General features: G+C 31.4%; 2 protein-coding genes across 9 annotated transcripts in view; one reads left to right on the top strand and one right to left on the bottom strand.

Moving 5' to 3' along the window:
* LOC103576609 (anaphase-promoting complex subunit 5) overlaps window positions 1-18,809 on the top strand; it is a 30,663-nt gene extending 11,854 nt beyond the window's left edge. The window contains exons 5-10 of the mRNA XM_008556914.3: window positions 8,463-8,644; window positions 8,719-8,832; window positions 15,393-15,522; window positions 15,604-15,906; window positions 17,643-18,032; window positions 18,374-18,809. Of these exons, the coding sequence (XP_008555136.1) occupies window positions 8,463-8,644; window positions 8,719-8,832; window positions 15,393-15,522; window positions 15,604-15,906; window positions 17,643-18,032; window positions 18,374-18,742 (1,488 nt within the window). The 3' untranslated portion in view covers window positions 18,743-18,809. The remainder of the gene's footprint in view (window positions 1-8,462; window positions 8,645-8,718; window positions 8,833-15,392; window positions 15,523-15,603; window positions 15,907-17,642; window positions 18,033-18,373) is intronic.
* A 13,684-nt stretch (window positions 18,810-32,493) lies between these two features.
* On the bottom strand, window positions 32,494-61,815 carry LOC103576593 (protein zyg-11 homolog B). 8 transcript variants are annotated; one of them, XM_014440444.2, is made up of 12 exons: window positions 61,509-61,815; window positions 58,115-58,308; window positions 57,908-58,033; window positions 57,412-57,575; window positions 44,332-44,532; window positions 44,041-44,275; window positions 41,842-42,036; window positions 41,236-41,773; window positions 37,636-38,024; window positions 37,148-37,517; window positions 33,590-33,938; window positions 32,494-33,519 (listed from the first exon to the last, which is right to left on the bottom strand). In XM_014440444.2, the coding sequence occupies exons 5-12, from the start codon at window positions 44,465-44,467 to the stop codon at window positions 33,377-33,379; spliced, it is 2,355 nt and encodes a 784-aa protein (XP_014295930.1). In that variant the 5' UTR covers window positions 44,468-44,532; window positions 57,412-57,575; window positions 57,908-58,033; window positions 58,115-58,308; window positions 61,509-61,815; the 3' UTR covers window positions 32,494-33,376. The 8 variants fall into 8 exon arrangements, with proteins under 8 accessions (XP_014295930.1, XP_014295931.1, XP_014295935.1 ...); XM_014440445.2 differs by lacking the exons at window positions 57,908-58,033; window positions 58,115-58,308; window positions 61,509-61,815 and adding an exon at window positions 45,051-45,245 and having other exon boundaries at window positions 57,412-57,899; XM_014440449.2 differs by lacking the exons at window positions 57,908-58,033; window positions 58,115-58,308; window positions 61,509-61,815 and having other exon boundaries at window positions 37,636-37,735; window positions 37,871-38,024; window positions 57,412-57,899.
* Between the last annotated feature and the right edge of the window lie 10,274 nt (window positions 61,816-72,089).

Here is a 72,089-nt window from a genome sequence, read left to right as displayed (position 1 = left end):
TCAAGGGTGTGGTCGAAGCCTACCTTTGGGGCTCTCCGACTCACCACCACTCGCTCCAAGACTCCAAACTCGACTACGGGGTCTACTCATACGCCAGCGACTCCAAAATTCAACTCTCTTACACCGTGGTCTTCCCTCAATTGCTTTTCTCTCGTCTCCTACTCCATTCACTTCCACACTCTGCTACTTCCAGTGACTCTCACATTCTTGCTTCTCCATCCATTCTTCCCCCACCACATATAAGCCGTGGACTCCCGGGTCTTCCCGCAGTGTCACTCCCCGTGATATATCCGAAGTTAGCGAATTTTTTGCTTCCTCGAGCTTCGCAAACGAAGTCTGCCATCCCCAAATAAACGTAAACGTACCCCAGCTAACTCCGAGTATCAACACGAAGGGGCGGCGACATCTCAGTCGCTCCTCCATGATCACCACGTCAACCCTGAGGGCTAAGCCTAGGCCTAGTCGTCATCACTGGTCGGGAGGCACGTTATCTTGGCCACTATCCGCGACACAGTTAGACCTTCCTCGTTAAATCTACGCTCAACCACACAGACACTCCAAAATAGACAACATAACGTACACGTATTCGTACTCTCAACACACTTACTTCACCGCACACGTATACTCCATACTCTCTACTTATTATCCCCTACACTTAACTCGACACACGTACCGGCTCTATCTCTCTCTATCACACAGATTCACGCTCACTTCATCTTTAACTCTATCTCCTCGGCAATGTAACGTCACAAACTTGATATGACTATGTATAGAAATTTTAACTAAATTAAAAAAAAATGTTTTTTCTTTTAATTATTATGGCGACACAGAGATTATCAGATACGCGAATAATTGAATTCCTGATCGAATTAGAAATTTTTAATACAGAGATAAAACGCTAGACTTACTAATGACCGCACCCGCTTTAGTAGGATTCAAACCCGAGACCTTCCGTACGAGAGACCGATGCTTGGACAACTAGGCTATGCAACCCACAGTTACAACGAAGTTTAGTTGTGCTACGTAAGATTGAAAGAATATAATCAATTTCGAAAAAGCCAAATATAATCATCAATATGCTGTTAATGATATCAAAAAAAATTTCGATTTTTTTTACACTACATTATCCTATTTATAAGTAATTGTAATAGCTCAAATTTTTTTTTTTTTTCAAATCAAATTGATAGTTATATATATTGATTTATATAGAAATAAATTTATTTATAAGATAAATTTAAATTCGTAATAAAAAAAAAATAAATTAATATTATGAAATAAAAGGGAGAGTGGGGTCAATTGAACCAAAAATACTTTAGCTTTCTTTTTTTTGAATGAAAGCAAAATGATGACATTTTTTTTTAAGAAATCATTCTTAATTATGTAGAGTATCATTTCTCATAAGCACATAACTTAACAAATGATAAAAATTTTTAATAAATATGATACTGTACTGCATCAAAAGGTTCAATCGTCCATTTTGCGGAGGTAATTGAACCACTAAATCAGGGACGATGGAGCCAAGAGTATTAGGACCACAAATGAATGACTGATGAATAATATATTATTTATTACAGCTTAAAATTGAAATTACAACACTTCTAATGATATTGATTGTATTGTTCAACATTACGTGTTATAACAATCACTTTTATAATTAAAATAAATTTAATCCCTTGTGCTGATTCAAAAACAAGGTAACTGCTAAGTATGTGTTTAAAAATTATTACAAATACGTTTCTACGTAGCACAAAAGCCTAACAATCTTATATAGAGTGAGTAATTAATAGAATGAATGTTAAGGAACAAGTGGACCCACCTTAAGGGTATGGCGCTCGAGCAGAGTCGAGGGACAGATCAGGTAGACAAACTACTTAAGCTGCAATTACTGAAACTAGATAATATTTAAAGAAGTTTATACAGATATTTAAAACATACGGGCTACATCGTATATTTATTATTGTAATAATATAATAATACAATGGAAAAGAAAATTTTATTACTATAAGCGGATATAAGAAAAAGCCAGACACGTTAAGAGGATTATTTTTAATGTTCGGAAAATACAATACTTGAGACAAAATTTGATACTTCTTACTAGACAAATAAAGAAAATAATTTTTATTTGAAATTTGAATTACTTCGTTTTCTATAGGTACTGAATGTGAACAATGAACATTAAAAAAAAAAAAACCCCCGATATCTTGAGCAACTTTAGAACTTTCATCTAATGTTGTCATAACAAGTATCTTGTTAAGAATTACTGCAGATTATTTCTAAACATTTTATTAAGTCATATGATTACATAAAAATTTTTGGATCGTTGATTTGGTCGTTTGCCAACAAAAATATTTCTTTATCGGATGAATATTAATTTGAGACATTCTGAAAAAGAATATTTTTGAAGGCCAAGCCGGCCGTTGTCATTTAATTACTAACATGCAAAATATCAAATACCAATCTCCATGTATCGAATAAAATTCTAAAAGTAACATGCAAAAAAAATCTAATTAAATAAACTTAATTTTATAAAAAATCACCAGAACTCCATTGGCAGCTGTCCTTCGGGCTCCGGAAAACAGCCTTGCATATAAAAAAGGTCGATGATTAATCCTAGTCTACCAATTGGACCTGCACTTACGCCGTTCTTCTTCAGTTCTGGAAAATAATTTTCATTAATATTTTTAATTAAAATTTCTAGCTTGGAAGGATTGTCCTTAATCATCGACGAGCCACAAACTTGGAGAATGTCGTGAATCACCGTTGCTATGGCATCCACATGTTTTGGAACAAGCTTGAAATTCATCAAGACGTTTAACAAGTTCCAAGCATTTTCCAGACCATGTGGATGGCAGCGATTTTCGTTGCTCTTCAATCTCGCAACAATAATGGCAGCATATAACTTAATGATCCCCGACATTCTGTTGCGAAAAAAATCCTCCTTTTCAATGACTCCATCTACATATTTATATCCCAAAGATTTGTTGTAATCCTCAAGAGTTTGTCCTTCGAATCGGTGTAACAGAACTGGACATAGATAAGGGCAGCTGATCCTCAAGTGCGCCAAAAGAAGCTCATTTAAGTCTGGAAAATCGTTGCACAAAGCTACGGTAACTGCAGCCAAACCAAAAGCCATTTCAGCCTTAGTAGACACTAAGTTTTCTCCCTGCTGCAGCACAGCTTTGGCAAATAAATTCTTACAAAAGTGAATCCCTTCTGCATGATGGTCGATACCCATTGGAACTTGTCCTTCAAAAACGGATCTTAGCTTATTGTATGTCTCAGTCAATTCACTACCGCTACCTACTGTGAGCGAATTAATAGGTAGATTTATGGCTCGTTGAAAAAGAAAACGCAGCTTTTTACTCGTCGATGACTGAAGAAACTCCTCGAAATTTTCAGCGTAAGATACTAAAAATTTCTTCGAGTGGTTGAAAATTTCGATGGGCTCTGGATAATCATTGATCGTTTCACTGGTTGACATCTTCATCTTCTTGCACTCTTTGGTTTCGACATCAGATGTGGAGTATGTTGCATCTTGACTGGATCTGGTATTGGACAATTCTCTTCTATAACGATCAAAAATATTGTCTGAATATTGGCCGATTGTTTTTGCTAACACACGTGTAACACTGGTCACAATACCCTCATTCATCATTTCCTCAATAATTTCAAATTGCACACTAACATTTTTTAACTCGCTCACAAAATACTTTAACCTATCACTCATTCTATTTAAATCAGTACATTCGAAAATACGACAATTATTAAATTTAAGTTTAAACATAAAAATTAACATTCTGATCGTAGAAATTAAATTTAACTGTTCGAATAGTTCTATGTTTAAATCCAACACATCTTGATTTTCGAGAGCCTTTGATGAAATTTTATCGAATCCTTCCATTTTATAATTTAAAAAAAAACTTTTAAGTTGAAAAAATATAAACTGTGTTGAAATGGAACAAGTAATTTTAAATCACGAGATCGCGAATTAAAATAGCAAAATGCTGATGGTAAATGATGATTAAATTATTACAATGCGTGTTGCTCGGTAAACGATCGGCAAAGTAATGAAAGAATAGACGGGATTGGGCCTGTGTGCCGGTTCTAATATCTCCTCTCTCTCGAGTACAATTAATTGATGCGCTTGCGCACGTTTCGTCCGTTCAAAGTTGTATCCCCTCTCTATTTTTTCCGATTCACTCTTCGTATAATTCATGCAAATAAATAAATAATAAATAGTAATAAATGTAAATGGATCACGACAGTTTAAAAAATTAGTAAACGATTTTTAATGATGAAGCTCATAAATTTTATTTACAATTGATCTCAATGACAATAAAATATATAAGGGGCGTTCCACGCCAAATCGGACACCATTTAGCTTTTGCATCTCGGATTTTTTTGAAACTTTTTTATCTTTTAGTATAGGTTGAAAGATGCCTTCGTGGTTTTTTTCAAATTTTTTCCTCCAACCGTTTTTGAGATATCAAATTTTGAAAAATAAAATTTTAACATAAAAATTAAAAAATTTAAAAATACAATTTTATTTAAACCACTTTTTACGAAGTTGTAGGCATTTGAAAAAAAAATCTCTATATTTTTTGAAATTTGATATCTCAAAAACGGTTGGAGTAAAAAATTTGAAAAAAATCATGAGGGCCTCTTTCAACCTATACTAAAAGATAAAAAAGTTTCAAAAAAATCCGAAATGGAAAAGCTAAATGGTGTCTGATTTGGCGTGCAACGCCCCATATATATATATATCTAATTTATTTATCTATTTATTTATTATTATTAACGTCTTCGGCAATTTTACAATGTAATAAGAATTATAAGTGTAAAGTGTTATGCTAAACAAATAATCTTTATAAATATATATATTAGGGTGCTTCGTTTGAAACGATTATCAGGAGACACGGTAGTGTCTCGCGCCAAGTACACCTTCAATCACATGTATATGTGTGAAGTGTCATGGCGTGAGCCTACTGTGTATCTATACCGTAAACATAGTGGTTTTTAGCTCTCATTTTTAAAAACTTTTTTAAAATAATAAATTTTCAGAAAATTCCTTCTCTATTCGAAAGATAATTGATTGTTTATCTTAAAATTATAAAACTTTATTCATTTTAGTTATGAGAACTAATTTAAATAATGAAATTAGGCCAGCATATACTATAGCACCCCAAATTTAGACACTTTTATAAATTTTTTCATGCGTTAGGGGCACTGCCAGAGAATAAAAAGTTATAAGAAAAGCCATGATTGAGTAAAACATTGAAATTTTTTTATAGCAATGATTCATATTGTGCCACCAACGGTGCTTCGGTCTGTATTTTTTACTATAATTTCATATGCAAATTTTTTATGAGCATAAATAAATACATTTCATAATCATAAATAAATCCGTGTTGATATTTAAGATGAATTTCATTTATTTGACGTCAGTGTTCATTACTATAATTTCAATCAATTTTCCCCGATTTTGCCGAAATACTACAGAAAAAACTATACATCTTACTTTAGTTTTACTTGAAATTGTTGTGAGTTGCATGCGAATTGTCATAAGTAGAAGAAAAAACTTGACAACTATTTCAATCAAACTAATGTCAATTTTTTACCAATTAGCTTAAATATAATTAAATTGAAGAACTCCGAATAGCTACTTTAGATTAAAATTGACAGTAATTTGGCATTGAAATTACTGAAAATTTGCTGCACGAATTTACCGCCAATTTAACAGCAAAAATTAAAAAGAAAATTTTTCGATTAATTTTTGCTCAATTTCGAGGTAACACTTTTTGCTACACATAAAAGTCGGTAATGTTCATTCTTAGCATTTAAGAAGGTAATCAAATTTATAATTAAAAATGACTACAACTTGAATATAAAAAAATAGTTTACAATTTTTCAAGTGAAATTAACAATATATTGGAGTAAAAATTTACGTAGAAATTGACGAAAAATTTTTCTAGTAAGCTTTCGAAATTAATTTGCATTTTAGTTCGGGTAGTAAATTTACGTCAAATTGTATAGCAAGTTGTATATAAATTGTCCTCGAAAACAGAATTGTCCGAAGTTGACGGACATTTGATGAAATTTCCCAGGAAACTTTTGCTAAATAAACTGTGGTATTAGGGTGTCTATTTAAAATATTTAAACTTCTTAATATTTCAGTTATATTCGCTAGGACGTACCAAACTCAGCTCTACTTACTTAGCCGTACAATAATAATTATTCGTACAATAGTATTAATCGAGTAATATTATAAAAAGTCAATGCTAATTGTAAGGATATTCCCTAATTGTACAGTTTACTTAGCAAAATTTAAGTTGCGAAAGTTTCCTCGAAATTTTCGTCAAATGACCGTCAACTTCGGGTTTTTCCGTTATTGACGAGAATTTGCATAAAACTTGCGATACAATTTGACGTAAACTTACTACCCGAATTCGAATCCAAATTTATTTCAAAAGTCGTATACAAAATACCGTCAAAAACGGAAAAGCTCGAAGTTATCAGACATTTGACGAAAATTTCATGGGAACTTTTATTAGTGTTTTTTTCTAGAAATCAAAAGGTGACCTCTAAATTAAGGAAAAATCAACCGCTAATTTTTTTTTTTCAAGTTTTGCTATCAAATTGTCGGCCAATTCGGACAGCAAACTTCAATAATTTCAATTATCAAATTACTATCAATTTCAAGCTAAGGTGGCTTTTAGGGTTATTTCGTACATCTAACATTGTGGCGCTACCTGTCAATACCTTATTGGCAAAATTTGAAAATCGGGTTTTCAACGAATGGAAACATATAATTATTTTTAATCGGAAGATTTATTATCGTTATACAAAAAAAAAAATATTATTTTTATTGAAGACTACTAATGGCAAATCTAGTTTCTTAAGTACATTTTTATTATAAATAAATTACTGTTTTCTTTGTTTTAACCGGCAGTCATCGACAAACGATTTCCTAGTGATTTAAATGGAAAAATTAATAAAATATCGAAGTAGAGGGGTCAAATGGAAAAAATATACCGGGCCCAAATCGCGAGTGAACCAGTACTATTCTGACCTTGAAGTCAGCAGCGAGTACGGCGGTTCCCGGATGTAACGAAAGTACACAAAGCTTTTCAAAATGATTGAGCTTGTGACTAAACAAATTTTTTGAACTTGTCATTGTTGAAATAATTGAAGGTGCTAAACTAATAATAGTAGCTAAAATTAGAAATTCTTAATAGTGGTTACTATATTTATGTTGTGATGATAATTATATCGAATTAGGCCTGCTAACTATAGATGTATGAGTGTCATAACAATTTTCTTCTGGACGTGTTGAATAAGAAACTGTTGAATTTACTGCTAAATAGTCACCTCAACCATACTTTTCTGTAACTGATAACCAATATCATATCAGTTAACGAAACTACAGTTAATAGTGGAGGTCTCATGCAACTATGTTTTTTATAGTTCAGAAACCATTTTTTTCTCTTAGTGAATCAATTATTATTGCCTACTTTTGATTATTCTATGTTAAAAATGTGTAGGTTAAAATATTTTAAAAGAAATTTTTTGATTTAGATAAATTCAAAATACACTGGTTACAAAAATTAAGCGACATTAAAAAAAATTGCAAATTTTTTAGTAATTTTCAACAGGTTATAGCTCGAAGGAAAATTATCGTACGACAAAAACAAAAAAAAAGAAATTGTAGTTTCAAGTGTCTAGTTTTCTGATCTGGTCTTGAAATTTTTTTATTTTGCACGGTTCGGGAGCAATGCAAAATCAATCATATTGTTGAAAAAAATTATTGAAGCTCGAAAACCGTTTTTAAGATGAGCAAAAATTTGGTAAATTTCTTTTTGATAGTTTTCTTAGGATTACTCTGGAACCGCACATAATAAAAAATTTTCAAGATCAGGTCAGGAGACTAGACACTTAAAGCTACAATTTGCCTTTTTTGTTTTTGTCGTACGACCATTTTTCTTTGAGCTGCAACTTGTTGAAAATCACTCAAAAATTTGAAATTTTTTTAATAGTCCTCAATTTTTGTAACTAGTGTATTATTGAAAAATTTTTTAATTTCAAACTGTCATAATTTTATTCCCGGATACTTTTCCAAAATCTCTGACATTTCCATCGTATTTCCCGGTGTCATTAAATTCTCTGATAATTCCCGACATTTCCGATTTGTGGCCATTTTGAAGATTTTTCAAATGATTTCTCATTATTGATTAAGCAAAAAAATTTTTTGATTACAAAGTAAAAATTATAACTTTAATCTTGAGAATACTCTTTTATTACTATCCTACGACTTTTTTTTTACTGAATTCAGCTTATTACAGCCTACTGAAAGCGACTCTAAATTTGAAAGAAATTTTCGATCCGTTAATTTTTCTGAGTAGTGTACTTATGTAAGAAATTGATTGTGAAAGTAGTTTTTTAATTTGATACCAATGATTTTTTAGCATTACTTGAGTTATTTAAATTGCTTACGAGTAAATGAATATTGTGGAGCACTTGATAGTCTTTACCACTGTTTCGATAGATTGGCACCTCTTGACAATCGTACCGTATCTGAAGATAGATCTCGAATATTTCGTTATGCAGCATTAAACTTAGCTGCACTACACGCACAATTCGACCATAAGTATTACTAATTTGTAAATATTATTAATATTAATGTCTGTTATGAAGTAATTGTTTGAAAATATTTTTTAATAGAATAGTTGCTCAAACTGCTCTGAAAGAAGCTATTATAATGGCTCAAGAAGCTGGAGATAATGTATGTTTACAACTAGCCCATGCTTGGACGTACTATTTGCTGAGCAAAAATAAGTATGTATGATTAAAAAAGGATTTAAATATTTTTTACCGAAATAGTTTAGTCACACTCATATACAGTAGATGCGATTTTCTTCCGTTTGATCTTTTTTTATGTCATTTCTAACTTTAACTGCCTTACAGTTTTGCCCACAGAACCCTTTTCATACTGGTATACCCGGTTGGTATTACAAAAAGAAAATTTTAATGGAATCAAGAAATATTTTCTTGAGCCAAGAATTTCTGGCCTCACTTCCAATTAGGTCACCCCTCATAATCTCACGTAGATTTCACAGAACTTTTATTTTTGTGTATAAATAAGATGTTTAATAATGATTTTTACCAGAGAAGCCGTATAAACCGATATTTTTGATGTTATAGTATAAAACAGACTACACGTGTACATACTTAATTTATCAATAATTCATTCGTTAGTCAGCAACAGATAAACGCACGATTTTTAAGTGTAATAATATTTTTGATACATCAAATAACAATCTTTAATAAACTAAGTTCATTAGACCCCGAAACAATGAAAGGTTTCATCCCGGATGTGATGGTGGAATCGTCAGTGAGGCACCTTCATCACATCTTGCCTCATATCTAACACTGAAGAAGCCATAAAATTATAAATGGGTTAGACCTATGCACCATCGTCTTTCTTACGGTTTTTAATAAAATTAATTATTAGATAGATTTAATATTACTAAGTTATTGATATATGGTGAATTTTATGTATTGTCTTGAGTTTTATGAGTTCTGAGGCGAAACTTGTAGTTTTTATAGCCCAGTCGGTGGGGTGACCGAAACGGAAGTATAGCCAAATTTATTTCTGAAGAGAGCCAATTATCTTACTTGCACGTGAAAAAAATGGATTTTAAATCTAAGAAGTAAAAAAGAATAGACCTGTGTATTTTTTTCTCTTACCGTATGAGAAAATTAAATTAAGTTTAGCTGACAGCAAAAAAATGTAGCATCTCGAAAAATTTTTATTGAAAAGCTGGTGTATTGATATTTTGAGAAAATTACCCGTTCAAAATTTATTCATTTATAAATATATTGATTAAAATAATCATATCTAAATAAAAATTAAAAGGCAGATTTTTATTTTTATATGGTTATTTTAATTAAAAATGATGTTATTTATTTTTAAAATTCATTTATTTGCCGCGTTTTCTTTCTCTTTTTCACATACGTTTATGGCTATTTCTGTCTCTTTTCACAACATATATAGTACAAATGCCGATAATAAAATTATAAAATATGAAAAATACTTATATTTGGCACATGAGACGTTGCTATGGGGTATAATTTCTTAAGTACAGGATCAAATGATTCGATTCAAGTTGCAATCAAAAGCGAAACATTTATTTATATGATGTATCTAAGGTGATTTTAAGGTATTATAAGGTTAATGTGTCAATGACAATATTGTCGTTGACCGACACATGCGTAATGTCTGTCGTAAATTGACTGATGAAATCCAAATGTCGGAATTCTCATGGTGAAGCTCTCTCCGTACGCTGTTTAAATGCGTGTTTAAGCGGTTTATGATCTGTGTAGATCGTTTTGTGTTGACCTTCAAAAATATGCCTGAAACGTTTCACGGCTTCGTAGATCGCGTGAAATTCTCGAGCATAAGTCGACAATTTTCGGATCGACGGCTGTAATTTCCTGCTAAAGAAAGCCAGCAACTACTAGTCATTGTTTACACGTTGCTGGAGGACGGCACTGATCCCGATTTCTGATGCATCGGAAAAAACTGCCCAATCCACGTCGGTTTTTGAGTGCACGAGGAGTGTTGCATCAGCGAGAGATCGCTTAGCGGCATCAAAGATGTTTTGTAGATCACCTGTCTAGTTGACTGGATGCGATCCTTCGATTTTCGGTCCTTCCAGTACTTTATTTAATGACGCTAAAATTTCCGCAGCGTTTCTAATGAACTTTCTGTAGAAATTAATTGTGCCAAGAAATCCACGAAATGCCTTGACGGTGTTAGGAGGCTGGAGATTAACGATAGCCTCAACTTTCTCCGGTAATGATTTAATGCCGTGTTCATTGATTAAATAATCGAAGAATTTAATTTCGGTTTTGCTTAGCTGGCACTTCGGAACGTTTATTACTAGTCCGTAATCACAAAGACGTTGAAATAATATCTTGAGGTGTTTTAAATGCTCCTCTTCGTCTTTGGATGCGACTAAGATGTCGTCAATATATGGAAATACAAAATCCAGATCACGAGTAATTTCGTCGATGAACCTCTGAAACGTCTGTTCTGCATTTATGAGTCCAAAAGTCATGTATAAAAACTCAAATAAGCCAAACGGAGTGATAATAGCTATTTTCTCGACATCTTCTGGAGCTACTCGAAGTTGGAGGAAAGCTTTGGTAAAGTCGACGACAGAAAAAATTCGTTTCTCATGTAAATACACGGAAAAATCATCCATATATCGAAGCGCATGTTTATCAATAAGAGTACGGTCCTTTAATGGGCGATAATCGCCACATGGTCTCCATCGACTGTCCTTTTTCTGGACCATGTGTAATGGCGAAGACCAAGCACTCTGCGATAGCCAACAAATGCCTTGCTTAATCATCTTACGAAACTCCTCTTGACCAATTTTTAATTTGTCAGGCAATAAGCGACGGGCTTTGCTAGAAACAGTCGGACCAGGTATTGTACGAATGTGGTGTCCCGTTGAATGTTCCCTTTTTTTATTGACGGACAAATCAGGTCGTGTGATATCGGCAAACTCACGTAGCAATTTCATATAAATGGAATCACCATCCACAGCCTCGATTTTGTCCAATGCTGTTGTTCCGTGGAAATAACCGGATGATGTCAAACCTATAATGCCGTCGCGTAAGCATTTGCGTTTGAGGTCAATTAGCAAGTCAAAATGACTCAAAAAATCAGCCCCAAGTATCAGTTTAGTGACATCGTCAACGATAAAATTCCACGTGAAGTCTCGACGCTATCCGAGATTCAGCGTTTGTGGTTAAGGTAATATTAAATATAATAAATCAATTAAACCAACTAATTATATTAAATGATTATTTTATTTTACGAACGAATTTAACACAGTAAAAATTGAGAATATAATAGAAATGCTTAGATGCGTGTATGCAGTTCAGCGGTATAACTTATTATGTGTCTACGAATGAGTTAAAAGCGGAAAAAAGAAAAGTCGATGTTCGGCGTAGATCACTGAAATTAATCGATCGCTTATCATTGTAGCAACGCTACATATATATACATATAGAAATTTTTAAACAAGTATTTTTGAACCCTACTCAACCAATTATACTAGATTATGACAAAATTCATTGAAAAATCGATCATGAGGACAAATACAATAGTTAGATTTTAGAAAAATCTACCTAAAAATGAAGGGAAACAATTAAATAGGATTCGAGTTTTTTAATTTTTTTTTTTTCTAATCAGGACAAGTTGACACATACACTGACAGGCAACAGATTTCTACGAACAAATTTTTTTATTGGACTTTTTTTCTCAATAATCCGTAGTAAATAACTTCGTAAGATAACGAATTTCATTTGTAATGTATTTAATAATACTATAAAGCGCACTGGGGTTAGTATTGCTTGTACGCTGACACCCAAAGTCCATGGTAGCCGATTCCGACCCCGGGCCTGCCACGAGCAATATGTAATTAGGAATAACAATAAATAAAATTGTGTTATTAATTAAGTGTTGCTCTTAGATAAAGATACCTCATCTATATTATCAGATATTTCATTGGCGATGAGAATAAAACAAGTGTTATGTGTTTGAAATATTTTGTGGCGTGTTAGGAAAAAAAAAAAAAAAATAGGAAAATGTCGTTTGAGGAGCAAAAGAAACTTAAGCGCACGAGAAGTCGGTGTTAGAGAAAGAGCGCCAAACGTTATTGACGGAGCATTAGAAATTGGTAGAGTGGCAAAGTCGGCTTGAGAATGAAGAAATACTGATAAATCGTTACACAATGAAGGTGCAAGAGTTACAGAACAAGTTAAAGAAAGTACTGGCATCCGTAAAAAATAGCGGACAGGTTGAAATCGCAACTGGGAGCATTGACAGCATCAATGAGATCAAAAATGGAGAGGAGGATTGGAATGTGTGGATAGAAACATTCAGCCATTATATAACGGCAAATGGTAGTGTGGATGAGAGAAAGAAAGCAACGCTACTATCAATGGTTGGAACGAGTACCTGTGCATTGTTGAGAGACCTATGCAGCCCAAGAAAACCTGTTGATTTATCGTATGATGAACTATTGCAAGTGCTGAAGGAGCACTTCCAGCCGGAATGCAACGCAATCTCTGAACGGTACAAATTTAAGGAATGCAAGCAGACAGAAGTCGAGGATATTAGGCAGTTTGTGGCTAGGATAAAGAAAGCGTCGGCAAATTGAGGCTTCGGATTAATATTGGAAAATTTCTTGAGAGATTAATTTGTGTTTGGACTGGACAGCACAAATATTAGAAAGATGATACTGCTGGGAGCCAATTGTACGTTCGCAAAGGCCAAGGAAATTGCATTATCGTTAGAAGCATCGGCCAAGGACGTTCTACAAATGACAAACGGCGTGACTCAGAGTATTGAAAGTGTGAATTCAGTCAAGAATGTATACTAAAACAACGATAAGCCACAAGTTCTAGAAAATAATATCGGCAGCAGATGCTTCTGTTGTGGCAAACTTAATCACATCGCCAAAAACTATAGATTTAGAAATTACACATGTCATAAATGTAAGAGGCTTAGCCACTTAAGTGCTATGTGTAAAGTGAGAAGCCGCGGCAACAACAATGATAATTCGGTTAGCCCGGATAAGAATTGTAGAAGAGGCTCTCAGCCGACTAGACATAATTATGTCGATGGTTATGACGATGTGGCGCAAGCCACAAGCATAATAATGTTCGACGATGACCTTAAAGGTCTATTTTATTGTAAAAATGATCAGGATAACAACAGTAAACCGGCTGGTGGATAGACGAAGAAAAGTAGCGATGAGGATAATCAAGAAAGTTGCGCTGGACATACTGTCGGGTCATTGAGCCATTGACAATGATTTCGAAGGTCCAGAAAACAGACATACAATGTGAAATTTATACTGGAGCATCGATTTCAGTCATATCAAAGGAAAAGCTCGACCAAAGCGGTCAATTAAAGTATCTACTTTTGATAAAAACACCGAGGAAGTTTCAATCGTACCAAGGTAGTGTCATGACTCCATTAGGAGTCCTCAACGTAGATGTTGAACATGGACATCGTAGTGAAAGGCTGGGTTTATATGTTTTCGGTGGTCAAAACAAGCCAATCACTGGCAGAGATTGGATCAAAACATTCGACTTGATCGCTGTAAACACGAAGCCGAGAGAGAGCATCTATTTTATCAGCAGCAGAGAAGAATCCGTCAGGACTAAATTCTGACGATTCATACGGTGCGAGTCGAGGATTCATTACATATTATTTTTGCTACATTAACACAAAAAAAAAATATTCCATATTACAGACAACATTTAATTTGTGACGATACTAACACAAATATTGTGTTATTCAAATTCCATAACATTTGGAAAGTTTAAAACCAACACTAAATTTGTGTTGTTTGTCAAAGGACGCTCATTCTTTTCACACGCTTTATCTGGAAGTGTCATGATTTTAGTTTATAAGATATTATACATACTCTTTGTATGTATATACGTATATATTATGTAATTAGATTATTCTATGTAATGTTATAATTTTTCCTTCTGTTTTTGAATCAATGAATACTTCATTTTCTCAGAATGCTGTTTATTATTATTTTCATCATCATGACCACTATTATTATTATTATTTTAAGGAAGTACAATTTATAGAAATTCTATGATCGAATTTCAACGAATAATGTATGTTAGATCAATATTTTAAATATGTATATCAACTTTTCATTCTTCAACACTAATAAAATGTAACTTTAACATATTCATTAAGATAAATTTAATACCAGACGTGTGTTAAATAAGCATTTAATTTAAGTCAAAATAATTAATTAACTGTGTCGAATTTTTAACCAAATACTTATGTTATCATTTGACACGTCTAAGCTTGTTAAAACTACATCAAACAATGTAGATGTAACATAATTTTTGAATTAAATTTACAAGATTTTTATGTTAATCTATCCAACACTAAACCTGTGTTATTGTTTGACATGAGTATAATGTGTTGAATTAACATGAAAAATTACGTGGACCGTTTGGGACATGTGATTTGTGTTAAATTTAACATAAATTTTTCAACTGTATATTCTGTGATCTTAAGATAGTAAGAATAAATTACACCTGACGGTTTGCATTCGAAGAAGACAGTAGATGAAAGTCACTTTTGTAGTTATCAAAATTTTCAAAATTCTGAATGGCCTTTAAAAATTATTCGATTGAACACAAGTTTTAGATGATCCTTTATTTAGACAACAATTAACATTTTGATTTGTCAATTCTACAAATTTAAAAAATTAGGGTAATAATTATTATCTTAATAAATGCACTCAAATATCTATATGTATAATTTTTATTTTTATTTATAGAGTCCATTTAATTGAACGTTCGATAGGAAAATCCGGAATTTTTGGAATCACTCATACAATGAGTTTAGGACTGATTGCATCTGCACATCATGCAACTCTCGAAGCAAATAGTCCCATTTACGTTTTTGATGTAAGTAATCATTTTCAAATAACGAATATTTTTTTAAAATTAATATGATAGTAATTTATGATTAATCTATTATTTATACAGACTCTCATGAAATCTGATGTACTAAACTATCAACATTCCATGTCAGATTTAATGTCAATGACTTATGCCGAAAAATCAGCTCTGTGGGCTTATTATGGGAAAGCTAAACTTTCAACAATCTGTGCCCAATTATTGTTGCTCCATAATTCACAAAATTATGAAGAAAATTCATTTAATGGTGAGTCAACATGCCAAGAAGTCATTAGTGTTGCTAATGCTTTGGTTGAAGTTGGTCAGTACAAGCTTGCTGACGTAGTATTTAATCATGCCAAATATAGATTCAATAATTTGACAAGCAATAAGGTAAGTTTAAGTACTACATTCACTCAAACAAAATAGAAAACAAGAAATTTTCATAAAATTTCTTCCCAGTTGAAAATAACGATATCACAGTAAAACGTGATCGTACACTGAAAAAAAAAAAAACCTTTTTTCATGTATCTGTGTGTTTGTAGCCCCCGACTAAATATTTTTACTAAGATTAAATAAATAGTTTTCTTGGGGGGAAAATGCTTGAACAAATTATTTAACTTGACTAAAGAGAATAATTGCTTGGCATTATTTAAGTAACAAAAATACTCAAATTAGGCATTTCTTTTTAAAAATATACATTTTTTTTTTTCACAATATAGTATTTTTCAATAAGGTAAATGTCCCAATATCGGAACAAGACCCAATACCGGAACGATTTGATAATCATTATATTATATTTCAACTCGTACGCGATGAAACTAAATAAAACTTTCTTTATTTGAAACCTTAATCTTTCAGTTAAAAAATAAGATATAAAATAGATTTTTAAAAATATTTAAAATATGAAAAAAAAAAATGTTAATTAGAGCAATAGTCTCGGATTCATGACTTTTTCATGTCTCTTAATGGTTTTGCTAAGAAATCAGTCAATGGTCTTAAGCTTATAGAAAATGCATAGAATTACTTTTCAATAATTTTTTTTTTGTATATGCATCTTGAATGACATAAAATTCAAAAAAACATATTAAAAATATGAAAAAGATAGTATTATTGTATTAATTTTATTGTTCGTCTATTGGTACACCAAAATGAACCCGTGCCCAGTACCGGAACAGCCAAACATATTAATGTTATCGATAGACATTAACTGTGAGTTTTATTGACTAGTTAAATCAAGTACAATATTAATTTTTACTGGAGCCCTAATATTTAATGAAGTATGTATGATTGTTATAAAAAAAGGATTAAGTATATATAAACTCTAATTTAAATCATTAAAAATAAATTTTTGCTTTTAGCTTTTTTTTTAAATTATTTTTCTAGTATAACCTCAAATGATTTATTTTGTTTCTATTCTTTAGTTCAAAATATTTATTTCATTGAATATTCAATCATTTAAAAATTTTAAATACATTTTACATTATGGGTGTGATATAGCAGACATCAGAAAAATTTTAAATTATTAATAAATCGAGTAAATAATTAATAATATAAAATTAAAAAAAATGCAAATTCAAAAAATTTAAAAATTAATAGTGTTTTTGTAAATATTATTTTTTTAATTATTTATCTTATTTATTTATAATTTTAAAGTTCTCTGATGTTTGCTACATTCATACTCGTTTTACATTAATATTATTTAATAATCATTAATATTTTCACCGTGAATAAATGCAAAAAATAACTTATTTTATTTACTGTTCCGGTATTAGGACAACCGAATTCCCGTATTAGGACAAGGCTATTTCAGCGTTCGGTATTGGGTTTTTTGGGTGTCATAGAAAAAATTTTTTTTTTTATATTAAATTTTTAAAAAATGAACTAATTTGATTATTTTTGAATTGGTAAATGTCTATTCTATATGATGTAATAAATTATTTTGGTTTATAATTTATTTGAATATTTTTAAAAAGATAAAAATCAGTCATATACCCTTCGTCGTTCCGGTATTGGGACATTTACATTATCTAAAATTTTATGAAAATTCTTGATTTCTTTACTTTTGAAGAGTGGTATATTTACGGTAATTGAATTTTATAATACCATTATATTATTATTAATTGAAGACATGGATTTTGAGCGAACGACTTTTTGAATTTACAAGAATGATGAGGCATGAAAATTGGAGTGAAGCTGAAAGTATAGCAATCCAAATATCGAGTTTATGCCCGTTTGAAAGTAAATTGTGTTTAGCTGAAATCGCTCTAGCAGCCGGTGATTACTTGGTTGGATTACAATTTCTTTATAACGTTGAAAGAAATAAAAGTTTTACAGCCAGAAATCTCGTACAATCGATGAACATTTTAAGCAAAATAATAAATTTATCATCCACTCCTGAGCAAGGGTTTACTAGTATCAACAGCATTGTATTGTTGAATTCGGCTTTAGACATAGCTAAAACCAATCATTTATCTTATTATGAAGCTATAATTAAGATGAATCTCGCTACAGTTCAGGTAAGCTTTTGTTCTATTTGTCTTTCTTTTCCTGATTAAAAACTCCGATTGAATCTGATTGAAACTCAATCGAATTTCTATCAAATTCGATCGGAAATAACCATTCAATCAGAATTGCTTGAGAGTGTTTCAAGTATCCGATTGAATTTCAACCGGATTTAATCAAATATAAATAACTTTTTCAGATCAATTAAAATTGATTGGAAATCAATCAGAAATTTTCCGCTTAAATCTGATTACAATTTTCTAATCGGATTTAATCGGAGTTTTGAATCCGAGTTATTGATATCTATCTTTGTTTTCAAGTTAACTAAAGTATGAAATATTTTTTTTTTGCATAGCTCGTGAACGGAATGCCGTTTCAAGCATTAGCTTTGATTGATGAAGCCGTGGAACAAATATTAGCTCATGGAAGTTGGTATCATGGAGGGTGTGCATTTACATTGTATGCCCAGTGTTTAGTAGCGACAGCTCCATTTGCGCCAAAGAAACGTAAAATAATCTTACAAAATGCAATTCAATATCTTTTAAAAGCTGATTATTATTTTAGAAAAATTGAGGCTTTTGGTAAAATAAAAAAAACAATGTATTTTCTTATACTTCTATACAACGAATTAGATATGAAAATTGAAAGAAACCGATGCGCTTTTGAGTATCGTCAAAATAATGGTGAAGGTGTAATAAAATCGAGTGTCAATATATTATTTTAAGGAATGCCATCTTGTTATTTTTCTTTTTTGTTATAATAAACTTTTCATTTCCTTTTTATATAAACAATGACAATCTACATTGGTGTAATCACATTTTTATCTAGAATTTTTTTAAACTACTGTTTCAATTACTATTTATATAAGAGCCGTCACCCGCCGCTTCACCTTTGTAGAATATGTGATTTTTATATTGTTGTCAAAAAATTTCGACGAAACCGGACCGATCCTATGACATGGGCTCACGGCCTCGGTCTCTTGGCTCGCAGCAACCGCCATGGACGGACGTGATCTACTATTACTACTACTACTACTACCACGACCATCTTGGTTTTCTACTACAAGTACAACTACCATCTACTACTACTACACGTGCTGCTAGTTATATTTATAATGGGCCAACAGCATATAAGCTCACCTCAGGTGGAATATTATTTCTTAATTAACTTAATTAAGTTTATGTAAATTAATTTTATATTATATAATTATAATTGTGAATTGGACCTGGTGTACTTGGAAGGACTTGGAACGAACTCGTTAGAGGCTTTGGTCACGGAGGAAAAGTATCGGTCGAAAGAAAGACTGGTTATGGTTGGAGTGGTGACTATTTCATTTGTAAAGTAATATTTTATTATTTGAGGAGTCGTTTATTTAGTAAAGTTAGTCGAATCAATCGTTATAATGTTAGTCAAGGCAGTTTTGTTTAGTTAGTCGAGTCAGTTTCATCAACCATCTTGTATTTACTGTTAATCATTTCATTCATTCTTTTGTGCTAAGAATATCCGCTAAAGGATTTGTTACGTAACATAATTATTTTGTCGCAACAGAAATAGTTTTTGTATAATTTAAATTCAAATTTATTGCACAAAACGATTGCTATATTCATGCCTCAATCGAAATTTTAGTTTTCTTTTGATTCTATTAAGTTCTTATAATTATGTTTTCGATTCTTCAACATTCTCCTTTGATTTTTTTTGATACTCTGACATTCTCTTCACTTTTTTTTTTTTTTGCTTTTTTAGTTCTCTTTGAGCTGTTCTGAGTTCTCTATCCGAAGCTTTTAATTTTTGGGAACAAAAACCATGGACGATGACTCGTTTTTTATTGTCCATTGTTCTCTAAAAATTCACTTGAAAATTTTCATGAAAATGTAAAGTATGTAGTGCATGTAATGTAAAGTATGTTTAATTGGCTTCAATAGATCATCATTATATCAGTACCCTAGCGAATTCGTTTATACAGTGTTACGTTAGGGTTTACGTACAAACTATATTTGAGGTCTTTATATACAGCTTCTCAAGTGTCTGACCCTACTAGCTCAGATTGAGACTCGTCTTTATTAATTTTTACCCGAACCAGCCTTACAATATAAACTAATACTAGTACTTAGCCTAAATTGGTGAGATGTTCTTGGTGTCCTTGAACTGGCGTATATGGTGGTCCACCTGAAACACAGGTGAATTCACTCGAACACTGGTTTAATGTCAATAGAATAAACATTTATTTAACTAATGTTATTCTATTTGCCACAACATCCGCACACTGGTTGCAAATATCTGGTATTAATCGATTAAATGCATTCAATACCATAAAAATGTTACTGTAACTAGTTGTACAAAAGCTTTATCAATTTACTAAATAACAGCCTGATTTGATCCGATAATTGTGCAATACTAAATGATTGTTGTATTACTTAAATAAATGTAACTTTTTTTTTTTTTATTGGCTTCTAAATTTCCCTTACGGGTTACTGCCGGACTTTCCGTCCACAACTACATAAACATTACAAAAATTTAACAAACATATACATCCAAATTACATCAACAGAATTCCTTAAACCTATACCTTTATTCTACAATCACATTCCTTTACAATTTCCATCCTTCCATCCTTTACAATTTCCTTCTTTTATCCTTCACACTCACGGCAACAAGAGAAAAAGAACCTTCCAAAAAAAAACTTTTTTGCCTTTCCACTTCCTCACACACATCTTGTGACCTCCGTTTCCGTTGCTCTTTCTCTAACTATCCTCCCTTTCTCCCCTCAACCTTTCCAGTTCCTTAAACCACTTTTCTCTTTGTCCCTCCTCCCCTAACACTTCCTTCCTCATATCCTGTCACCCTCTCTCTACCCCGAATTCCGAACAAACATCCCACACGAGTTCCCATGTCTCTTCCTTGTACCCACATACCCTACATATCCTTTCTTCCTCTTTTCCCCAATACCTACCCCGATTCATTCCATCCCCTAATCTGAACCTCGCCACCCTTCTCCACCTCTCTTCCTTCCAACTCCTCTTCAAATACCCCGGTTAATTAAGTGTAATTGATACACTAAATTGTAGACTGAATTAACCAATTGTAATTCAATATAATTGTCTAGTTATTACTGACTTTATCTGCTACGAGACTAACTGTTCTCAAATGCAAGCTTCAAGTTACAAGACTAAGTACTTTTAAAGTAACTGATAGTAACTTCTGGTACTAGACTGAGCTGGCAAAGGCGATAAAAGTACGTATGCATGCCCTTTTATAGCCTTCGCACCAAACTTAGTCACATGACAGTTACCACCCAAATTATTCTAAAGGCGCACAATCCCACATCGTAACACTACCTCCCTTAACTTTAACCCAGGGTGCCTTCAATAACAATTGATAAAAGTCCAGTTGAAGTTGAATCACATGCAGCGCCGACAATAACATTTCATCTATTCATACAATACAATAGATTCTCAATCATACTGTGGCTCTGTCTGGTAATACAGGTGTACAATTATTAGCTAGTATTCCAGTTAAATACAAAAATATTATAAACTTTTCATGTAAGTTGTAGGTAAAGGATCCTGCGAGACATGTCTAGCCCCCTCCTGGCGGCCCTTGGTGTCGGGGTTTCCCTGTTCGGGGGGTGGGGGAGGAGGGATCCTGGGAATTCCCTAGTGCTGGAGATGTTACTAAAATAGGAATAATGAAAATGATCTAAAACAGTTCGATGCTGCAAAAATGCCGAAAGTATACTGTATAGTTACGGGTTTAATGCTGTTGAAATACCGTATTTCTTCTGTTTTATTACCGTAAATATTCTGAATTTATTTCGTAAATTTTTGGTAATAATTCGACAAAAAAAAACTGGCCAAAATCACCCAAGTAATATCGTATTTATGCAGTATTTATACCGTATAATTGTGGTATTGTTTCGGTAACTCCATAACCGCGAGGGTATTTTTGAGGTACGGTATAGTATCGATATCAATTGGTTGACAACATAGTAAAAATATAAAATATACAACTGCATCTATAAAATATCCTTATCACTATGAAACAGAGAAAAATAAAACATATACTGAAAATAAATGGAGCATGCCTGGTAATTTCTTTTGTAAGGAAAATCATTGATTAACAAAAATTATTTTTGCATAACTGATTTTATTTATTTATACAAAATAAATACATCCTTTTTTTTTATTTTACTCTTTTAAAATTTAACCGATGCTTTCCTCAAATGAATAGCTGGCTAAGAGATTACAAAATATTCCTTTTTACTTACTTCATGAAATTTATATTTTTGTTGTTTTTGGAATTTTTATAACATATTATGTATTATAAATAATAGAACTAATATATACTTATCAATTTCATGAATTGATAAATATAATCTCACAATTTAAAAAAAAAGTATTATCAATGATAATAAATTAATCAATTAAAGAAGCAATTATTTCCTTCTCTTCTGAAATTCATCAGTTCTACCATAAGATATTTTGTTATTAATGTAAAGAGCCTCCAAAAAATTGAATGCAATCAAAAATCCTTTGAAGATAGTTCAGAATTTTTTTTATAAATTTCGGAAATTATAAAAGTAGCCACCTTTCATTTTTATTTCATCTTTATTTTCATAATGAAATTTAGTTAAGTATCCATTAATAAACTTATCTGCCAAAAATGAAGTGGGAATTCTGATAGTCACTTTTTTTAGTGACCTTACAATTATTATACTGACTCATAAAAATGTATGTCATATCAGAGGAAACTCATGGTTAATTTTAGGAGGAAAGAGTTATTTTAGTAAAATTATTTGAATATTTCGGAAAAAACATCAGAAAAAAATAAAAATATTGTTGAGAAATATTTTAGACATATACACAATATTCACATTCACATTTAAGATACTTTTATTAAAAATCTGTCTATATTTCATTGAGAAAAGTATTAACTTTGAAAAAAAAAAAAAGTATATTTTCATATCACCTACATTTAAACTGCAAGTTTCGACACCTGTTTTGGCAGTCAAAGCAACACAACCAGACCAATGCAATCAAACTGGCAGAAACTGATTAGTTTCTTTTCTAGGGAAGCAACTCATGAGTTCCATCCCGTAATTTATTATTCTGACTTCATTTCATCGCTGTTGGAATCACATTTGTTTATTGTATAATTCTATAGTATATTACACATTAAGGAAAAGTAGGTCATTTCAACCCGCGTCTATGATTGCCTTACACACAGATTGGGACGTCCTACTCATGGTGGCAAACACACGGACTGGGATCCTACCTTTCTCTGTGGTGAGTATACAATTTTCCACCAGATCTGCACCTGAAAGTTCAAATTCCTACCCTGTTCAAAGGGAAGAAAAGTGTTCTTTTCTCAAACCCTTTCCTGGTTTGGAGTCTCGAGGAGTCTCGGTGTGAGCTGTGTCGGGATAAAACCAATCACAGTTCTTAGTAAAGCTGTGTGAGTATCGGTTCAATCGTATTAATGCATGCATGCTCCCCTTTCTACTATTTTCTCTGCCCCTTCTCTACTGAATAGGCTAGCGCTCTCTCACTTGAAAACGAAGACGTACAATCCGAATTAAGCGTAGGGACCCAAGGTTAACTGAGAAAAAGTAAATGATAAAACAAATCATAAGAATTAGCGCATGTGCCACACCGATAGCACGGCAAAAAAATAATGCTGTATTTCAAATATGCAAATTCGAGTGATTTAACAAAGAACCCAAGTTAAAATCTAAGGCATACTTTGAACCTAAATGAGCATTAATAACCAACATTAGACTTTTTAGGACATAATAATTGTAAAAAGTTGAAATGGATTTACTTCAATTTACAAAGGCTTGAATTAAACCTTCTTAGACTTATGGAGCCATGAATTAGACTTACATAGACGTAAATCATAAAACGAATGTAACTAGACTTAACAGAAGAGAGGGCTTGCAAGGAATACTACAAAGAGGTAAAATTGTTAAATTCGCGGACTACTGGAGCATTGATGCAAGTGATCCAGTCATTTCTCTAGTGGACTAGTGACACCCAAAGATGGATTGGGTTCCACATGCAGCTTGGGACTAACAGAGGGTCGATTTAAAAAATTCTGAGGCTAGTGAAAAGTTGCTGCAAGTGATCCAGCGATTTTATCAATAGATTAATGTCACCTAGGAGCGGAATAGGATCTAGAATAAGCCTGGGACTAACAGAGAGTCGATTCAAAAAATTCTGAACTCGTTCGTTTCATGATATATGTCTTTGTAGCTCTAATTCATGCCTTTATAAATCTGAGTAGCTCAATTCAAGCCTTTGTAAGTCTAAGTTGGTGCATTTTAAGCTTTAATGATAAGCATTTTAAGCTACAATGATTATGTTCTAAAAGTCTAATATAAATTTTCAATGCTCATTTAGGTTCAAAGTATTAGATTTCGACTCGGGAAAAGAATGGCTTTTACATTACGTTTTTTTATTTTACAAATGTAACTATGGGTTTCGTTAGTTGTTAGAATAATATAAATATTTAGAAACTTAGGCCGGTATGTATAGTCAGAACTTACAGCTTAAGATTATCTTCCCCATGCTAAATAACATGGGTAGGGTGATCTTAAACTGTAAGTCCTGACTATGAATACTGGCCTTACAATAAACAGATGCGATTCTGACAAGAATGAAATGAAGTTAGAAACTAATTTAATGGGTCAAAACTAATCAGTTTCGACTCACTGAATTGCATCGGTCTGGAATTAGCTTATTTCGACCGGCAAAACAGGGGTTGACCCTCGCCTGACCAATGATTGAGTTCGAGAGGATTAAGCCTTACGCCTGAGACCCCTTGGCTATGATCACCGGTGTGTTTTTTAATACTTTCTTGCATATAGAAGCGCCATCTATTGATTACTTTTTGAATAAACAAGTAGGTTGTGCATGTTTGGATTTTCCAACTTTATTTTTTTTCAAAGTCAACTTTTTTCTCTATGTAAGATAGACTGATTTGTTTTTCAATTATTTCATGATTTTCGAAATTGAAAAAATTTAATGCTACCTTTCAGAATTTTTAAGCGCATTCACATTTTTGGTAGCTTTCTATTGCGATAGTAATTGAAATAATTTTGTAGGAGAATAATGAACTTCAAAAATGAGGGGAATAATTGTTACTTTAATATATCTGGGAGTGGACAAAAAAAAACCGACCAATTTTTTTTTCTTAATTTCGTATGAAAATTTAACAACACATTTTCAAAGTCTTCCCAACAAATCAGCATGATTAAATAACTTTTAGAGAACATTAAATTATAGTATATTCCACACCTAAGGTGGAAAGTAGGACATTCCGACCCGTGTACAATTGCCTACTATAGCCGAAGACGAGGGTGGCAAACACGCAGATTGGGACGTCCTACCTTTCTTCGTGGTGCATACCCGATTTTTACCAGACCTACACCTCAAAATTTTTGCCTGTTTGTGGTAAGAATGGCATATGCGCATGTTTTTATTATTTGTGTTCTCATAAAAGAAAACAACACTTTTCTTCCCTCTAATTAGGGCAGGAACTTAAACTTTCAGGTGCAGGTCTAATGAGAAATTTCATTTTTATTTCTCTCAGATTGCACACGTCACACGCAAACGCGCTGTGAGCGCTTTATGATCGAAATTACTTTTTCGACTAATTCACTCTCGTTAAATCATCTCTAAAATTTTTTGATTACACTAAAATGGGTTAAATTGTATGTTAGTACAAAGATAATTTATTAAGAAATAATTTCGACTTCATTGAATTAAAATAAATAATGTTAATCCAGGAAACCAGTGTCGTGATATGTGCTGTATAAATCTTCGAAACTACGATAACTTTAAAAAAATATAATAAATTGGCCTAAATTTTTTTTAGTAGCTTATTATCTTTTGTTGCAAGAAACCTTTAAAAATCATTTTCTAAATCTTTTTTGTTTACTTGTAATTAATAAAAAACTTAAAATCGGTAAGTCACGAAAAATTTAGCTACCATTTTTTATTTTTATTATTATTAGTATTTTTTTTCCTCCACCAACTATTGGCAGCAGCACTAATCTAACAGTTAAATTGGAAAATAAAAAAGTGATATCTAAAAAAAAAAGGCGAAATATTTAAAAAAAGATTGCAATAACAAAAATTTAACTGAAAGAAGAAACTAAAGTAATGACTCTAAAATTGAAAAATAAAGTTAATGAGTTAAAAGTTAAATAATAATCAATAATGTAAAAAAATGGTTAAAATAATAAAAGAATAATAAAATCAAGGTAATAATAAAAATATTAATAATTATCATAAGCGATTGAGGTGTGCACTTTTGGATTTTCCAACATTTATTTTCTTTGTGACAATTGCTTTAATATAAAAAATAAGTAATCTTCCTGGCAATATTAGCTCGAAGTATTAGTTTTCAAAAGTTATTCAGGAATTTTTTAAATTTATTATGGCACTTTCGATGTCTTTGAGCGAACTTTAAGTAAGCATAGTAAGGCTTTTTTTACTATCAGTGTGTATGATTATGAATGAAAATAGAATACGAAGGTTAATAAAATGTTTTCTTTATTCTTACAGTTTATGCAATGCAATGCTTTACGGTACAATACCGTATTTTTGCTGTGAAATATCACCTTTTTACTGTAAAACGCCGTATTTTACCGCAACTTCTAAATAATGGAAATTACGGTAATTACCGTGATTCGGATCCGCCAGGGATGGAATGATCAGAAGCAAAAAAAAGTAAAGCAATCGATAGTCAATATTACTATCAGTAAGTTAAACCTCGTATCGTTACTGATTAAAAAAATTTCATTGATCAATCGTAGTAATATCGTTTTTAAAAAACAAATACTGTTCAACTTAATGATATTTTTTTAATACCGCAATTAAGAATTTATTTTCTCTTCGTACAATTTTATCTAACCGTTGTAGGTTCGTTTAAAAATATAAGTTCTTTAATAACTTATGACAATCATATTTTTTTTGATTAGAAAATTTCAGAAAGTTAAGTGTTTCTGTCCTGAGAGCGCATGCAGAGGTTCCAGAAGGCCCCCATGCATCAAACACAACTTTAATGGGTTTTTCTACGAAAACCATTAAAAGAGGTAATAAAGTAGATGAAATATATGTTCTCGAGACAGAAACTGCTGAAGCTCTGGGACATAGGCAGCGGGGGAGGAACCATACCAGAGAAAAGTAGATTTCACTGGGTCTTGGTTTTTCCCTCCCAAGAAAACTGTGCTTTCTACGTTTTTTGGGGAGTTAGAGAAAACAAACAAAAAGAAAAGCTAGTTGCCATAAGATTTCTGATTGATACAGAGTAAATAATAAATAAGTTAAAGCAGGCAGATTGCCGCTTAGTGGTTAAAATAAATAAAAAGTGGTTAGATGTTTTCTCGAGAATCAACCCAATTAGAAGGAAGGAAGTCCAACGTTACACTGAGAAAAAATTTTTCTTCGGACAATTAAATTGGTTTTGTTAAATTCTGTTGAACTAAAATGTATTTGGGACAACTAAATTGCATTACGTCAACATAATCTATTTTGTCATTTTTAACAAATTTTTAATAGACTCTATTCGGTTGACATTAATATTTCTCTCTTTAAGATAATAAAATCATTTGATAAAAATAAGAAAATATTTATTTAATGGACAACTAAATTATTTTATAGTATTAGTTTATTATTTGGTTTAAATTCAAATTATTCGAACTATTCGAATAATTCGAATGGTTCGAACTATTCGATTCGAAATTCGAATCGAATAATTCGATTCGATTCGAGACGAATAATTCGTAAATTCGAATTCGAGGTTAATAAATATATATTTAAGCCTAATGATTATTGGTTTCAAAAAATATGGTGCTAGGCAACAGCAGCAAGAGTAGTTCGATGCACGCCACTAGATCGCGCCCACCTCTTGTAGTGTGCCTGGTAAGAAACTTATTTCAGAGTTATTATATTCTAAACTTGAAGCATTTGTAGGACGAGTTCTCCGCTGTAACTACCGTCATATTCTTATCGCTTTTTTCGCGGATTATTTCACACATTATTAAATAACCACCAGATAAATTTCGTTCTGCGTCATTTATAATTTTTTGTTTTGGGTTTTTATTCATCCAAGATGAGATAACTGATAAATTTAGTAACATTTTATTTACAAGTCCTATTATAACATGGGTTACGTATTTGAAAGTGTAACCCTTCGTTGGCCATGTTTTTTAAGTCGGAGGCGCCATGTCAGTTCTCAATACTCAGTTCTATCTCAGATTATACTCAGTACTATCTGAGATTTAATTCAATTGCAACTCAGCAATTTTTTTCTAGCGCATGCGCGTTTGTACACTAGATACGCATGCGCTAGAAAAAAATGGCTGAGTTGTAACTGAGTTAAATCTCAGATAGCACTGAGTATAATCTGAGGTGGTACTAAGTATAATCTGGATGTATGTGGCTATCATCTAGAATGAAAACCAGTATAATCTAACGCTGTATAATCTGAGATGTAACTGAGTATAATCTGAGATGAAACTGAGTATAAATGTTCGAGGTAAGTAGGCATGAACATATAACATCTTATTTCCAAAGACTTGGTTAGCTAACTGTGAAAAGCAGAAGAAATTTCTTTCTATCGGGTTTATTATATAAAGCAATATATTCCAATCAGGGTCATCTTTTTTAGAACGAACTTAAATTCTTAGAACCGATGTTACGTAGAGGTGATGTGAGGCAAGACTCTGCGCTTGTCTACAAGCCATTTAGTCATGTATGACAAATCATTTATTGTTACTTCAATCAGAATATGAAACTCGCTACCATCGGGTCTCACTACTCTTCCTAGTTTTGCCGAGTTTAGAGTATCATGCTATAATTATTTCTGTAATAGAGATCACACTGAACTAAATATAGGGAGGATGATGGAACTTTAAAAAAAATTGAAAGACTATAACAAATAAAAATTAAATTTCTAACATTTGTAAACTTAAAATTATTAATTTTAAGAAATTAATATTAAGTATTAATATCAGAATATACTATCTACATGTATTATAATTGTACTTTTGTAAACTGTATGGCCACAATGAGTTTTGCACGACTCATGATGCGAAGCATCAGAGAGTGCTTTACGATCGAAAAATTTTTTTCGCCTCATTGTGGCAGCTATTTTATTATTATAGCCTTGTTAGTTCACGGAATCAAGATATTTTGCATACTATTGTCGAGATAATTTAATGGAGATTAATTCCATACTTTTTAAAAATTGATTCACTGCAATAGAATCGGAAAAAAACACCAAAATAGGTCAAAAAATTTTCCTGTCCGTCATGTATGAAACCCCGGAAACACTATGACTTGTGAAAAAATCCATTATTTGAGTTAAATTTTTTTTTTTTTAAATTCTAATCGACGATTGTAGGTCACTGAATGCGAATGATTGATTAATTCAGTGTCGTTTAATTACAATTAATAAAAAACGAAAACTACAAGACTGTATATCTATATATATCCATGTAGAATTAACATCCCTCGCAGTTTTGATTCACCCTGGAAACACGATGGAATCACGGTGGATTCACGGCGGTTACACGGTGGGTTTTTTGTCATTTTATCACCGTGATTCCACGGTGTATTCACCGTGATTCCACGATGATTACACGATGTACCCACCGTGATTCCACGTACACCGCGTAATCACCGTGGATACACTGTGGAATCTCGGTGAATACACCGCGGAATCAGGGTGGGTACACCGTGTTACCATCGTAGAAACACCATGTAACCACCGTGTATACACGGTGATAAAATGGCACAAACCCACCCTGGATCCACCGTGATTCCACCGTGTTTCCACTCCCAGGGTGTTTCCAGGCTGATTTATAACCGTCAGGAATGGATGGTGATATATCTATATCTATAGATATTATGTACATTTTATTCCACCAGGGGCGCCTGTGCATCACTTTCCTAGTACAGCTGTTTTTTTTTAAATTAAAAATTTTTTTTTCTTTTTTTTTTTGCACGACTCATGTGTTTTTTTTTATTTCGTTATTTATTGACAAATAATTGGATAGCTATTTTTTTCAATTAAAAAAATGAATACTATTAAAATAAAATATAAAAAAATTTTAACGAATGAAAATTTCACATAATGTACATCTTATGGATTGTGTACATTTTTAGCATTACAAGCGGCTGCGCATTATTTTCTCAGTATATTATGTACATTTATTCCATCAGGAGCGCTTGTGCAGTACTTTCCTAGTACAGCTGTTTTTTCGGCAACTATTTTTTTTATGCGCAGAGAGTTAGTAGCATTATTTTATTATTTCATATTAAATGAGAGTTATGAGCCGTGCACTTTTGGATTTTCCAAATTTTTTTTAACTTCATAGACAAATAAAATTGATTTATCTATCTATAATCTAGATGCAACTCAGTACAATCTAGATTATACTGGGTACTATCTGAAATTTTTTTTTTTACCTCAGATGTAACTGAGTATAATCTGAGATGATAGCCAGTATCATCTTGTTCTTTCCGTGTACCGGCAATCAATTTGATTTTATGTTTGCTACTTAATGCGTAATCATCTTTACTAACTATTTTGTAGTTTCTAATTATTCGTTTTATTGGTGGATTATAAAATATTTCGTTAAAACAACCAAATATATGATTGGCAATGGGCAATCAAATCATTTTGTTGTCAGAAGTAAAATTTTTTTCTCAGTGTAGAATTAGGACCGAGGGAAAGATTCATTTTTCGTCAACCAAATAAGATTTCATTTTCTTTCACCTCGTGAAATTTAAGAATAAACAAAATTTAAAGATGAGTAAGTCAGATTATTATTTGTAATATTTTTTTTCTTTTGTTATATCAGTATGCCAGTTACTTTTGTAAAATTTTGTAATAATTTGAATGATTTATTAACAATTTAAATAATTTTGAAACCGCTAAAATACTTTTGTGAATTTGATAATAGTTTCATTCCATGGGATTGTAACAATATACATATATCTGACTGGTATACAAAAATGATTCATATTATTTTATTTATAAATTCCTTACTTGGACTTTTCCGATTCCCGGTCTAGTCAAGAGGCTAGGACCAAATACAACACATCAAAAATAAAAAATTATGGTAAATATTCCATAACAGTATAAATAAAAAAATTAATACAAATAATAGAGGAATATTATATGATGATAAAAATGTAGTTTTTGTAAATTACAAAGATTTATTGAATTAAATTTAATTTTTAATAATTCATTTCTTTAACTTATTTCATTTGAAAAGAAATGGATCAATGAATACTTTGAACAAAGAAAAGTTAGTAAGTACATAAAGGTATAGTAAAGACATGAGTGAAGAGTGGAAGGGGTAGGACCGAAAGTATTTACTTTCGGGATTCGTGCCGAAAGTAACGAAGAAACTATACCATATTTTGCAACACAGGAATCAGCTTCTTTACTACCGCCAGGCGGAGCCTAATCAAAAAATACACATTCTATAATGACTAAGCCATCTCAGAAGACAGACTCTGAGCGTGGTGTACATAACAGGCATGCGCAAATCGTTTAGCTATATACAAACGTAAGCTATAGTCGAGTTCCATAAAGTAAAATTCCATTAATTCGAAGCTTTCCCTCAAACTTGACCCTCACTACGAGCCACCCATATAACAAACTTGTTCAAGGCTTGAGCAAGCCTGGTCTCAAGTTCGATAGACGTTAGTGTCTTTTCCTAAGTGTGTGTCTTACTGCAGATACTTGTGGTTAAATTTAAATAGCAAGTCTTGTACAAGCCTAACACAAAAAATTCGTGCCAGATTATAACTCATTTCTGGGGGAAGACTGTAGTTGAAAATAGTTGCGCATGGCTTACTCAAGATCTGCTCAAGGCTCAAAATTGACCTCGAGTCTTGAGCAAGCCATGCGTAAGTATCTGACGTAAGTTACTGGTGCAAGAAATGCGCCAGAAACTTTTTTAACTGTACCATATCTAAGATATCTTCAATATTCTTGTGTACGATGCCTTGAGTAAGTCATGCACAAATATTGATAACGACTTCTTGCTACATGATCGTGCGCAAGACCCGTACGTAGAAAAGGACACTAGTGACTAGAATTTGGTCACGGTATTGGCATTAGAATCTTGCTCAAGCGTGTGTTACTAAGGTACGCTGTCTCTCACCCAATTATGTACATTTGAATTTGTCTGTAAATATTTATATATGCATTCTATTTGATATAAAAGCGCATGTGCTGTAGTTTAAGGGAGAAAGGGCATTCAATAAGTCGTAATTACCAAGAAATTTCCGTTCCTCCGTAGACTAACTGTCCGAGTTAATGAAATTCGACTGTACTCTAAATAAGACGTAGTTATATTTAATATCGTCAAACAATCAGTTAATGTAATAAGCAAATCAAAAAACATTTTACTTATGTAAGTGATTTATTGTTAATATATACATATATTTGAAAAAAAAAAAAAAAAAAAAAAATTGTTAAATTTGAGCCTAATCCGATAACGCTAACCCGGCTCCCAAAACGATTGAAAATTGAAACAAAAAATACATTGGTTTCTTCCACTTTTTTCTTTGAACAAATTTTTTAAAATCAAATAAGAATAGTATGCTGATACGTAAAATTAATTTTCATACGTTCTTTTACATGTAGAAAAGAAAAAAAATTCCAGAAAAGTTAAAGTACTTTGTAGTTTAAGTTGCCGGTTTTATTCGATATCTTAAACTCCAAAATACTTGAACTTTTCGACTGCCCAATTTCAAAACACAGTAACGAACAAAAGTAAAATTTTTTTAATATAAATTCAGTGGAACTAAAAATACTAAAAAATCGATTTAAAAAAATTTGTTTCTTTCTGTGTTTTGAAATCGGACAGCCGTTTTATGGAGTTTGCTTTTTTTCTAACTCTAATAAAAAGTATGAACATTTTTCTACGTATTTATATCATTTACATGCGTAATAAAATGTTTTTTAGTCACGCCAAAGAATTATAACTTCTACCGCGCGTACATAAGTACACCTACTGACTTTACAAGTTTTTTTTTAGTTTTTTAGATTCTTGAGCGACTTTTAAAAATCACTTAAACATGCTGATTTTTGGACTCCAAAATTTTCATACGAGAACAAAGAAATAGAAATTAATCAGTTTATTTGTGCCACCTTAAAATATATTTATTTATATATATGTTACTATAAACTCTATTTTAAAAAATTATATTACAGAATAATATTCACGAGCGAACCATTTAAATCATTTTATTTAGGAGATTTTCAGTAGTAAACGTTCTTCTCTCAAATGGTTAAATTGACTAGCTTGTCGTATTTCCTACATATTGACAAGTCGTTAACATGGATAAAGTGAAATAGTATCTAGAATTGAACGACACAATGCTCTTACATTCGATTGAATCTCTTTGTCATTTAGCACTAATAATTTCAAAAGTACTGTTCCACCTTCTTGAACCAACATATCACAATATCGTTTTGCTAAAGAAATAATTTAAAAGGAACGATATTAGTAAAGTTTTAAATAAATAAGTGAATGAGTTATTCTTACGATTTTTAGTGCAGACATGATGGATTGCCCACACAGCCCAAAGCTGTACTGGATAAGCTTGTTTACGTTTGAGAAGCGAAAAGAATGGCTGGAAACTCCGATAAGCTACCATTTCTCCTTGCGGTGTTTGCCAATTTGTAACTGCATTGGCCAATTGATCTAATAACTGTTCCCTTGTTCGTAATGATGGATCAGCAGTCCATGTCATCAAAGCACATGGACCGTCACTTAATAAATGTGCAGCAATACCCGCTGCGAAGTAAGACACATCGATGTGCTCTGAATCCAATAGCATTGAGAGCATTCTTATAAAGCGTGACTGCATCAATCGTTGTCTCAAGTGGCCTACCTACGACCATCGGTGACCTTTTAACAACAATCGGATAGAAAAGCCTGCGCTCGACTTGATATTTTTCATCGAATATATTGTATTGTTTTTGTAACATATTTAATAAATAAAAGTTTAATTTAACAAAAAAAATTATTACATAAAATAATAAATATGTATTAAGGTAGTTCACTCGCAAAACGGCGTTTCTTAGGAATAAGACAAAATTAAAATATGAGATTACTAAAAAATGTCTAATATTTAATGAAGAAAAAATCTGGGTAACGGTTGGCCCGGCGAGCCAGCTCCGAAAATTCCCACTGTCTTCGAGCTCAAGAAACTCGAAAATATTAGTGTAAATACATTTTCAAGCTCTTCAAGCTCGAAAATACTCTTGCATGCGACTTTTTGTGATGAGCTTTTCAAGCACTAACGTTTTATGTTAAAGTTTGAAACTTTAAGAATCGGATTTCATCGATAAACAAGCGATTTTTAAATTTTCATTCCCGATTATGTTCCAAAAAAAAGTGTATTGAGTAAAACTATTGGGTAAAACTTATATTCGACATCTAAATATGTTGATGAGCTATGGTCTTTTAATCTTTTTGACTTAACGAATCTACAGAATATTTTGATTTTATCCCAGGTAGGAAAGCACTACTGGATAAGGCTCGGACCAGGCTTTGGCCAGTCGTCATGCCAGAGTTCCGAGCTTTGGCGCAAGCCTTGGTCAAGCCTTGGCTGAAACCTTAGGTGAGCATTGGTCGAAGCCTTAGATGATGTGCATGTTCCAAACCTTGGGAAACAAAATATCAAGCCTCGGCCGAGCCTCGGGAAACGAAAAATCTAAGGCTTACCCAATGCTCGATCTAAAATATTATTAAACTCTTTAGAGTTGGACCTTGAAACACCACTCTTCGGTGTGGCGGAGCCCGATAGAATTAGAAAGAGTGCGAAGCAAATGTGACAGGGCAGTATTATAAAAGAAAAAATTTCACCTCGGCGGGAAGTAAAAAATAATTTTTTTTTTTTACTTTTAATTTATTGTATAATAAATATCAAAGGACTTAGACTCAAAGTAAGAATAACATTTGGTTTCATTATAAATATATTTAAGTATTTTAATTATCAGCATAATAATTAATAAAAATAAATACTAAGCATAGTTCAAATTTCAATGTCAATTCTAATAATACCCTCGCAGATTTGAATCACGGTGGAAACACCGTGGAAGTGTGAACACAGTGGATCAACCGTGGTTACACGGTGGGTTTGTTCCATTTTACCACCGTGTATATCTAGTGTATCCACTGTGACTACGCTGTGTATCCACCGTGATTCCACGGCGGCTTTACCACCGTGTATACATTGTGTTTCCTCTGTGATTACGCGAAGTATCTACCGTAATTGCACGGTGACTTTGTGCGATTTCACCACCGTGGTTCTACGGTGTATCCACTGCCTAATCACAGTGGAAACACCGTGTACACACGGTGGTAAAGCCACCGTGGAATCACGGTGGATACACCGCGTAATCACAGTGGTAAAATGGAACAAACCCACGGTGTTTCCACTGTGATTCAAATTTGCGAGGGTATAATTAGTAATATTTTAAATGATATTTTTAACAATTTAATAGTTAATTTTTTCCATAAAAATTTTAATTGATTTTATGTTAATTGGTTTTGATGAAACTTAAAAAATTTTTCTAACCTTACCTTCGAAGATACTATTTCCTTGCGTCAACAATACTAACTATGGCACTGTCAATGAACGCATCGCGAGATTCAAATGAGTGGAAGGGTACTAACAGGCACACTACTACTCTCACATGTCACTCATACGTGCTCACGGGACTCTACGACTTGCGCTCTCCCCACTAGTCTCACACATAGACGTTTCAAGATCCTTTGACTCTAAAGGGTTAAATTAATAAATATAATTAAAAAAAAGTTTGATCACACTTTTATCGATATTACATTGGAGTGTAATTAACTACTTACTGAATTAATGGGAAAGAAATAAAATTATTTGAGGGCTACCGGGGTTAGAGCTGAGATCCTTCTGATTACTAGGACGGGAAACTATTCACCGTGCTAAACCTGATGTTCAGATAATCATGATTTCTTTGCTTGTTAATTATTTAAATACAATTTATTCAGAAATATTACATTGTAAAGATAAGGTGAAATGTGGTTTTATTCAATGAACTTATTGTCTGATGAGTAATGACATATATTTATTAATTTGTAATTTTATTTTATGTAAATAAATAAATGAGGAGTAAGATCAAGTAACACTACTATGTTGTTTATTGAACTCTAACATTTATGTTAACATATTACACGTAATCGATTATTCCAACATCGATTTATTTTTCCAACATCGCCCGTCTCAAGCTGTCAGGAGTGGGTAGTTACGCGTAACGAAAGTTTCTTATGTATTTTATGTAAACTACGTATAATACCTTAATTACAGTTTTATACATCGATTTTTATGCCATCTAGTTGTTGTTACTTGAAATTGCCGTATTTTAAATTCCTAACCAATTTTTCAACTGTTTCACAAGTGACGGGTCGAAGTATATAATTTTATCACAAAATGAGTTTATTTAAAAAAACAATTTATCAATCATTCTTGAAGGAAAAATGATTTTGTAATTGAAAAATTAGATAAGAAAAATATTGCTCGATGCTTAAAGTGTAATCATAAACTAAAGAATACTACACAACTTCGATTCAGAGTCACCGGTAAATATTTTTTTAATAATTATTTATACTTTTATTTAATTAAAAAAAATTATTAATCATTTTATAATAATTAACATTATTTGATTTTTAAAGTTATATCAGACATATACCTATACGTTTAATCTATAGACCATTTGATATGAGTATTTGCGACGTTGCCACATTTATTATACTCAACAAATTGATTATTTTAGTATGTATCTGTATATTTGTAACTAAGATGTATTAAATACAGTCTCTGATAAAAATAAAGCATTCTAGAATTGAATATCTCTAACTTTTTGCACTCATTATTACACTATCCTTTTGGGTACGAATGTCGCGAGTGAACTACCTTATAAATATAATATTTATATGAATGATTTCAAATAAAACCTAAATTAATATATTTTATAAATATCCACCATTTATGTATTGATATTTATAAGTATATAACTAGGAAAAACCATATTTGATTAGTTCAATATTCATAGTACAAACCTCAGCTATATTATTGAGCAACCCAAGAACTTTTGTTTCTACACTGGATTCACCTTGAAAACATTCAAGAACCTCTAAAAAAAGCTCCATTCCACCTTCTTCAAGGAAAACTTTGCAGGTCGCAGCGCTTTCATCCGTCAGATTCCATAATGCACTCAAAGTAAATCTCATAGTGATATCAACAGATCGTAATTGGATTTTTGATCTTACCATCGAAAGAAGTTTTGACATGTATTGGGGCTTTGAACCAAGCATCGAAGTTTCTACTGTAGAAATTTTAGCAGCTAATATTGAACAAATAGCTACTGACATTCGATTCATAGAAGCGTCATCGAATGCAGAAAGACAATTCATTACTAATTTTGCGCACCTAACGAGGTATAAAAAATTTATCATTTTTCAATCAGACTCAAGCGAATTTAATCGAAGTTTTTAATAAGGGAAACCATTACGAGACATTATATTGCGTGATACTAAAGTTATATTACCTGTACTTATCAAAAGGAACATCTTGTAAAATCCGATCACTGCATAATGTTAATAGAGTATTTTTTTGTAACTGATAATGATTAGGATAAGATTCCATAGCTGTAAGTGTTAAATCAACAATTTGCTTAAGAACAAACGGATGTATTTTCGTAGCTAATTCGCCTTTAGTTAAATTATAAAGGCAAGCTGTTGCTGCCATCTGTACACGAAACTCTTCTGGATGAGCTCTCATACCTGGTATAACGAGTTTTATCACGTCAACTCGAGGTTCATTAAAATGCGGTGTTAATCGAAATAAATTATATAAACATTTTTGTACATAAATAGGTCTATGAGGATATCTTCGCAAACCTTCTAAGATTTGAGCTTCAGTGGCCATGCCACTAACCTAATAAATGCAACGAATATTTGTAAATAGATATTAGTTAATACCTAGATTTAAATAGTATTGAATTCATATTTTTGTTTAGACTATTAATTATTTCGAGAAAAATGTGAGGTTGTCAAATGTTCCAATATATTCGATCTTTCGTGTAATTTTTAATTCGAAAATTTTCGAATCGGTTTTACTATTCAAATATTAAAAAGTTATAGATCTTAGAAACTTAGAACATAATTCTGTACACAGGAAGAATTTTTGTACTCATATTGCCACCCGTGAAAAATGAGTGTACATGGCCATATAAGAATGCTCCATATATGGCCATGTATGAAAATTAGCCAGGCATATATGACCATCAAGGTGCTTCGTTTCCGGTGAAAGTATTTTTTTCACTACTCATCGAGCATAAAATATTGTTTTTTTATACCGAAACAAAAATTCCTGCTAGGTTTGAGTTCTTAATTCCAATCCTAAGTATTTTCCATTTGATTTCAAAGATTTCCATTTAAAATACACGTAAATTAAATTACTTTTTTTTTAACTTTCTAATACTCAGCTGTGTTTTATGATATCGACGCGGTTTCAGTTGCAAGTTGTAGGGTATTTGGTGTTCTTCAAAAGTGTCCCTAGTAACTGAACTGTAATTACAGCTTTTTCACTTGTGTCCGTTGCGGAAATCATTTTTCCTATGAAATTGACCTTTATTGGCTCGCAAAACGTAAATTAATGAAAGTACACTGAAAATGTTAAGGGGAATTTTATAGAAAATTTTATTCCCTTCAAAAAAAGTCCTAAGAGTCAAGTCGCTAAAGTCCATAATTTCCAAGTTATAGTGGTTTTAATAATCGGGAAAATATAATATATATAAAAAAAAAAAAAAAAGACAATTTACAATTTATCTTGGTTCATAAAAAACAATAAAAAATTTTTTTTACATGTAATTTAAATGAGAAAATTAATATTCGTTGAGCTCTTGGTAGGATTGAGCTTTTAAGCTGCTTTTTTGGGAGGATTTTTCTAATACCTAAGGCTAACTTTTAAGACCATGAGGGTTGAAAAAAAAACAATGTTTATTGTGGACCACTCTAATAGTCATACAAGATCATATATGGCCTTATATGATTCATACGGCCATGCATGACTGTATTAAAAAAGTTGGCATGCCCATACATGACCATACATATTTTATTTTTCACGGGAGATGAATTTTTACTTACAATTACGAGTAAAAATTACCTTTAGCATCTGTTTAAATCAACACTTTTTAATTCAATTTTTATTCGTAGGTTATGATAAAAATTTGATTAATTTCATAAAATTTATATTGACCCGGGAAAAAATGATCAGACCTGTCCATGCCTATTCATGTCTGAAGCGTTGAATACGCTCAGGCCTGATCATGCCTGTGAGATCCAGCCTGATATATGGAATTAAATTTAAAACCTTGGTTATAATTAACTATAACTAACTTAGTTATAGTTAAAAATAACTAGCTTAGTTATAATTATATATAGCTAATGTCGTTATAATTATATATAATTTCATATAACTATAAATAAATAATTAATAAATGAAATGTAAAGTTTTGTTGTTTAAAAATCTATCATGTCGACCAAGAATCTATCACGCATAAGATTTTTATTACTGGAATTCATACGAAACTTACTTTTCAAATCAATCTCTTAGGTCAACAGGTAGCGGGTTATATTTCCGAGCCCAAGGCCTACCGTTCAAATCCTGCACACGCCCGAATTTTTTATTTTTATAGAAATAATTATATCTCCCCCTCCTTTTCCCTTTCTCTATTGTCTGTTTTCTCATCATCGTGCATCTAATTGAATCCTTGTCTGAATTATGAATAACTGATTTAGTCAGTACAGTATGTAGTTGTTCGAATTTTTATATGAAAAATCATCAGGAAAATTTCAGCCGACTCACGGGCTCGAACCGCCGACTCTTCGCGAACAGAGTCCAGTCCCTGGTATTTAGAACGCTTAGTCACCGCATGCGTATGAGAATCGAAAGATATTTTCGTACTTAAATGGATGATAGTAGCACATGAAATTTTACTGCATCAAATAATCAAATTTGCTGAGGCTGATACATACTTTTTATGAATTGATGAAGTATGATATACAATTTCACATAGTCAATCTTCATTGATTTCAGTGGAAACATATAATATTTATTTTAATAATAAATATCTATGAAAATTTATTTATTCCCGTTTATATTATTAAATTTGACTGTTGACTAATATGAAAATTTAATAACAACTCCTGATAAAGTTTCTTATTTAAAGGACTTCACAAAATAACATTCTAACTAAATTTATTATTTTGTATCCTTTGTATTTTCATTTTTCAAGACTTCAATTTCTAATTTTACAAACAACAGATATTCAAGCTTTGGCTGTTAATCTTTAAAGTGTCATTTTTTCAGTATATACTTTGTCTTTTTTATAGTTTTAAATTATATTCCCAACTTGAAGTATTTATGGGATGGGTTTCCCGCTGTAAATTAGCACAGTGACGATAACTCTTTTTTGATAGTAATATAGGGGTATCCTGTATTACACTATGGCATTAATGTTTCTCTGAAAAATTTTTGTCATAGTACAAAAAAAGTTCGTGTCAAGGAAATAAATTATTTTTCTAAATATGCATTTACTTAATTGTTAAATAAATATTCTGTCATTTTACAATAATATTTAATTATTATTAATAACTCATTCTCTAAGGCTCACTAATATATTTTATTATGACTTCTTTATAAGCTCAGTCAGCCGACGAACATCTAAGGCCCCCGATCTCTGCCCGGTGGCCGACTGACTTTAAATGTAATGTTTTATTTAAAAAATATAGCTAAATTCATTTTAACTTTGGTATTATTTTAATTTAAACCCTTCAAACAAAATTTGAAAACTATGAGAGTCAAACAGTGACATTACAGGAGGTCTATCAATTTTCCAATGTCTACCTGGGAAATATTTAATTCTTATATAATTAAATAATGAATAATATGAATTAACATTTGATCAAAATGATACAGTATTAAATTTCAGTAATGATTCTGTTATATTTAGAAAAATAAAGATTTTTTATCAGATTCAGTATCAGTGGACAAATATTTATGATATATATTGTAAGCATTTTGACAACCTCACATTTTCATCGAAGCATCAACAAGTTTAAAAATGAATAGAAAATTAACTTACAATCAATCCTGGTCTGTAATCTTTATTGGCAGGATTAATTAAACTATCTTCGTAACAAGCATCTGAATGTACAAGTCCTAAAAATTCTAAATGGGGATGATTTTTTAAAAATTCTTTAAGATCTTTTACTTCAATTTCATCTTTTCCAGAAATATCTAGACTAGAAAGATATGGCATGCAATGCACTGCTCGAAGAAGGTCTGTTATTTTTGATCGGATAGGAGCAAACATCTCAAATGTGTATGAATCTTTTTCATCAGAAATATCAAGATTTCTAAGTAAGTCGAGTTCCGAGAGAACAGTTTTGAGATTTCCATACCCGGTTATTTTAAGATTATACATAGCTAGACTCTTCAAACGATTTTTACATTTTTTTAATGGTGTTATATCATCTACACGTGTACATGAAATATCAAGACTCTCCAATAAAGGCAAATCCTCAACAATAATTTCTAACCCGTGTTTGTTAAATTCTGTCCCGGAAACATTTAAAGTATGAAGCGCTCGTAATTTGCTCAATGCCATAAATACACAAACTCTGTTAAAAATTTAAGTAAAATTATTTCTAAACACTTGGTAACATTCATATAATAATTTTATTCTTACCTAGAACAGTCTATAAAACTTCCTTTTGCAACACTTAAAGATCTAAGATTGTCTAAGCTCCACTGTCCAAGACATCCTATTAAATCATTTATCGTGACCTTAAGTCCATTTACCTCTAAATCAATAATTTTATGTTGTTTCAAAACTTTTAAACCTTTAACAGATAGACTCGAAGCATCTTTGAGTCGCACGTGCCTGTTGATATAATGTAATTAATACAGCAGGAAGAAAATAATTAATAAGATAAGAAAAAAAAATAGATTCAAGTAATTATTTTTCTTGTTCCCATAAACACTCAAAATAAGTAATTTTCTTTCAAAATTAAATTGATAGTTTCTATTTTAAAAAAACTATTGCTTTACTTTAGTTGATAGTTCGCAAATTTATTACAATTAAAAACTTCAATAAAGCAATTATTTGTCTAAATAAAAAAAAAAGGAATTGAAGAAAAATATAATTAAAAATTAAAAAAAAATAATTGCACCAAGAAAAAAATTTGTTTTTATAACAAAATGAAATTTCTCATTGTTATTAATAAAATTATTAATTTCTCCAAGAGAACTAATTCTATAAAGTGTTGAGTATTAAAATTTGATTATTTAGTTGTAAATATTAATATTCAGGAACAAACATCGATGAATAACTCAAAAGTTTATGAAAAACATGATTTTCCATTAGCCACTGTGGCTGATCGTGTAAAAGCGTAAATCATAAGTCTCGCGTGATCGGTTCGAATCTTAGGTAAGGTAAAATTATTTTTGCAACTCATGGTAAGAAAGCACGTCTCGGCTGTGTTGCGGTGGTGTTGAAGCTGTACTAAAGATCAATAATAATTTTGCATGCGGCGGTTTTGTCCCCCAAATGGCTGCGGTGCGGCGGTGTTGCGGGAAAAAAGTGCAGGCACCGTGCAGCTATGCTGCAGAAGTGAATAAAAATTTATTTTTTTAAAAATGGAATTGCACGTCTCAACGCGAAGCGGTTGAGTAGTGCTTTACTCTCACTCAATATTAATTTACAAACAAACTAAAGAACTTTTCTTTTCAATAAAATTTTTTACACGCAGGGACATAAAAAAAAATACCCGGTATATACTATATACTACATACTAAAAACTTGGCACCCGTAATTACTTTCTCTGATAACCACGCTGCTGTCAACTTACTGTAAATCTGCGGCAGCAATTGGTCGTCAAGTTAACGGCAACTTGTGTGTAACTTTCCAAGTTGAACTCAAATTACCATTAACTTCGAAAAATTTTGCGTTCCAGAACCAGCAGTAGATTGATTACAAGTTAGTCAGTGAATTGTAGTAAAAATCAGAAAAGTCTGGAATTGACGTATAATGTGCGTAAAGTTAACGGAAATTTTCGTAATAACGTCTTGCTTCGTAAACCTTGATATCAGAGCTTGTACACATGCGGTTATTAATGCCTGTCGTACTAAAGTTGGCACTCTATATATAGAGGATTTTAGTATTTTTTTAGTTTGTCCGCTGGAACGTGGTAGGGAGCTTAAGTCACGAAAAAATAAATACTATTCGCTGGAGAATTTGAAACAAATTTTTTCTTTTATTTTATTTCATAATTTTACGGAGTATTTATATACTTAAATATTGAGTAACTCATTAATGATTTTTTTTGTCATAAATTGAGCGTTCCCTATTCAAAAATTCCCATAGAATCCACTCAAATGCGACAAAAACCGCATAGAATCCTATCGACTGTATTGGTTTCTTTGCGGTCTTTGTTGCATTTGATTGGATTCTATGGGAATTTTCGGATAGGGTTGAGACTTGCACTTTTGAGTTTTCCAAACGTTTTTTTTTTATTTTTAGTCGAGAATTGATCGGATTTTTTCAGTAAAAAAAAAAGAAAGAAAAAATTTTTCCAACTCTGTGACGAAATTCCCTGACTTTTCCAGTATATTTATAATTCACTGACATTTTCAGGTTTTCCACAAATGTAGTCACCATGATTAGATAAAAAAAAATGCATGTCTAATAATATTTTTTCGACAAAATCAAATTTTTCTCTTAATATTAATTAAATGAATAAAATACTTAAATAAAGTAATGATTTGAATTGATTGAAGAAAATAATTGCTTGACACTATTTAAATAACTAAAATACCTAAACCAAGCATTTTGCTTGAAAATATACTTTTTTTTGTCAGTGTAAAATGAGATTTTAGAATTAATTACCTTAATATGGTTGTTTTTGAGTCGAAAAGAGTTATAGTCAGATCAGACAAGGCTTTTTTCTCGCAAAGAGAAGCTAATAATTGTTCGGAAATTTGAGCTGGCAAAAAAATATCGGGATCTTTAAAATTAAGTCTCGTTAAAGAACAAAAATTAATGTCATTTATGGATGCTGCTGCTGAGGATGCAGTAACTAATAGACCATTATCGTCATTAGTATTATAAATTAATCGTCCTTCTAAAATGAGAATACTTGTTTTATTTGTTTTTGACACATTTTTTTTTTTTTTTTACCTTCTGTGGTTGTTGTTGAAAGTTGATTAAAATTTGTACTCCCGATATTACTTGAATGAACTTCACAAAGCGCTAAAACATTATCGCAAATAAAGTCCACACAAACTTCTTGGAGACTTCTTGGTGACTCAAACATTTTTAACCTTATTCAATATCCGATCAATAGTATTGAATACTACCTATTAAAATAAATAACTGCACCTACAATTAATTAATAAAAAGTGTTTTTATTAGTAACAATATTATTATAAATAAACTTAATATATTCAAAAGGTAGAAATTATGGGCTCAAATTTTTTGAAGAGGCCAGTAAGTGTTTATTTCGTGTATATATGAGTAGTTCTCACGAATTTGTGAAAATCGTGTCCATACTCAGTTTTGTATATTATTAACGTTATATTGTAAACTTTGTACTTTTTCACGAAGACTATACTACTGAAGATGCTCGTGCCATACATTACTTAGGTGTTTTAATTTCACAATAATAAATGGCAGGTAACTGAATACTTCAAATATTCCCTTATCGTGTCCTAAACTCAATATTTAAATAATATTATATCATTAATTTATTGTGCTCTATAAATTTGACTAGTTTTGGTAATTACTTATATTAAAAATAGTGAATTTAACAGTACATAAACTTTTCATTAGGTACCGAGTAAGAGATGATTGGAAAATTCAATTTTTATCTGGGTCCCAAAAAAAAATCATTTCCTTACTTTTTTACTAAAACCTGGATTGTACTTTTCAATCGGATCGTAGGTTGCCGCGCTTATAAATTTTTTGCAGTGGGCAGAATTGTCAATGAAGCCATACTATCATTGTTGCAAGGCGTGAAGAGATGCGTTGTTGTCAACTAGTTTTTTATTAATTATTTAAATGTTACATTTTTATATCTCATTGCTTCACACCATCTGGATAGAAGGTAATTATTTCATTAGTAATAATCATTATGCCGTTTCACATGTTTTAATGGGTAGAAATCTTGCCTCGAATCGTAATTCGATTTAAGGTTAATGTTTGACTAGTTTTTGTAGGTAATGCTTGATTGTATCATTCCCTCACTTCATTCTATTAATGAATCACTCCTTTACTTTCATTTAAACGGAAAAGGTGGGGACCACATAGTCAGCTGAGGTAAGTTACTTGTGTACTAGATATTGAATGTATAAAATTGGGACTTAGAATCGTCGGTGAGTTTTCCGAAGTTGGACGGCACGCGAAAGGTGGCAATATTTCGCGAATAATTATCGCTTCGAGATAAATAATTTTGAATTGATAAAGCCCAAAAATTATCCACCGTTGGGCAAAATTTCTCTGGGGTTAATTTCTCGACTGGAGATTTCTAGCCGAGGAATTAGAGAGGGTCCACTCTACCTGGTGCGGACTACGACACAGGTAAGTAAACATTTTCACCCACGACCAAAAGGCGACTCCCCATCTGGAGGCCTTCAGCCAAAAGGTGGTAGTTGACCACAACCGAGTAGGTGGTGGCGAGGTGGATTTTATTCACTCTCCCTTTGGGTAACGCGGAATAGAGACTGTGAGGCGGCACTAGCTACCCGTCAGGGAGCGGGGAAATAAAGAGCCGAGAAGGGGAATCTAGCGACGTGATTTGAGAAAACCGATGGGAAATGATTTTACTGACGACGGTAACAGAGAGTTGTAAGCTCCGTGTATGAGTGGGTTTTGTTTAATCGCCATTATTGTAAAATGTACAACATTATTGTTTTGTTTCAATAGAATAAAGAGGTTCTGTATTTGATTTTGATAATTAAATTTTCAAGTTGTCTTAATTAAAAATTACCCTCGTTAGAATCTTGAACACCGGCGAGTTGAATATGAGCCAGGAGTAAAAATTAGTCAAAAAGTACGCGTTACAATGCAAATGTTTTTTTTATGAGCTTTTGAGCTCTAACAAGTTACGTTTTATGCTGAACTTTGAAATTTTAAGAATCGAACATCATTAACGAAAAAGCGGTTTTTTAATTTTTATTTCCGATTATGTTCGATGGAATAAATAGTCTAAGAGCCAGTGAGCGGATACCTGTATGTATTTGACCAGACCTGGGTTTTTGCACATTGAGGCCCCTATATCTACCGTACATGAGGTGGGGACTCACTAGAGTGCGCAGGTAAGTCAGGTATCAATTTTTAGCAAATTTTGAATGCATTTGACCACATCTACTGTTTTGAAATTTCAAAATATATTATTATTATTATTAACGGAAAATAATAATGGCAGACCATTATCACGCGTTTAACATTGTCACAGACAATTTTGAAAATGCTAAAAAAAAATTTTTTTTGAAAGTACTTGGCCAGATCTGCCGTTAATACATTTTATTTATTATAGTCTTAAAAACTTACATTGATTACGGCAGACGTATTCATTGTGTACACACATCAGCAGATAACAAAATCTGAGATACTACCCAGTCAGATGTCTATGTAATATGATAGCCGTTTTACATCAATATAATTTACTTATGATTTACTTAATCATTGAATTTATTGAAATTAACATTTTTTATGTAACTTATATGGAGGAGGGTGAGTCAGAGCGGCCCCCTAAGCCAATTATTATTTTTTGTGGCATGGTTAGGGCTAAAAATTCGCAAATATATCAGATTTATAGTAATTAGACCAAAAAAAAAAAAAAAATTGTTTTCTATCAAACTTTCAGGGGGGCCGCTCTGCCCCACCGTCCCTTACTAAACTTTAAAAGTTTAATGATGAATAAGGGCATACACTGATCACAAAAATTAAGGGATATACAACAAAATTCCAAATTTTTGAGTGATTTTCAATATACTGTAACTCAGTGAAAAGTGGTCGTAGAGTAAAACTAAAAAAATCGAATTGTAGAATCAAGTTTCTAGTTTTCAGATCTGGCTTTTAAATTTTTTCATCATGCCGGTTCCTCAATTTTTTTTTACCGGCGGCATTAGCGCACCCAAAACAACACACACACACACACACACACACTCGTGCAGCCGGTAAAAAAAAAATTAAGGAATTTTTTTTGACAATGATTAATCATTGCGGATATAACGAAAAAAAAAAACATTTTTGAAAGAATTTTTTTTTTCAATAATCAATATTTTTCATAAAAAATATAAGGATTGTAGGTAAAAAAACCGTATTGAAATTGAAAAAATGAACAAAAACCGAGAAACTCATTTCATTTCATACTGAAAATAGTCAGAATAGTGTCTTAGGATCTCAAAACGTCGACATCTGATGAAAACTCGATTTTCGAAAATTGGAATGAAAACAATAATTCCCCGAATTTTTTGAAAATCATCGATTTACTTGGCGGGAAGTTAAAAAAATTCGTATTTTTTTTAGTTTTTTCTTGATTTATTAGGAATCAACATCTAATCAGCTCTAGAACTTGATAAAACGCGTCGATTGGCTAACTATTGAAATTTTAAAATTTAAGTATAAATTATCAATTTACAAAAAAACACGAACAGATCGATTTTCCTCATAATTTTTCACAGCAAACTGTCACCTTTTCTACAACTTTTTCAGCGATGCTCATAATGGGATAACGATGGGATCTATTTTTTTTTCGATTTTTTAAATTTCACATTCCGGTTTTTTTTTAAAGAAAATAAAAATGGCAGACAAAAGCATTTCTAAACTCAAAGAGCTCGAAATTGTATTCAAAACAATTTTTTCGAGCTCAAAGAGCTCGAAAGCAACGGGAAGTTTTGGGGCTGGCCAGCAAGGTCAACCGATAGACCGATTTTTTTTTTATTCTCGTCATTCATTTAATAATTACAGCTTAATATAAATTCAGGAAATTTTATTGAAACAAAAAACAAAATTCATCTGTACACTGAGAAAAAATTTCTCTTTGGACACATTAATTGGTTTTTTTTAATTTCTGTTGAACTAAAATTTATTTGGGACAACTAAATTTTATTACGTCAACGGAATCTATTTTGTCATTGTTAACAAATGATTTAATATACTCTATTTTGTTGACGTCAACAATTCTCTCGCTTCGATAAAATCATTTGGTAATCAAATTATTTTGTTGTCATAACTAAAATTTAGTTGTCAGAAGAAAATTTTTTTCTCAGTGTAGTTCATTTAAAAATAATATAATTGGGATAATTCGATATATTTTCATTGACAAATATTTCTGAAAATGTTCATCAAAATTTTATTTTAAAAATTATAATTCCAAAAAAAAAATAAGATAAAAAGAATAAAATGCCTTTAAAGATAATGAAAATACGAATATATTTCCGGTTTTAAGAATTTTTTAAATCATTTTTTCGCAGAGATATCAATCGTTGAAGATTTCGATTGTCGTATGCCTGCTACATTCACACTCATTACTCAGCATAACTTTTCTTGAATCACAAATGTCAAATAGGCCCATTATAATAAATGTTTAAAGAAAATTTTAAATCTTTATAGCAGAAAATAACAAAACAAAACAATTGATAATACAATAAATTTTCTTTGGCGTTGTATTGCTATCCCGGGGAAAAATGATTTTGTCTAATTTTAAATAATTATATATAATCACTTTTATATGATCAGATCCAAAAATTGGCCAGATCTGATTATATATAATCATACATGAATATAGTAATTTTTATAATCTCATTCAGAATATCTGAAAAATTATTGTTTTTATCAATGTAAATGTCGGTTAAATTTAAATAAAAAAAAAAAATTCCTATCATTGCGCTAGTATTTTAATAAGAGGCCATCCGTCCAATCAATGTCCCACGTCGATGCTGCTTAACTTTGGTTATCGCTGAATTGTAGTCTGATCCTCTATTAATTAAAGTTTATGACATTACTTAACTCAAATAATCAAATTGATACATCTTACGTAAATAATGCACTTAATGATGAATTTGGTTTTGTAAATAAATTACATTAGAATTCATTAGATACATATAATCAAATCTATTTATCTATAAACTTATGAATATTCGTATATAAATCGTGAGACAAATCGCTTTTCTTTTCGCGATTTTTACCAGCAGCCACCAGAATTCGCGGGTTGAACCCTGGCTTAGGCTGGCCTCTAACAAATTTTTATTTTTCTTGGACAGAGCAGTGGGCTGGTGTTCTTGCAAAGCAAAGACCCGCACTTATTCAAACTCGACAACGTATATGAAAATTCATCAACTCACCTCACGGCTTATTATTTATAAATTAATTCTTATAATTAATTCAATAATCTTATGCAGCTTAAGCAATAAATATTGGATCTTATTACATAATTTTACCAATATTTTAGAATATGAATAAAAGATAGTAGATAGAAAGGAAAGTATGCAAGTTTATTGCCAGTTATAATAATTTCAATTACTTACAATAAATGTTCTCGTAGAATACAATCGATATGGTCCAAATAACAATGGATGGCCACGTGGAAGCATTGGTTATCGCACTGATTTCATTCTTTATAATTAATACGCTGATACTATAGATGTATCAGCGGTAACGTAATGATAAACTAATTAACTTAAACGTATTTTTTACTAAAATAATAATATATAATAAACAATAGAATCGCAAGCTAAGTTGCCAGTAAAATATAAAGTATAATAATTAAATTGAATCGTAACAGATTGATATAATGCAAGTAGAATTGCCAGCTAACAAAAATTAATTTAGAATAACTCTGAACGCTAATAGATCCAAGATCGAAGTGTCTGACCGATAATTGAGGGCCTGGTACTCGCCTCTGAACTCTGTCCCCACTTCACCCTTACGGTCATGCGTCAACGTGAAAATAAGTCATGTGACCACGGCACTATGACTTGTGTAGTTTCAGGCGACAAGAAGACGGGGAAAAATGGGAACCGCAAGGCTGAGGACGACGAAGACAATTCACATTGTCTCAATCGATATTGATTCATACTTTTGAATTACTGTCAAAATCTTTGAACATTTTTCAAGTTTATTTATTTTTGAGGATTTAAGTTTGATTGATAGTTGACAAAATAAAAATTTAATAACATTGATATTAAAAAATTATTATACTATCTAATATGTATATCGGAGCTATACACATAATTAAATATTTATAGGTTTCATATCAATGAAGTCTGATCAGATCTAATCTTACATAGACGTATATAACTACATATAAATTTATATCACTCATGTCTGATCAGATCCAATCATATATAAACTTATGCACGACTATACATGAATTTATATTAGCCATGCCTGATCAGATCTAATTATATATAGACTTATATTTGATTATATATGGGTTTATATTTGTCAGATCTGATCAGATTTAGTCATGTATTAACTCATGTATAATTATATATAAGCCTATATATTATCATACATAGGTAGATATAATTCAAGTCTGATGAGATCTAATTATATATAGACCTATATCTAATTATATATGGGTTTGTATCAGTCATGTCTAATCAGACCTAATTATGTATAGACCTATATCTGATTATACATGGGTTTATATCAGTCAGATCTGATCAGATCTAGTCATGTATTAACTCATATCCGGAGACACGGTAGTATCTCGCGCCAAGTACGCGTTCCAACACATGTACACCATGTGTGTCGCGTCGGTGTGAGACGACCGTGTCTCTATTCTCGAACCATATGTCACTTTAACCTCACTCATATTTTAAATTCAAACCAATAAATTATCGTGCTTTGTCAGCCTATAATATTAGTTCATTTATTCATAATTATGATATTCCTATGTAATTTTCATAAAATTAAACTTTTTTTGTTAATTTAATAAAAAAATTAAAATTGAAAAATTTTGATGCCCCCGTTTTTCGAATCTAGCGAAGAAATTCCTTCTACAAGACGAATTTTCGGTTATTGGCTACCTTCATGTTACACTTGATGATATGAAGTTAGCTTTTGCTCACTTTCCAGTTAAATTCTTCTCCTTCGATTTGATAGCAATTACACGTCAAGTTCTTTTTTTTATTTTAGTGGAAACTGTTTGAGTGCAATATACAGTGCAAGTTAAAACAAAATCTCACTGCAAATCTTTTGATGTTTTACTTCAGGTGTACATTTTGAGCAAGTTGAATTTTAAAGTTGACGTCAACTTGCAGACCGAGTGGCTTTGAAAAGGACGTCATAAAGTTGAAAATTTAGCTTGACCGAAACTAATACCCGACATTCGACGGCAAAATGACGGTAAAAAAGGTGAAAGCAAGATTTGTGGTAAACTCTCTTTCATTTGCACTAATGATGTAGTTAAAATACTAAAGAACAGAAATTGACGTATATTGACTGTTATATTAAAGAAAAATCTGTTTAGAAACTTTGAAATTCACCCTTGATAGCCACCTTATCCACAAGTTAACTTCTAGCTACTGCTGTATTCTGAAGCCAACTTTAAGGAAAGTACGTTTAAAAAATTGATGCCCAACTTTTAGCTCTTATATCATATACGTGAAATAACGTCTACAAGTGACGTAAAATTACAGCTGCTATTTTATACAAAGTTTATATGTAATTTTATGTGTGGGAGAGAGCAATAAATTAAAATGATCCTTTTTGCGTACTAGACCTCATCGAGATGTCAAATGTTCCACATCAAGTTTTGAGTTAGAATATTGATCATCTAGAAAGCTAGAGATCTAGAGAGATCATTCTCATCGCCGGATTGGTCTAGTTAAGTTTTTAAGTGTACGTCAATTTTTTGTTAAACTCGTTATCAGGATATATCCTCATCCCGTTGCAATTTCCTTAATAGCCACTTTGGCCTGAAATTGACAGTAATTTGACTTTGAAATTACCTGTAATTCGCTGCCCGAGTTTGCTGACATTTTGACAGCAAAACTTGAAATGAAAAATTTGCGGTTAATTTTTCCTCAATCTAGAAATAATTTTTTACTAGAAAAAAAAAACTGGTAATGTTTATTTTTACCACTACAGAAGGTGAGCAGATTTTTACATAAAAATGTCTAAAATTTGACGGTAAAAAAATACTTTATATTTTTTCAAGTCAAATTAACAATAAATTGTTGTAAAACTTTCCCTGCAAATTGAGGACAACTTTTTTCCAGTCAACTTTTGGAGAGAATTTGTATTTTAAGACTATTCCTTTGACGCTAATTTGTTATGAATTCGGAAGCAATTCAGCTATTAGAAGTTCTTCCTTCAATTTTCCGGCAACACTTTCAGTGAATTTAGCTTCCAAAAGAGGATGTATGTTCCCCGATAGCCACACTCAAAATATAATTGCTTAGCAAGTTCTGCAGTGAAACATTTACGGCTAACTTAAAGACAAGTTTCTGGCAAGCCTTGGCTAGAGAATACTTGCGTGCAAGTTGATGAAAATCTACTGCCGTCATCTGAATGTAATTCGACAGAAAAACTTGCCATCAATTTGAAGTGAAACATTCAATCAACTTAAAGTCATTGTCTGACAGTAACACTTGTAGTCAAATTGAATTCAAGTTACAAACAATTTACTGTCAACTTAAAGGTAGCTGCTTGCTCTCCAAAACTTTCACTTAAATTAGCTTCAGAATACGGCAGTAGCTTGAAGTTAACTTGTAGATAAGGTTGCTATCAGGGTTAATGACAACTATTCCTAATAGCCACTTAAACTTGAAATTGACAGTAATTTGACAATTGAAATTACCGAAATTTGCTCCCCCAATTCGCCTACAATTTGATAATAAAAGTCAGAAAAAAAATTTGTGGTTAATTGTTCATTAATTTAGAGGTTACTTTTGTTACAAGAAAAAAAAACCCTAACAAAAATTTTCTTTCTCTAGTAGGCACCATAACCGCAAGTTAACTTCAAGCTACGGCCAGAATCTGAAGTCGACCTAACAATAAAAGTTGAAGAACAAAAAGTTGCGGTTAAAATGACAGTAGATTGTTTGTAACTTGAATTTAATTTGAGTTCTAACGTTACTGTCAGATAATAACGTTAATTTGATCGAAAGTATAACTTCAAATGACGGTAAGTTTATCGGTTAAATTACATTCAGATAACAGCAGTAGATTTGAATCAACTTGCATGCAAGTATCTTCAAGCTAAGGCTTGCCAGAAATTTGTCGTGAAGTTAGCTGAAAAATATTCACTGCAGAATTTGCTGAGCAAGGCTATCAGGGTTGAATTTTTCGTCAAATGTCACTGATAGCCACACTTTGCTTAGTAACTTCTGTAGTGAACCATCTTCGGCTAACTTGACGACAAGTTTCTGGCAAGCCTTGGTTTAATAATACTTGCGTGCAAGTTGATTTATATATCCGTAGACGTAAACCGATTGTAATTTGACAGAAAAACTTCCTGTCAATTGGAAGTGAAACTTTCAATCAACTTAACGTCATTATCTGACATTAACACTTGTAGTCAAATTGAATTTTCAAGTTACAGACAACTTACTGTCAACTTAAAGGTAACTGCTTGTAGTCCAGTCATTTTACTCTTAAGCCTTGTTGGAGGAAATTAATAAATGGATTTTTGTTTATTGATTATACGTGAAAAATTCCGTAGATAACGAAAATAATAATAAAAAAGCTCAATTCGGCTGAGTATTTTAAATAAACAATAAAATAACAATAGGGATGCCGAGACACCGTGTATTTTCATTAAAAAACTTTTATCTATTAATGTAAATCCCTATAATGACTGATATTAAATTAAAGGGCGATAAATTTTGAATCAGAAAAGTTTAAAATCAGTCTCTCGGGGTTTATTATGTTCGCGAAAAAAATTAATTAAAAAGAAAATAATTTGTTGCTTACATTTTGTCACGCTGTCGGTAACCGAGCTGCAGAAACTGAGCTAGAGGGCGCGTGCAAGCCCGGGCTCAGTGATTTTCATCCACTGCAATATAAAATATTCTCACCATTCTATGTCATAAAAATTATTTTTTTTTACTATTTATTAATTCAAATTCTTTTTATCCTTTCACTGTTAATTATTATTATTATTCAATTATAAATTATTAAACATTGTTTTGGAAATAGCGCACGTCAAACTTTTAAATTTATATATATATATATATATATATATATATATATATATATATATATATATATATAATTTTATCATTTTTAATGAATATTTTATTCTCTTCAGTAAATTATAAATTTAAAATTTGATTGACGCCTCCGTGATATAGCGTTCATAAAACCGTGAGTAGAAAATATTTTTCTTGTTCATTTTCTTCATTTATTAACATCGTAATAATTATACTCTGTAGAATTATTTTTTTAATTATCTATCAATTTAGTTTTTTGGAAAGAATTTGAATTAATAAATAATAAAAAAAAATAATTTTTATGACATAGAATGGTGAGAATATTTTATATTGCAGTGGATGAAAATCACTGAGCCCAGGCTTGCGCGCGCCCTCTAGCTCAGTTTCTGCAGCTCGGTTACCGACAGCGTGACAAAATGTAAGCAACAAATTATTTTCTTTTTAATTAATTTTTTTCGCGAACATAATAAACCCCGAGAGACTGATTTTAAACTTTTCTGATTCAAAATTTATCGCCCTTTAATTTAATATCAGTCATTATAGGGATTTACATTAATAGATAAAAGTTTTTTAATGAAAATACACGGTGTCTCGGCATCCCTATTGTTATTTTATTGTTTATTTAAAATACTCAGCCGAATTGAGCTTTTTTATTATTATTTTCGTTATCTACGGAATTTTTCACGTATAATCAATAAACAAAAATCCATTTATTAATTTCCTCCAACAAGGCTTAAGAGTAAAATGACTAGACTATTGCTATCCAACACTTTCTTTTCAATTGTCTTCAGAAAACGGCAGTAGCTTGAAGTTAACTTGTGGATAAGGTGGCTTTCAGGGTATAGTCAGTTCTGTAGTGTTGGTACATTCTTTCCTATATCAACTGAGCATATATGACTCCCTCGCGGTTTTGAATCACCCTGGAAACACGGTGGAATCACAGTGGATCCACGGCGGTTACACGGTGTACCCACCGTGATTTCACGTACACAACGTAATCACCGTGGAATCTCGGTGAATACACCGTGTAACCACCGTGTATACACAGTGATAAAATGGCACAAACCCACCCTGTAACCACCCTGATTTCACCGTGTTTCCACTCCCAGGGTGTTTCCAGGCTGATTCAAAACCGTCAGAGCTGTTACATGTATGATGCGTTCATAATTTTACCTTTTCAAAAAATTCAACTTATGATTTTTAAACAATGTATTTTCAAATTTTATCTATATTTTTTATCCTTTCATTCTATAAGCATTTGAGTAGCATCGAACGAGTGCTGAAGAATAATCGTAACAAAAAAAATTTTTTTTGAGTTTATTGGTTTCTCAGTTTTCTGAATTTTCTAAGAATTTGTCCGTTCTATGTATAATTTTCGCAAATCAGCAAACTTCATAGCTATAACTTGATGTCAAACTAATTGCTTAAGTATGTGAACAATCGATGAATGTTAACTCGCTAACAGTTAGGAAACAACTTTCATTTTTTATTTGATTTTAAAAAATGAGTTTCAGATTTGATTTATGCATATATGTTGATACATGACATAATGTGGATAGTTGTCATTGACTATCGGATTTTAATATCGTTGAATCAATAATAAACTGTGTCTTCATAACATTTTTATTGTTATTGCTTTATTTATATTTTAGAAATATTTCAGACCGATTAATCGTTCTAAAAAAAAAAAAAAAAATGAAATTCTACCAAAAACAGATTCTCTGTAAAAAGTTGCGCCAAGTACACGATTAACATTAATCTTAAATTCCACTGAAAATAATATTCTTACGAAAAAAATTAAAATCATTAGAATCCCAAATACCTTAAATTTTTTAAAATTTATTTAAAAAAAAAAAATAATAAAAAAAAATGTCACTACAAAAATTGAAAAAAAAAAAAAAAAAAAAAAAAAAAAAAAAAAAATACTTGAACGTACTTGGTGTGCGCAATTAAAAGCAGATTCATATATTATTTAATTGTGAAACATTCAAAAGATATGACACGACCAAATAATTAATTTTTTGCGTAACGCACACTAAGTACGTTCAAATATTGTTTTTTTTTTTTTCCAATTTTTGTAGCGACATTTTTTTTTTTAAATAAATTTTAAAAAATTTAAGGTATTTGGGATTCTAATAATTTTAATTTTTTTTGTGAGAATATTATTTTTAGTGCAGTCTAAGATTAATGTTAAACGTATACTTGGCGCAACTTTTTACAGAAAATCTGTTTTTGGTAGGATATAATTATATATAAGCCTATATAAGATCATACATTGGCAGATATAATTCAGGTCTGATCAGATCCAATTATATATAGACCTATATAGCTTGATACATAATTCGAGACATAATGTATTGGTCAGACATGATCAGATCAAATTATATATAAAATCGTGCATAATTATGTATGGAGGTAGATATTTGTATATAATCATACATAAATTCATATATAATTATATACAATCATATATAGTTATATGTAATTAGGCAAAATCATTTTCCCCGGGATATTGATACACAGATAACGATATTTACAATAGGTTAGAATTCTAGGGTCAACAACTACGGCACGTGTAAAAAATCGGGCCCAGTTATTGATCTTAATATTTTAATAACAAAATTGAAAAAAAAAAAATTTTTTTGTTCTAGCATTTAACTATAGATTAATTAATTATTGACCTGCCCATAGATGTATTATCACATTTTCATATTTATATAACAAAAAACCTTTCGATTCAATCTTCGTACACTCTTACAAGAAGTACTTAGACTTCAAGTGAAAAATTACTCTCGGTGTCTTCAATCTATAAGACTTTTTTTCTATCCAGATTTATGTTTGATTAATATGTGTTTGCTATTAATTTAGCTTAGAATATATTTCGTCATGATCTCGTATAGTTTATTTTATTATTTGAGTGAAAGATTTTTTGGAAATCTCGACTGAAGTTTTAAAGGTCAGAAACGGGGCCATGATCTATAACTAGATCCTTTACATCAGGGGTAATTTTCCAGAAAGCACTTTTGTTTATTCAAAAAAGAACAGCTCGATATTACTATAACAAAAAAATTACAGATAAAAATATGTCACTTACCCTTCAAAATACGTTTCCTTGATACTTGATAATGACTAAACGACAATCTGTGTATTGCATTTTTTCTATAATTGGATGTAAAAAACGATGAAAAACTCTATTTAACTTGTCGTCTACACAGCCAATAATTGTTATGCTTAAGTAATCACGTTTTAACAAATTATCTGTAGATTTAAAGCACAAAGTTTCAAAACTTAATTGTTATTCGATACTCATCTATTACAAAATTTTAAAAAATGTCATTATGATTTCACTCAAATTTAACAGATTTTATTTGCTAGAAACTAACGAGTCAAGTTTTTTAACTATAGTATGATTATTATTGATACGTTCGTATAGACATTTTCATTGTACTAGGTCACCAACAACTAATTCAAGAAAGTTGACGCTACTTTTTGTTATTACTGTAAGATTTAGTGGAGAAACGTCGGTTGACTTTTAAATGACTTGAAACATGAACACAAAAATAAATGTACTCGTTTTGTTGATTACTTACACTCTTCAACCTGCTGTTAATTTTCGATCCAATTCTGACCGCAGACTTTAGTGCAGTTGTCTTTCCGTTGACGACAATTTGCAGGCAAAGTGGTGTTATGTCCTCAGTCGCCTCAGGTGCCTCCACCTGTTGATTGATTAGTGAACTTGAGATACATAAACAGGCGCGCATTTAAATTTCATTTGAAATTATATATTAAGATCTTACAACACTTATTACGTCTTATCAATATTTGGTCAATAATTTAAATTATAAATCGTCGCGGCACATATCAAATTATATATTTTGAGTATAAGACAGTTTAAATAGATAGATAGATTAAATCTTGATTTTGTATTCAGGGAAATATAAATACAGTTTGAGTGGTCTTGAAACGTTTCCTGTCACCCAATACTTGAAACCTAAACAAAACACACACATAAAAATCATGAATAGGTCCTTGTTTTATAGTTAACAGTAAATATGATTATAAACAAATGCATACTCTATAAGCGAAGAAGAAAAGGAAACATATAATAAATAAATGTTACTTATAAATGAAAACCATATCACAAGAACTCAACTATTGTTGTTAATATATATATATATATATGTTAGACCGGTTCAAAAAAATCGACTATTTTTTTTTTTTAAATCCGCAGTGAAATATCTTCCTAGTCATGAAAAAAGAAGCTTGTGAAAACGGGAGCTCTTAATATCAATTTTGAAAGTTCGCTCATCGTAAATTTCTATTTTACATTTAAATAACATGGAAAAAATAATTTTTTAACTTGGGAATTTTACAACTCATTTTGGAATTAACATGTCGGGGTACCCTCTCACGTGAGAGATACATATTTGTGAAGGAAATTGAACGCTCTAAATAAATTGTCTTTTATGTTTTTTCTCTACGTCTACTCCTTTAAAAAATATTCGAATTTAAAGTTCAACATGTAATTAATTTAACTTTTTTTTCTTAATTTTTCTTAAGTATTTCATAATTATTATTGAAAAAAAAAATTTGTCTAAAAAATATTAAATTATCAAGTTTAACGTCGTTGATAAAGTAGATCTTTGTTGTTCTACTTTGAGGAATAAATAACTTTTCAATTTAAAAAATCTGAAATTAATTCTCTCTTTGAAGTTTAAAAAAAAGTTGAATTGTATATACATAATTTTTCGGAAAAACGACCATGGTTTGTAGGAAATGTTTTCCAAATTTTAATAAAGAAACATTAAAATAATCATTCATTGATTTTATAATGACGTTTCTACTGTAATTTATAAAGAAAAGTTGTTTCAAAAAGAATGCTCAAAAAAGTGATACTTTAAAATTTGATATTATTATTTCAATAAATAAAAAAAGATTGTTCCTCAATAAGTGTCGTCTTTTCTTAATTGTTGTTAGTAGCATTGCTTTATTTCATTGTTGTTAGTAACATTTTATTGTTCATAATTTTGATAGCTGAAGTGAAAATCGTAGATTTTATAAACTGAAAATTATCATGTTAAACTTGAAGCGATTATTTATACCATTTAAAAATTGTAAAATAATTTTTTTCGAAGATGAGTATTATTAGTATACCACAATTTAAGAAAAAAAGGTTAACTTGATTACATGTTGAACTTTAAACTCGAATAACTTTTAAAGGAGTGGACTTAGAAAAAAAACATAAGAGACAATTTATTTAGAGCGTTCAATTTCCTCCAAAAATATGTATCTCTCACCCTGACATGTTAATTCCAAAATTAGTTGTAAAATTCCAAAGTTAACAAATTATTTTTTTCATGTTTCATATCAAATAAATATCAAAAAATTGATATTTTTAATCTTTCTGAATACTTTTCAATACCGATATAATATCACATTTTGGGTTACGTGTGGGATTGAAAAGAATTCAAATGAATTGAAATTTTTGAATCTTTTTCAATCCTTCTCAAGAAGTTTTGTAATGACTTCTTAAAGGTGTCATTTTTAAGAATTCTTGATTAAGAGTTCTTGAAGACTCCATAAACAAAACGTCAGTTTTATGACGTCTAAATATATTCATTTTCAAACTTCTTTATGAAATCAAAATTAGGAGCTTCTTAAAGACGTCATGGTAAATTCATACTGAAGTCTTATTTGCGAAGTTAGAAAAAAGAATTCTTTGAGAACTCTTCTTAAAGACGTCCTACTGAGCTCGTTAGGTGGCTCATTCGACATCTTGAGAACTTCTTGAAGACTTCTTTAGGATGTTGATAAGACGTCCAAATCATAAATAGGAACTCATTCAGAACTTATCAAGACGTCATTTTGCTACTTGGGATGATGAAAGATTGAATTCCTTTCAATACTTTTGAATTCCATTTTAAGAATTACAAAGTATTTAAATGATCAAAATTTCAATTCCATTCAATAATTTTCAAAACCTCTGTATGGATTGCAAAAAAATTGAAATAATTTTCATTTCTTTTCAATGAGTATTTTTAATCAGGGATCACATACAAACTCTAAATTAAATGATGGATCATCAGTAGTTGACTAAGACAAAGTCATCGTTGAAAGGTTCGATTCAGTTCTTTCTAATAATTCACTCGAATCTTAAGGTAATTGATCCTCCAATGCTGTATCCTGATCCTCATCAAGTCTCGGTTTCTTGTATTTTTTAGAACGACAATTAAAACATAAAATATCACCAACTACAATTGGATGATCGAAAATCGTTGAAAAATCGTCAACATCTTCATCAGATTGTATATGTTTCGGAGTTCCTCTTGTTTTTTTTTTTCTGAATTTTGAACAAATGCAACAATTTGAATTATTTGCTCTAGGTGTCGACATATTTTCATTTGAATAAGAATATAATCAGATAAAATGAATTATTGAATGCAAATAAAGGCACGACCAGTTTTTGATTAGAATGTCAACAGTACGTAATTTTGAGGTTATCGGCAGAAATAATGGATTTTCATGAAAACAAAAAACAGTGTTACCAGTTTCGAATTACAGTGCCATCTCATGCCATCTCGAAGAGCTCGAAAATGTATCCACAACAATTTTTCGAGCTCAAGGAGCTCGAAATGGGCGGGAAGTTTTGGGGCTGGCCCACAGGCTCAACCGACAGGCCGATTTTTTAGTTTGAAGACCCATCGCTTTCAAAATTTTGAATTTACGAATTCGCGTCATAAGACCTTTCATGTAGTCAATTCAAACCTCTACAACAAATTCTTATGGCGCGAACACATAAATCTGAAATTTAAAAAGTTACAGCGGTTTAATAAAAACTCATAAAAACCGTAACTTCTTAAATTTTCGTAGCTCTACTTTTCTGTGTGCTTCTATCAGAGTAAAATAGAAAAAAAAAAAAACATTTTATTGACGAGTAATAAAGTTAATCAAAAACAATTAATTTTTATATTTCCATTAGTGTCATCCTTTTAAAGGCTATTAATGTTGTAACAATGATTACGTTTGTAGTTCATATTTCTTTTAAGGCGCTTGCCGAACTAAGTTCGACGCTCTAAAGGACTTCGTAGGTGAAATACAAAAAAAATAACGTTTGGACAATCGGAATGTACAAAACCTTCAACGCTTGTGCTATACATTGGATAATAAATTTACTGTTATTAATTATCATACTTTGTATTTTTACTCTTCTTTCGATCATTTGAAACGATTTCCTATATTAAGTGTCCATACGAGGCATAATTGCACGCCTTGAACGCGAAACGGAGAGGTTGTGCTTTATAACGGACTTGTCAAGGTCACGCGATTTTTTCGCATTAAACTGTAAATATAATTTTCATATCACACTTACACGTTATAAAAAGCACATTAATCTAAAGTGGAAACACTAATTAATAAGACTGATACTTTCATTGAGTTTTCCAATACGTATTATAATAACAAAAAGTTCAATAAAAAATATCTATCGTGGACATCAATTAGTCTGTAGTCCAAGAAAAGTCTGTGGCACGGATATCTCGTAAACGGCTTGACGAAATTACTTTATTTTTTTTTTTTTTACTGTCTTTCGAATTATGCAAAGAAAGTTCTTTTCGAAAATCACTATTGTAGTCCTTCTCGTTTTTTTTTTTTTTTTTTTTATAAAAAATCATTTCTGTTAAAACCGGCACCATATAAACAAACACACTACAGCCATTTTTTTTATTTTATCAGGAATGGTTTTTTTTCCCTGATATAACCATAAGTTAACTACAAGCTACTGCCGTATTTTAAAGGTAACTTAAAGGTATTGTAGTCCCAGTGAGAGAATAGACCTCGGAAATTGCCCCCACTACCAAACATTTATGAACTGCGCATGCGCACAGAAAAGTAGGAGAACATTTAGCATATAAAACATCTAGGGTGGGAGTAAAAACCGACGACACCCGAGGTGCATTCTCTTGGTGGGATGACAATAAGTGTCGGAGAACAAGCAGTTACCTTTAAGTTGGTAATAAATTGTCTGCAATTTTCTATTTAATTTGACTACAAGTATTAACGTCAGACAATGACGTCAAGTTTATTGAAAGTTTCACTTGAAATTGACGGCAAGTTTTTCTGGCAAGTTACATTCAAGGTATTGCCGTATTCTGAAGCCAACTTAAAGGAAATTATTATACAGCTAAGGTTTGCCAGAAACTTTCTCGTTGAGTTAGCCAAAAGTGTTGCTCTACAACACTTGTAGAGCTATGTCTGGCTATCAGGGTACCTTTAAATTGGAGAAAAATTAAGAACGGTTTTCAGATAATTTTGTCCCAGTTTTTCTCTGAAATAAAAGCTCTAAATGCAAAATAAAGGCAGACCCGATGCTTTACTCTATGAACTAGCGAAGTGCACTTCAATTTTTTTATAACTTCCATTTGTTTACGAGAAAAGCTTGGATAAAGTTCCCATTTAATGTACAAGTGCATCAAAGATAGTACCGTTTATCTAGTTAAGTGCAAATACAAAAACAAATGAAAACACATCTTAACGGCAAATTTTAATTTTCAACTTTTGCTTTGAAATTGCCGGCAAATTCGGGCAGCAGATTTCAGATAATTTTAACATCAAATCACCCGTAATTTCAAGCTAAAGTGGCTGTTAGGGTAGTTGACGGAAAGTTACCTTCAATTTCTCTATAAAGTTGGTGACAACTAGTGGTCAACAGTCACAAAGAAAGTCTTGCACTCAAGGCCCAAGGCAATCAAGTTGACATCAGTTTACTGCTGCAACTTGTAGCCTAATTAAATAAAATAATTTGATGTGCTATAAGTTGACGCCAGCTTTATGAAAACTTTCTGTGTCAACTTGACCAGTTGCAGCAATAGAATTTTAGAAAAACTTTCTAGGAATTTGTAGCGAAATTGTAGCCAAGAGTTACAAAGTGTAGAGTTGTCATCAAGTTAATCATCACAACTAACCGACTTTTTGATGAGAAACTCTTGCTATCAGGATAGTGGCGATCAACTTGATGACAATTTTATACTTTATAAATGTTGTTTACCATTCAGCTTCAACTTACCCTTCACCGTCCGATATCGGATTTGTACTTGGAACCAGTGCCGAACAGATATACAAAATGATCAAATCAACATGATGCTATTTTTCAGTGTCAGTCCAATTAAATTATTAGACATCGAATTGACACTTTTCTAGTGTCTGCCCTAAACTTGAAACAGATATTTCACCGTTACAGTTTTTGAGTGTCAGACTGACCGAATTCTCAAAAATTAAACTAATACTACTCTTCAGTATCAGCTTGAGTCTAGAAACTGATGTCAAGTCAACACTGTTTTCCAGTATTGGTCCGACACAATTATTTGATGTCAATTCAATACCACTTATAAGTAAATGTAAGAATAAGTATTCAGATTATAGCAACAAGATGATTCCCCGGGAAAATATGATCAGACCTGATCATGCCTGTTCATGTATGATCAGGCCTGAAATTAGACCTGATCATGCCTGTTCATGTATGATCAGACCTGAAATCAGACATGATCAGGCCTGATCATACCTGTCCATGCCTGTTCATGTCTGTTAATGTCTGAAAAGTTAAATACGCTCAGACCTGATCATACCTGTTCATGCCTGTTCATGTCTGTCCATGGATGTTCATGCCTGTTCATGTCTGAAGCGTTAAACACGCTCAGGCCTGATCATATCTGTTCATGGCTGTTCATATCTGAAGCGTTAAATACACTCAGGCCTGATCATGTCTGTTCATGCCTGTTCATGTCTGTTCATGTCCGTTTATGCCTGTTCATAGATATAAAATTTTGTTGACCAAGAATCTATTACATATAAGATTTTTATTACTTAAAGTTCAAACGAAACTTACTTTTCAACTAAATCTCTGAAGTCAGTGGGTAGCGTGTTAAACTTTTGAGCGCAAGGTCGATTTCTGAATATAATGATCAGAATGTTGAAAAGAGTCATTTTATTTTCACTTGTATCACTCATCGTGTTTTACAAGGCTCTTAGCGTTCTCCATTTTTTTATCTCTACATTCACTCCCTTGTTACTCATACTTTTATTTTTTACTCAATAATTCGCGCTACTTTAATTTTTACCTCTTTAATTTTTGCGGCTGTGGTCCAACTTGTGCTTATGACTGTACTGCATCATTACCCTGACGGTTTTAAATCAGCCTGGAAACACCCTGGGAGTGGAAACACGGTGGAATCACGGTGGATCCAGGATGGTTACAGGGTGGGTTTGTGCCATTTTATCACCGTGTATACACAGTGGTTACATGTTGTGTCCACGATGGTAACACGGTGTACCCACCCTGATTCCACGGTGTATTCACCGAGATTCCACAGTGTATCCACGGTGATTACGCGGTGTACGTGGAATCACGGTGGGTACACCGTGTAATCACCGTGGAATCACGATGATAAAATGACAAAAAACCCACCGTGTAACTGCCGTGGATCCACCGTGATTCCATCGTGTTTCCGGGGTGTTTCCAGGGTGAATCAAAACCGCGAGGGAAGAGCCTGGATTGGTACCGAAATTTTTATTTTTAGGTATACTTTCAATTTTCGGATACCAAAACAAAAAAAAATTTTTTTGTAACCAACCTAATATATATATAATTTTTTATTGATGTTTCAATTTATTTTCGTGATAGTTTTAAATTCAATCAATACAGTTTTTCAGAAAAAGTTTTTATATAATTCTAAAAAATGCTTGTTTTAACCTTTTATAAAATCGATTAAATTGGAAAGACAGATAAAATTCTATACTCAGATATTTTAAAAATTGCTGAATTCATGATAAATAAAATTCATATCTGCCCAAATTTTAATAATTATTAATACTATCTGAATTGTTATTTTCCGATTGAATCCGATTGAAAATTGTCTGTCGAATTTAATCAGGAAATATTCGATAAATGAATTATAATTTTCTAATTGAATCCGCTTCGTTTGAAACGAAATTTTTTTTTTTTTAGCCGACATGAGAAAATTTTGTTGTTTATATTGAGAAAAAAATTCTCTGAAAATTTCAGCTCTTAAATTTAATTTAAAGTACTTTCTCTTGAGTATCAAATTTTTCCATTTAAAAAGTATGTTAATTGAATAACATTTTTTTTAAATTGCTATAACTTAGCCAGATTTTAAGCTATCGTTTTGAAATCAGTTACAATATGCAGAGAATTTGTTGAATTTAAAAGTCTATAAAACAATTTGCTCTAACTCGATCTATGTCGATTCTATCTGCTCCGAAAGTAAGTGCACTGTTTATAAAATACAATCAGTAGAACATTCTACAGTAAAAAGGATTTATACTATATTAAGCTTACAATTTTTATACTGTCTTATGTTAAACTACACGTATCTCATAGATAATACGCACACCCCTATTAAAAATAAACGAGGGCCGCCTCGTTTGTCATCTACCGTTAGCATTGATTCTAGCGACGCTAGCCAGTGCCTCGTTTCATTTTTACTTAGGACTTTAGCTATATCTCTAGCTCATCAGGAAGATAGTTTAAAATCAATTAGAACATTCTACACGGAGAAAGAAAAAATTGATCAATCGGGATAAAATCGAGAAATAAATTATTATTTTCCGATTGAATCTGATTGAATTTTTTTTATACCAGTTTTAATCGGTTTCAATCGGAAAACAATTTTTAAAAAATTATTATTTTGCGATTGAATCTGATTGAAACTGATTGAGATATTTCAATCGCATTTAATCAGATTCAATCGGAAAATAATCGAAAATTAAAATTATTTTTTTCTGATTGAATCTGATTGAAATATTTCAATCAGATTCAATCAGAAAATAAAAAATATTTTTTTCCGATTGAATCTGATTGAAATTCAATCGGAGGCTTCAAACGCTCCCAAACATTTCCGATTGAAAATTCGTTTCCGATTGAAATTGATAGAATTCTGATAGAGTTTCATTCAGATTCAATCGGAGTTTTTAATGAGGGGTATCATAGTCACAAGGTTTTGTCGCCACGTGCATCACTGGTGATAACATACACAACTATTCGATTTTTATCTTTATATATAATAATATATAAGCATAAGTATGAAAGTTAGTAGATATTTTATATGGATTATTTTTCCCTTAAAGTTTTAGTTTTTTTTTTTTTTTAATTTATAATTAAATTTATAATCTGCAAGAGATTAAAAATACGTTTTACTGTTGTCAAGTTTTTTTTTTTATTATTAAAGTTTAATCAGTTTTTTTTCCGTTTTTATGTTAAAATACAGAATAAAACGTAAATATTTTGCATTTAAAAATTATTTTTAATTTTTAAAAATAAAATTTTTTTTTTTATAAATTTCATGTTTAGTTTTCCCATCGTGTTCCCAATCATTCCCCAATTGGGTAAGACCAACAGCTACTTATTAATTTTGACGTAGGGTCATCCCAACAAGTTCCCAATTATTTTCCAATCGGGCAAACTCATTGTCGATTCATTAATTTTGGCATTGGATTAACCCAAAATGTTCCCAATCCTATCCCAATTGGGTGAACCCAATTGCAATTTTTTATTTTAATGTTGGGCTTACCCAATATGTTGGGCTTACTCAACATGTTGGGCTTACTCAACATGTTCCCAATCAAATCCCAATAGGGATAACCCTATCGGGCTTACCCCATCAATACCCAATGGAGTCCCAATGTATGCTTGGGGATAATTTCTAGTCGGGATACTCGTATTTCATAGATAATACGCATTAAAAATAAACAAGGGCCGCCTCGTTTTTCATCTACCGTTAGCATTGATTCTAGTGACGCTACTGAGGCGCTAGCCAGTGCCTCGTTTTATTTTTGCTAGGGACTTTAGCAATATATTTAGCTAATCAGAAATGTAGTTTAAAATCAATTAGAACATTCTACACGGAGAAAAATGTTGGCTCGAGACCTAGCAATTTTTATTATGCTGTCGACCAACCTTGAAACTGGAAGTGAAGCATTCAAAAAATTATTATACTCATCCCTTGCGACCTTCAACCCACTCTGGAAACACTCTGGAACCATAGTCAGAATGTAAACATTTTAAATCCAGTATGTTTCCAGAGTGGTTTTGTGCCCCCCTGTTGAAACAATCTCATAGATTCTCATAAAAAAATACTGACCCTTGGAAATTAATGAGAAATGGCAGTGTATTTGGCAATGAAATTCCTCATAGTTTCTCATGGAACAATTGTATGACAAAAAAAGCGAAACTCTTATTTTTTATTCAGTTCTCATAAAATCTGATAAAATTTTTATGAGAAATTTAAAATGTTTTTTATGTTTATGATATTTTATGAGACATAGAATCATAAGTAGAGCAGTCTATCATTTCACGCGATTTTGAATGAATTTATGCGATTGAAAGGTATTTTCGTCTTATAATTAAATGAGACGTACGACTAATCGACGGCGATTTTCCTATACGGTTTTATGTGGAAATACTTTATCTTTATATTATTTCAAGCCTTTTTGAATGAATTAATAAGATTGTAAGGCATTTTGGACTTATTAGTATACGAGAACGTATGAACAATTAACAGTCTATATTTATAAATAATTTTTTTTATTCATCTTGATTTTATTTTTTTTTTGTTAAATTTCTTCTTCAGTCTCTTCTCCGTCACTTTTTTTTTTCTCTTCATCATACTCTTCATCTTCTTTTTTCTCCTCTTCTTCATCCTCTTCTTCATCCTGTCCTTCATTTTCTTCTTCATATTCCTCACTCTCCTCTTCACTTTCTTCTTTATTCTCTTTGTCGTTCCCCTCAATGTCATTAATTTTTTTTCCAATTGACTTTTTTTGAGGAGTTTGTTTTCTGGATGTCTTCCTCAAGTCAGCAATTTTGCTGCGGACGTATTCATCTATTTTTTTTAATTCCATTTGAATTCTTGCTGGCTCCATTTGGACCGACGTGAGGTAGAATTCAAAAATATCTATAAAACAACACAAAATCATTCGAAATTCTAGTATAGTTACTATTAATTATTGTTATTAAATTAATTACAGTTATAAATAATATCATAATTTAATAAATCTAATTATTAATCCTTTTTAATTGGATCATATGTATGTTTGTATAGTAGGAGGTGTCAATAAAAAAATTAATTTTTATCGTTAGTTGTCATAGTGCCAAAAGTTTTTTTGGGACCTACAAAATTATCTCGACATCTCGAAAATTGAGCTGGTGTTTGACAAGTTCATTTTACCATCTGAAATCCACGTGAAAATTTTTTTTCAATTCTGACTCAGATAATTTTCAAGAAAACCAAATTCCCTACAAAATTTTCCTAGATACTCATGCTCGTAATTTTAACACAAAAAAACTTACAAGCTTCTAAAGTTCAGGAAATAAAATTATTTTTTTCTTGAACTTTGGAGGCTTGTAACGTTTTTTGTGTCAATGTTACGAGTATGAATATATCGGACATTTTTGTAGGGAATTTGATTTTCCCAAAAAAATTAAAGAAAACAAATTTTTACGTGTATTTTAAATGAGAAAATGAACTTGCCAAGCGCCAGCTCAATTTTCAAGATATCGAGATCATTTTTTAGGATTTTTTCTTAGGTCCCAAAAAAACTTTTGGCACTATGAGGACTAACAATAAAAATTAATTTTTTTATTAACACACCCTGAAGCTTATGTATAGTTAGAAATGATTTACTTTTACGCGCTAGAAGTCGAGTTGGATCTGAAGCTGGTTTTTGTACTTCCACTTTTAATTTGTTGGATTTTCTACCTCGTACACTATGTGTTTTCAACTCCTCTTCAGTAAATAGCATTATAACTAGCTTCTTCACAAACTGTCTTCCAGTTTTCGCTTTATAAGCCGCAGAATTGTAATATGGTGTAGGAATGTATATTCCTTGACCAATATGAATCTGCAACCGATACAAACAGTATATAAATTATTTGGAATGTCCAAAAACTTTCACAACATGAAACTTACCGTATTGTCTGATTTTTTAATAAATCCTACACTAGGATACCCTGTCTTTTCTTCAAGTGCTTTGGATGGCTTGTCAGATGGAATTTCTGGAAAACAATTAATTTATAAGTACGACACATAAATTATTTTAGTAAAGCTTCATTTACACCTAGATATCTAACATAACATTAATATAATAACAAAACTACGAAAATATTTTAAAAAAGCTTATCACAATATAAGTTTTTGATACGAAAAAAATTAGTGACTAAAAACCTAATTTGTTTTTAACTATAGAAAGATATTTATAGGTTTTCTTTACAAAGTATTAATTAATGCCGAAACAATATTTTGATTTATCGTAAATGTTGAACAAATATTTTTCAAGTATTTTTCAAATATCTATTTTCTACTTAAAATTTTTGAAGTTGAAAAATGTCAAATTATATTTAATATTCAAAACTCAAAGAATAAGGAATAAAGTTATATACTTGAATTACAAATCGCTTACTAACTGTCTTTCATCATATAAATAAAAAATATCATACCACGAAATTCATTCCAGTTGTCGGAAATCGTAACAAGAATCTTTTTATTTATTTCTATTAACGAGGTAATATTTTTTAAGGTCTCCCGAGTTTCGTTTTCAAAGATTTCTCGTTTTTTTTCACTTCTTTGAAATTCGTTCTGTAGAAGCCGAAGTTCCTGCTCAATTTTTTCTACAGTACTTTTTTTAACTTTTTTAGTACACTTCAATCTTGTTTCATAATTTCTGAAAACATAAAATAAAAAACGTCGATCCGAAAAAAAAAAATCGGTTTGTCGGTTGACCCTGCGGGCCAGCCCCAAAACTTCCCGCTGTTTTCGACCTCAAAGAGCTCGAAAACATTAGTGCAGATATATTTTCGAGCTCTAACAAGTTACCTGTTATGCTGAAGTTTGAAAATTTAAGAATCAAAAATCGTCAATGAAGCGGTTTTTAAAATTTAGTTCCTGATTTTGTTCAGTAAAATAAGTGTATTGAGGCAGAAATCAATGTCGGGGATCAAAATCAAGATTTAAATAAATTTTGACTCATGTAAGAAACAATAAAATATGAAATATCCGATAAAAATATTAAAAACTACGTTTTATCGATTTTTTTGTTGATAATATGATTTAAACTAAAAACCAAGTTCGATGACATTATATGATCGAAAGAAACCATAAAAAAGATGAGTTGGTATGATATCAGGCACATTTTAGTACGTTATATTCTGATTTATCCTGAAAAAATAACATAAAATGTTATTTTTTTAACTTTTCAACGCCGATATCTTATGAACTAATCAATCGATTTTGATAGTTGACGTAGCAATCGGCGCGTTTCATTGAATTCTAGAGCTGATTAAAATTTGAAATCGATCGCGTCAGTCGTTTCGAAAATATTTAGAAAAAACCGTTTTTCACCATTTCTTTCTCCCGCGATAACTCTCGAACGAATTATTCGATTTCGATGTTTGAGGTGGAAATCGACGCGTTTTATTGAGTACTAGAGCTGATTAGATTTTGGAGTCAATCGTATAAGTCGTTTTTGAGAAATCAATAAAAAACTAAAAAAAAAATTTTTTTTCTTTTCGTAATTCGCCAATATCTTCGAGTCTATTCGATCAAATAATCTGAAATTTTCAGGCAAGTTGGAGGCCAACAAGCTTTTTCGATTGCCACCTCAACCATCCAAATCGATTCATTAGTTCAAAAGTTACGAAGAGTTTACACACACACACACACAGACACACACACACACACACACACACACACACACACACACACACACACACACATACACACACACACATACATACATACACACACTCGGACATCATTCTGAAAATAGTCAGAATAGCTTCCTAGGACCTCAAAACGTCGACATCTGATGAAAACTCGATTTTCGAAAATCGGGGTGAAAACAATAACTTCCCGAATTTTCTGAAAATCGTCGATTTTCTTAGCGGGAAGTTAAAAAAAAAACGTAAATGTAAAGGAACAATTAATGCAGATGCAAATAAGTTACTTAGTCCGTGCAGGTTCACTTTCGAGCTTTTCTTCATTAATCTGAGCTAAAAAATTGAAAACATAGTAACATAATCAGAAAAAATACTATTTTAAGCTAAGTTAAAATAAATTTATACAAATAAAAATAAACTAAATTTATATGTCTATTCATACTTGAAAATATGGTTTGAGAAAGACCATTGCGTGATGTACTTGTTGATGGGATTGCAGAAGCTTGATCTATAGCTATAATTTCTTCATCATCAATACTATTTGGTATAAATACCGTGTCACGTAAATCTGGGTTTATAGAAACGTACATGAAATATGATTGGTTCACAGTGATTAATAGAAAAAAAAATTAACTGATACCCGGAAATTTATCTAGCTTCGGAGGCAAATTAGTTTCATCCGGAGAAGTTCCATCTTTCTGTGGTGTATTGATTACTTAATTTTCTTTCGATATGACAAGAGTTATCTACAAATAATCGATCAATTTAAATGCCTATGCAGTGGCGGATTTACACAATTTTCAAGTATAGGCTTTTTAATTTTTGCCGCTCTTACCTTTAAAAATTGGAAAATCGTAGTTTATTAGAGACCAATATATAAAGTGAAGTATAAACCTTGTAATCTGAGGTAGAAAGATTTTTTCCATATATTTTTGTTTGGAATTAGTACAAAAAATAATTTTCCTTGCAACCGGACTATCACCTTACAATTTCATATAGAAAAAAAAGGCCGTTCGGCAGCCGAAATGGAAGGTAGATTTTCCAATTAA

This window comes from Microplitis demolitor, chromosome 4 (assembly GCF_026212275.2).
Source record: "Microplitis demolitor isolate Queensland-Clemson2020A chromosome 4, iyMicDemo2.1a, whole genome shotgun sequence".
Taxonomy (NCBI): domain Eukaryota; kingdom Metazoa; phylum Arthropoda; class Insecta; order Hymenoptera; family Braconidae; genus Microplitis; species Microplitis demolitor.
This window is presented reverse-complemented; position numbering and strand designations above follow the sequence as displayed.

Coding starts and splice junctions, on each gene's coding strand:
- LOC103576593 (XM_014440444.2), bottom strand. CDS start 44,467: ATGTTTGAGTCACCAAGAAGTCTCCAAGAAGTTTGTGTGGACTTTATT. Junction 44,276..44,331: donor TTCAACAACAACCACAGAAG/GTAAAAAAAAAA, acceptor TTCTCATTTTAG/AAGGACGATTAATTTATAAT. Junction 42,037..44,040: donor TCAAAAACAACCATATTAAG/GTAATTAATTCT, acceptor TTATATCAACAG/GCACGTGCGACTCAAAGATG.